Source organism: Ailuropoda melanoleuca, chromosome 6, assembly GCF_002007445.2.
Source record: "Ailuropoda melanoleuca isolate Jingjing chromosome 6, ASM200744v2, whole genome shotgun sequence".
Classification (NCBI taxonomy): Eukaryota; Metazoa; Chordata; class Mammalia; order Carnivora; family Ursidae; genus Ailuropoda; species Ailuropoda melanoleuca.
This window is the reverse complement of record NC_048223.1, coordinates 91,395,529-91,467,617: the sequence shown is the minus strand read 5'-3', so window position 1 is coordinate 91,467,617 and position 72,089 is coordinate 91,395,529. Positions and strand designations below refer to the sequence as shown.

Below are 72,089 nucleotides of genomic sequence, written 5' to 3'. Positions count from 1 at the left end.
GCCATAGGGTTGCTTCCCAAGTCCTGGACAGCAGAGCCCACCACCCTTTCTCCTCTGTCCTCTGCTTGTGCCACGGTCTCTACTTACAAAGCTCCACCTTTCTTTCTCTGCCAGGAAGCTCGGTTCCCCATCAAGGCCCATAGCAAGGTCCCCCTCCCTGTGAGATCTTCCAGGGCTCTCTCGGCTCAGCACTCTGAGTGACTGCTCTTCAGAACACACAGTCATGTGCCAGGTTCAAGGTGGGAGACAGGCCGGGGTCTGGCTGTTGAGGTGCATTTCCAAGGCTTTATGATCTCTAAACCCCGAGTGCCCGGTTCAGGTGCCTGCCCCTGGTCCTCTGCCCCTCGGCCTGGGTTGTTCATTCCTTCAGAGTTCAATGGTTGGCCTTTCAGGGAAGGACCTCAGTACAAGGCTGAAGGTTTCCTCTGAATCATTGTTTTCTAGTGTGTAACCGATAAGATGACTTTAGGTGGTATTCTGAAATAAGAAATCTGTAAGAAATACAGATTTATATATTTGCTTTTAAAAGTAATAAAAAAAAAGTATAACTCGCACATTAAAGCAGACATTTCAGATATGGCTCAGGATTGCTTTCATTTTTTTTTAATGTATGATTTAAAAAGCAAGTAGATTTAAACTAATAGCATGCAATAGTATAGGCAGTTGGACACACAGCAAAATCCAGACAGTGATTCAAAAAGATCTGAAGTTTGAAAATGCTGCCTAAATATAGAACATTTTTTGGTATTATTTGATACTATAAACAAACCCCCTTATAAACTAACCATTTGGCCCCAAAGCGGTAAAACAAAATCACACAAGAGAGGCATGGCATCTTTCTCACCCTTGTCATCCAGGAAAGGCTGGAGAATGCTCACCCAGAAGTGCTCAGGTCCTAGGCAGGGTGCGGGGACATCTGCGATCCCACCCCCCTACCTTGCCCTGGGCACCCATGGCTCTCCCATTCCAGCCATGAGTCTTCTTTCTCCCCACTTCTGGTGCAGGTGTGGAGGGGCACCGATGGGAAACGGCTGTCTGCCCTGCACCCGTCCCACGTAGCTCTGCTTTCCCGCCTTTGACACCTCCCCTGGGAATTCACAAGCAGGTAGCCTACTCTGGGAACCAGGAGAAAGACAAACGCTCGGAGCTGGATGCTGTCACCTGTGGGACAGGTGCACTACCTCTCAAGCTGGTGTTGGGATTTACTAAGTGTGAAGCCGCTTGGCCGAGAGAAGGCCCTCAGGCTGATAGGACTTCAGCTTACTTTCTCTGAATTTGTTACATTTTGTTCTCAGAAAGACAGAACTTACAGAATAAGTACCCTTATATCTCAGCTTTGAAGACAAGAAGCCCAAAGCTCAGAGCGGTTGCAGGCATGAGCAACATGGCAGAGCTGGCCAGGGGCAAAGGCACAACTCTCTGGACCAGCGTCTCTGGATTCTGGAACAACATAGGAGTATGCATAGGGATGTAAATTGCTTTCATGGCAGAAATTTAGGGAACCTCTTGGAGGCCTGTACCCAGGACTGGGGCTTAGCATCTGTCAGGCTGGCCATGTTTTCCTCTGCTGGATCCCAAATTGGCCTCAGGAGCCAGTTCCAAGAGCCTCATTTCCTCCTGGAGGGAAGGACCCTAGGGAGGCTGAGTCAGGGCTCCTGGACGCAGGGCTCTGCTGCTGGGTCCTGGCTGACAGTGGGGCACATATGCAGGCAAGGCTTAGCCTAGGTAGATGTCCAAACCCAGCAAGCCAACTCTTCTGTCCAAAGACTCTCCCTCGTGGACACTCCTAAAATAGGGGTGGTATTTTCTGGGGTATCCTCCAGGAACACTGGATAAGCAGAGCTAATGTTCTAGGGAAAATCAGACCCAAGGGCTCTGAGGGTTCAGGCCTGTGCTGTCAGCAGCCACGCTAGCTCTCATATCCCCACTCACTTCTGCCTGCACCCCATCACCAAAACCAGTGCAGTCAGGTCCAGATTGATTCTGCTGTTTCTAACCACCCCCTTACCCTTGCCTGTGGGTAGGCTGGATCTCCATTAGTTTCTAGAATTGGGAGCGTGCACCAGCTTCTACCATAAACCCCTGGGTGATCGGAAGTGTGAGCTCTTTAAGGATAAATAACATTTACATTTGAGTTACTTAGCGTTGGGGACCTTTACCTTCTCTTATCCTCACACCTGCTTTTGAGGTGGGTTCTGTGTTCACCCCATGCCCCAGATTTGGAAGCTAAGATCACACAGCTGCTCTTTGGGAGAGCCAGGGTTTAAATCATCCTAGCCTGGCTTTGGAGTAGGACTGTTCCTGGTGAAGGATAGAAGAGTAGGTTTGCCACACACACAAAACGCAGAAAACCCAGTTAAATTTAAATTTCAGAGAAGCAACGAGTCCTTTTTTTTTTTTTTTTTTTTTGGTATATATGTTCCAAATATTGCACAGGACATACTTATACCAAAAAGAATCATTCGTTGTTCATCTGAAATTCAAGTTTAATTAGGTGTCCAGGATTTTTATTTGCTGAGCCTGGTAACCCTACTCCAGAGACTACACTCTTCACAACACAATGGAGCCCCTCTTTGTGGGCTTTCTCTCTGGGCCTTCAGGACATGGGGGCACAGGGAGGGAAGGGTATTGGGAAGGCAAGTTCTGGAATCACCCACTTCCTCTGTGAGGGGATTTCTTGAGTTTTATTAGTACAGAGTTTTATTATGGTGCGAAATGGTGCATTAAAGCAGTATGGGAATGATGATCTTTTCCCCCTTTCTTTCTGTCCTTTCTGCCATGAGCATTTTAATGCTACGTTAGCTCCAACCCTGATCTTCCAGAAACAGTCTGGTCATGCCTGAGGTGAGAAGAGACAAGCTTTCTCCCCGCTATCACCAGCCGTCCTCTTTTTCCCGCCCAGGCAGAAGCCCAGCTCCTGCCACCTTTCCTTCTGTTTTAGGTGGCGGGGAGACCAGGAGCCATCGTCCCCAGGAGCGTGGGGTTGGGGGAGCCTCACATGATGCTCCGGAGGGCTCTGCAGACGACGAGAGAGGTTAAGCACTGCTGTGGGTCACGCAGGAGGCTCTGGGCCTGCTGCCTGCACAGCTGGGCCCCCGGTCAGAGAAGCCAGGACTCCAGTCTCGCTGGCCCTCCTTGTTCAGAAGAAGCACTTGTACGTTTCTCTCCACCTTACCTCCCTGTGCCGGGGAGTCTAGTTTCTGCCGCACAGATGCATTGGATAAGACCGCACACGGAGGCTGCCCAGAGAGCCTTTCAAGGCCAAGTGCAAAGGCAAGCCCCATGGGCTGCCTGGCCCGGGAGATGTAAGTGGGGGACGGACTCAGCTGGGGAGACCAGCCCAGCACCTCTGAGGTACCCATCCTCCCACCCCACTGCTCAGAAGCAGCCTGGGGAGGTCAAGAGGTGGTTTTGTTTGGAGATAATTTATCAAACAGAGAATGTGTAAATTAGGTGTTTTTTGTTTGTTTGTTTGTTTTTAACAATGCAAATCCAGGATGCCTACTGGGAGTTTGGGCTTCATCCATAAAGTATACTTGATTTCCAGCTTCTAGCAATCTTTTTCTTCTTAGGTTCCCAGAATGAAGTTTCTATGTTTGTAGCCAGGTTGATTGATCGCTGATGCTCCCTTTTTCTCTGTAGAGTACCCAAGTTTTGCTTCCGAGCCCTAGGCTGCACCACCAAGAGGGGCTACATACTTCCTTCATAAATCTGTAATCCGACATTCCATCCATTCATCTACCCTTCCACCACCTACCCATCTCTCTGTTGTTCCTCTAGCCAACATCCACCCACCCATCTCTTCACCCATCCGTTCACCAATCCATCCATCCATCTAGCTAGCCAGCTAGCCACCCAGCCAGCCAAGCCTCCACCCACCCATCCACCTGGCTCTCCCCCTCAACCCTCTCCAGGTGCTCTAGCCCCGAGATGCCTTTTCTGCCAGAAGCAGATGTGCCTCCTGCTTCCTGGGCCACAGGGGAAGAATAATCAAGCATCAAGGGCCCCAAATCCAGAGATCACAGAGCAAGCCCTCACCTTGAAACAGATTGAAACCTTTGCTTTCTCCTTGCTGAAGGAATGAGCTCTCTGAATGGCAGGGAGGGCTTCCTGGGGAATGCCCACCCAGGAAGGAGCTGAGAGCAGCCTGCGGACACTCCTCACTGCCCCCAATTGTTAATTTCATAATTTTCTTCCATAAGTTATTAAAAAAAAAAGAAAAAGAGAGAAAAAATAGCAAAGAAACAAACCTTTATTTCTGTTTACTCCTCTGTATTTAATGACCAGTTGTTAACATGACTAAAACCATCTGAAGATTTTTGCCAAATGGAAAAATCTCCCTACAGGGGCAATAAAACAAATATTCAGGGTAGAGAGAGGCAGTCATAAAAGGCATTACCCGGTTGTAAACAGAGGCGGGCGGCGGTGATGTATTGCCCCTGCCTCCCCAGCTTTCAACAAAGCCGCTGAGATTCCAGGAGCGGCTCTGACCCGAGGCAATATTTACTCCTGTGGCTTCTTCAGCAGGTCAGCGTGGGTATAATTCTGTCTACTCGTTGACTGGAGTTGAGGTTTTGAGCAGGAAGCCCAAACCCTGAGCACTCATAACTCAGGAGGAGTCAGGCACCCTTGCCCAGAGTGCGCCAAGAAAAGCACATTGTACTGTCTTGGCCGGAGGGGGCGAGGGTCTCTGCACACCCAGGCCATTGTCAACAGAGACTGATGGCCTCAGTTTGTACCTGGTCCAACAACGCCACTGGTTATGCAGTTGTCAGCTGTGTTTTGTCCCAGAGCTTTGGAACACCCTTCCTTTCTGATACACCAGCGGCCAGGGATGGAGTCTTAAAGCCTCAGCTTAGGAGGACAGGCGTTCTTTTCCAGGGACCAAGCACCAAGCCCCCTGTTGAGATGGCCACAGTTAACCTGTAGGTCCTATGTGGGGGGCCAAGCACTGCGCCACTGAATGGCAGCCAGATGCAGAAAGTTCCCTTCACGGGTCTCCCTGCCAGCTCGTTTGAGTCCCCCCCAGCAGTATTGTAGGGTCTCGTGCATATCCCTGTCTCCAGGGGTAGACGTCCAGGCTCAGAGAGTGAAGGGCCTTCCCAACACCGTGTGAACTGGCCACGCAGACCAGACGCTGGCAAGGGCTCACGGTACGGCCTGCACGCTCCCCTTCGTGCCCCTGGTCGTGGTGTGGAAGGTCTGGGCCTTTGGTTGCTTTGGACATGGAAGTGCGTGCTCCCTCCTGACCCGTTGGCCCCTGCAGGGCGCATCTGCTGGCATGTGCAATAGTGTCTGTCACGTCACTGTCAGGCTCTCCAGAAAGCCAGCAGCAGGCAGTTTAATAAACCCGCAGAACAGCTGACTGCACAGACCAGGATGAGGCCTGGGTCCCTTTGGTCTGTGTGCACCGCCTGCCAGGGCTCTGCAGGCCCTCAGAGGCTCAGGCTGGCTGGGAGCTACCGTGGGAGCCACAGGCCCGGCGCCCTGGAGGGCCACGGCACTGGCTTCCGCTGTTCCGTGCTTACCGGCACCTTCCTGGGGGTTCCAGGCATGACCTTCTGGGCTCTTGAAGAGGGGCTGCCTTGACCGTGCGTGCCCTAGCAGACCCGGAATCCTATGACTGAGGTCAGACCCAAATGCCGGGTCCTTAGCACAGAACGATTCAAAGGCCCTGCGGCTGGTTCATGGAGCTGGAAGAGGGGCCCTGGTCTGTTCTGCCCTTTTGGTGGAGCCAGAAGCTGTGTGGTGACCCCCCCACAGCAAGGCAGGGGTTCGCCTCCTTGTTCTGCCCAGGATGCATCCAGGACTCAGAGGCTTGAGGGACATTGCTCAGGTGCTAGGCGAGGAGGCAGGGTCCCGGGGGTGGTCATGTCCTCAGCTGCTTGACCTCTCAAGGCTGGTGAAGCAGCCCCTGAGAGGGCTGGGAGTGCTGTCAGGAAGAAGCAGTTCATTCAGGGGTCGGGGGGCATCAGCTGGGTCCCCCAGGGATTTGTCCCTCACAAGACATAGAAAACCAGTTCACTGCCAACAGTGAACAGCCGCTGCCTGCCACCTCGCTCCTACCACAGGCGGCTTTTCAGGCAGATGTCTGTATACACCCAGTCCCCGGGTCAGATCTGATGTCAAGGAGAACAGGTTTTGAGCCCACACTGCTCACTTCTTCCCCTTGCTGTTCTCAGCTTGGCCTCTTAAATGGAAGCTTATTTTCTGTAAGCTTCAACCCATAGGTTTGGGCAATCATGGTTTCAGTGAGAACCAGCCTGTCTACAGGCCTAGGAAGTGATGGGAGATGGAAGTGTGAAGATAAATTGGCCTCTACCCAGGGACCTGCTCTCCATTAGAATTGGGGAATGGGGAGGAGGAGGCAGAGGACGCAAAAGGAAGCTGCAGGGCCTGGAGCCCACTGAGGTCCAGGGAGGGAGTGCGTTTTCTAGGAGCCTCATCATGGTGGGAGGAAGAGGGTGCCTGTGTGTGTCCACGTCAGTCAGCCGCACTGGACCAAGCCTCTAATTCCAAGACCCCTGGGGAGAGCAGTCAGGGTGGGGCCAGTGGGGGGTGGGGAGGCTGCACCTGCTCTGCCCTCCCTCCCTGAACAAGTACCAGAACCTCCCTCCCGGGCCATAGAAGGAAGACAGACCTTCTTCTCCCCTCCCACCGCCCCCATCAGCCAGCCCACGTGTGTTCCTGTTCTTGTCCCAGGGTACCTCTGCGGCCAGGAGGTAGCCCAGGCTGTGAACAGCTGGATTGATTCTGGGAATGACAAGAGACCAAGAAAAAAAAAGGAACTTGTTTATTCAGGCTTAAATGCAACGTGTGCGCAAACTTTGACCTCCATCTCTTCAGGTTGACAGATGGTAGATGTGTTTAGTTTGCAGATAAGAAAAAAGAAGGAACTGGAGTGGATGGCAGTCCACCAGTGAGGCCTTGCGGTGCCCGCTCTCTGCTCTGGGCTCAGAAGGACATGGTGCGCACCCAGCAAGGAAGGGCCCCAGCAGGTGACAACACCCAGTGTGGCCCCAGAAAGAGCCTTACCCCCCTCACTGGTCCCCTCCACCTCTCCAGCCCCACCTGGGACCACAAGCACCAGGGCAGCACCAAGTGAACTGCTTCACAGATGCGAAGTTCAGCTCAGATCACGGCCAAGGAGGGGTGAGATGCCCTCGGTGTGGCAGCCAGCCAGTCTCCACCCAGCGCCCGGCACCTTGGACAGAACCCATTTGGCTGAGAGGGCTGCAGATTTGGGGTGCTTTGGAGCAGAGCATGATGGGTGTGACCCCCATGCTTTCCACGCCCTCCCCCCCGGCAGGTTGACTCAGGAAGGGTGGGGGTAATGGTGGGAAAGCCCAGCCAGCAGCCACAGAAGGCTCTGTGCTTTTACCCAGTAAGCCCTCTGCCTCCCTATTTGAGGAAAGGATCTGGAGGGGCATCTCTACCATCCCTGGGCACTGAACAGCCTCCCTGCCCCTCTCTCTACAGCCTGGTATTTGCTTTCCCTAAGTGACCGCACAAAGAAAGTTATCTCAGCCATGCCACGTCTCCAGTCCCAGCGGCCACACCTGAGCACTGAAACTGCCCTTTGTGGCACCAGCACCATTCCCAAAGGTTCCTTGTCTCCACTCTGCTGTGCTGTGGTGAGAGCACACTCCCTTCTCAGTGGCCACCTGGGCTCTTCCTCATTCCCTTTCAGGGGGTGACTAAAGTCCCAGTGGGGGACCTCATCCCCAAGGGTGTGACTTTCATGCAGAAATCAGAGTGGACAACCCAGTCTCCCAAGAGCTCTTCCACTTCTTGGAGAAGTCCCTCGAGCCCTAGTGACAGTGGGGGTGGGAGAAGGGAGCCGCCATGGCACTCAGGGCCCGCGTGGCGTTACACGTCTCTGTGTCACACGAGGACGCTGCGGCTCAGGGAGTTTGTCACCAGTCCATGGAAAAGGTGGGATTTGCACTCACACTTAACCACCAGTCCTGGGCTCTCCCTTCCCTTCAAGCTGCACAAACCCCTCAGGGCAGGTGGAGGAGGCATCTCAGGATGGACGGGGTCTTGAGTTAGGACAAGAATATGCATGAGTCCCAGGAGGGGAGCCTGGGAGGGTGGAGGCAGAGGACAGAGGCAAATCTTGGGGGCAATTCGAAAAGTTGGATGGAGGAGGGTGAAACTCAGCTAGATGCTGAAGACTGAAAGGGTCTAAAAACAGGGCTGAGGTGGGTGCAGGGGAGCGTTAGGGGAGCAAAGGAGAGTGTGTGGCCATTGGGAACCTGATGAGGTCAGCAAAGAGGATGATCTGGGGGAGTAGCAGATGCATGAGGGGAAATCGTGGCTGAAGGGGAAGGCAGGTTGTGACCAGGTCCCAGAGTCCTTGAGTGTCCGGCCAAGGAGTAGAGAAATCTTCAGTCTTTGGTGTCCCCGCCCTCCCAGCCCACAGGCACCGGTGGGTTTGCATCTGCTGGAAACGGTACCTCTCTTCCTTGCTCCAGGCCCCGAGTTCCCCATGCCCCTGCTCTGGGGGGTCGTCTTAGGAGCGCCCAGGGGTGTCCAGTTCCACCCACTTGCTCTTTCACGGCTGGTCCCCCAGAGCTGTTTGAGGACGTGCTGACACTGGTCCCATGCTGGACCAGCGCTAAAGTGGCCGCCAGTGCCATGGGCTGAGCTCCATAGCTAGCAAGCTGCCCACCTCTAGCTGCTGAGGCAGGGCTGGGCTTTTCTCTGTGCAGTGTGGAGAGGACCTGTCTTTGTCGCCTGTGCCACACTCTGCCACCAGGATGACTGGCCCTGCGGAGCTCCCCATCTGCCTGCAGCACTCCTTCCGGGTGCCTCAGATTCCCCAGAGGGGCCTGTCCAGGAATCAGAAGGCATCCAGCTCCCTTCCTATCCCCCCACCTGCAGTCAGTGTCCCTTTACTCTTCTCTCCAGGCACTCTCCTGGTCAGTTGATTCTGGTCAGGTGAGCCCAGGCAGAACATGCCCAGGGTGACCTGAACCGCCCCCACACCCGCCTCCGCAGCTGGCCCCTTTGGACCACTGCTGGGAGCGCTGCTGAGATCTAGAGCAAAGGGAGCCCCTGACAGCATTCGAGCTCAGGTCTGTCGGAAAGAGACTGAGTCTTACTGCATGTGTGGTTAACATGCACAAAGTTTATTCCGGTTTGCTCCCAGGGCTGACACCTGTGGAAGGGGAGGGAAGGAAGCAGGATTGGCCAGAGGGAGTTAGCCTGTGATGCAGGCTGAAAAAGGTCCCAGACAATCTCATGGGAACCCCGTCCCTGAGGGATCAAGGCCCCCATGTTTCACCTCCTGCGGTTTGGCCCTGGGAAGAGGCATAGCCTTGGGCGAGGCTGCTTTCTCCAGCAGAGGGCAGCTTCTGATGGGGCGGCTGGCAGGTGGCCATCAGCCAGTGGGATTTCCAGTGCTTGGGAGAAAGACGTCCTTCAGGTCCCAAGGGGAACCTGCTGGCCTGTCGCAGCACTTACTATAGTCTACCCCTTCGCCTCGCCAAGCCACGTCTAGGAAGAGTTTTGTGTTAGAAGAGGAATCTGGTCAGTTAAGTCACTGGACAGGGACCAGGAGAGGAATCCATGCACACAGGAGGCTCCTGGGTGTGGGCAGCCAGCTAGGACAAGCTGGGGGGGAGGCACAGGACCTCTGTGAAACCTCAGCGTGCCAGTGGAATTTCATGGGACACCTTTCAAGCTAATCGTTTGGCCTGGTTTAAGATGAACTATAAGTTTAAGAAACTTTTATAATGAAAACAGCAGGGATGTAAAAATTCCACCAGCTTGTTAGAGTAGAATGTCTACAAACCTTTTGCAAGAGTTTTTGTGTTAGTCATTTTTTACAGTCACAAATGACTAAAACCCGATTGAATTAACTTGGGCCAAGGTGGGGAAATTTATTGGTTCTTATAAATAGACCAAGGACGGAAAAGACAGACTGGCCTCAGGGAAGACTAGATGTCCCTCTCTCCCTTTCCCTTCCCTTCCACATATTTGAGGTGGGAGAGGAACAGTTGTTCCACAGAAGGGGACTTGGTGCCCTCCCATATTTTGCCCCTGGGTCTGGTCTTGGGGCACCTCCTGAGTTGGGAGAGGGGAGTAGCAGCATGGAGGATGGCTGGGAGGGCTCGCTGGGTTCCATGGCCCATGGAGATACTGCAGCCCCGCCCCAGCTGCCCCAGGTGGGTCCAGGCCCCAGTGACCCCGGGGACAGCGGTTCAGCCAGGGGTGCCATAGACCCGGCTGGTGTGGCTGCTGTCCTGATGCTGCTGGAGGGTCCTTGCCTGGCACCCCCTTCCTGCCCCAGCTGCTGTGATACAGATGAGACCCAGACCCAGAGCGCGGAGAACCAGCAAAAGCAGGAGCAGGGAGCTGACCTGGTTCAAGAATCTGACTTGGGTTTTTCCCGCTGGCTTTCCCCCCTCCCTATTCCTTATGGGTGGGTTTCTTCAAAACCTGGGAGGATACTCAGGATGTCTGGTCAGACACAGTAATGCCCTTCTTCTGGGCCAAAGGGCCTGGCAAAGCCCGGGGTGGGTACAGTGGTGCTGGGGAGCAGCTCACATGTCTGCTTTGTGGATTTTGCCAACTCCGGGTCCCCAAAGGCCTCTTAATCCTGAGCACACAGAAGGCAGTGTGACAGACAGGAGGGCATGGACGACACCAGCCACCAGGTGTCCCGAGAGCCAGGGCTGAGTGTTGCCAGCACTCATCCAGAGGTGCCAGCAAGCCTGCGGATTAACCATGCTCTTCTATTCACCACTGCCCTTTCCCATCGGGGGGAAACCTTCAGTGCCTGAAACAGCGGCGAAAAAAAGCGGGGAGTTGAATGCAGATTCCTCAGGCACCGTCCCGGGAAGTAGACGCCCCTTATTTACTTTCATTGCCACGTGCCCTCAAAAGCAGGCAATTTTATTGCCACTTGTTAAACCTAAGAAAGAAACGGGCTTAGGAGACATGAGTAACTTGCCCAACCCCTACAGCCAGTGAGTGGCCAGGATTAAAAGCTGGGCTGTCTGATGGAAGCCTGGGACGGCCGCACCACTTGCCTCTATGAGGCAGCCTCTCCTCCCGTGTTCCAGAGAAAGTCACTTTACCGTGCTGAGCCTTGCACCAGCGTCCCCACAAACAGAGCCAAGCAAAGCCATTTGCTGCAAGGAACAGGTCTGTGTGAAAGTGCTCTGGAAACTGTCGAGGGCCGTGCACGGTGCACCGTGAGCTCTCATGATTCCCACCACCTCCGCCGGTCCCTGCACAGCTCCGTCAAGGTTACAAGGCCAAGTCTTGTTGGCTTGTTTTCTACTTCTTTCTTCTGGCTGAAGAGGATAACATGAGCCACAGACTCCTCCTCCCGCTAACTCAGAGCCCGTTTCCATCAGCCCACAGGCGGTTTGTGGAAGGTGCCCTTCGACCCTGCCGTCCCTGGGGTCCAGCGTCTGCTTTCCCCATCTTGATACCCCAATGCCCAATGGACACACAGCACAGAGGACCCCTCTGTAAGGCCACTCCAGGAAGGGCTTGGGGAATGGAAATGGGGATGGATGTGAGGAGAGAGATTGGGTGACAGGTTTGCCGGGGGACATCTTCTGATGTCCAGACAGGAGGACTACCAAGGGGAGGAAGCTGGTCCTCAAAACCTATGGCCTTTTGTTTTGTTGTTTTGTTCTGAACCAGCCCTGGTGGGTCCAGCCACAGAAGGGTCTGAGTTTCTTGTCATAAAGACCTCAGAAATCTCGCCCCCTCTTTCAATATGCAAACACCAGGAGCTCAGAGACCTCTCAGGTGCCAGACGATTCTCTATCCCCATATAACCTGGGAAACACGAGCTGATTTACTTCTCTTTCAAGGGAGGCAGAGCCCAGAAGTGCTTCAAGGTAGATATTTCTGTTTGTTTCCTCCCCAAGAAAAAGCATAACTAAAGACGCCCACACATTCCACACCCTCTTTTCAAGGCCCATTAATAAGGGGCCTGGGGCCAAATCATAAACATGGCAAACTCTGTAACCACCAAGGCCAGCAGAGCGAGGGCCGCATTAAGGGGGAATTTCAGCGAAATGCCGCACGGTTCCTAAATTCATACCAGATGAGTTCCAGAAGATTAAAGTTATTACAATAAAGCCCCAGGGAATCAATCATGGTCTGCCATATAACCTTCTTGGTTTCCCTCGTCATTCGCACAAATCACTTTCTCCAGGGCCTTGAGGAGGATGCGGAATCCATGGAGTTAAGTGTGGCAAAAAGCAGAGGGACAGAGGAGGGGCAATATCCCAGCTCCGATGGGTTCCGAGGACCCTGAGCTGTTCCTGGGCTGGATGCATGCAAGCTGGACTGGACTTTGGGTCCGAAAGCCCCAACAGCAGGGACGGACTGGTCTGGAAGGGCAGCTGGGTTCTGGCATGTGGGGGGCATGGCAGGGGCAGGCGAGGGAGCACGGAAGGGGGAAGCATGTGCTCCCTAACTCCCCAGCCTGCCTGAGGCGTGCCCTGGGGGGTGGTCACTGTCCAAACCTTGAAATGAAACAGATTAAAAAGCTGCAGAGAGATTTGGGTAGTTGTGAACCATGGCACAGTTCTTTTTGTCCTTTGATGCTACTTTGATGTTTTCACTTTTTATACTTTTTTTCCTCCCAAGTGCCTTCCAGCTGTCTAAGATAAATCTCCGGGTGCTCAGGAATGGCGAGCCAGCCCCCTGGCTCTCAGCAACAGGCTCCTGCCTTGCCCGATGACCCTGTTCCTGCGGGAGGAGGGCTCTGTGTATCCGAGGCCACTGTGGTCCCCACACTCTCCTGTACCTCTGTCCCTCCTTCCCCACTGCACCCCTTACCTACACTTTATTGCAGCATCCCCACACAATTCCCACCCTCTCAGGCCCGCACCAGCCTAGAGACTCTGCCTGGGCACCTACGTCTTGCTCCCAGCCCGTCCTCTGCAGGCAAGCCCAGCTTGGCCACACTGGGTTGTTTCGTCCCCGAAGGCCCTGGGTCCTGGCCTTCTCCTGAGTCCTCCTTCCTGGCTCATGATATTGAGTGGGGACCTTCCAGTGCCTTCAGAGAACATCCGGTTCTCGGCCTCAAACAGAGTAGGACCCAACGACCAACCAACATACTCACAAAATCGGCTGGCGTTAGTGTGCTGCCCCATTTCCCATTAACATAGCCTTACTTAAACTAGCATTTAATTTAGGACTTCTGCATTAATATTGTGAGGATTTTCTGTAGTCTTCTTTTTCTGTGCTGTCTCTTTTAGGTTTTGATGTCAGAATCATGTTAGCTTTCCAAGAAATGATTGAAAGAGGGTTTTTTTTGTTCCGTTTTGTTTGTTTGTTTGTTTCCTGTATCTGGTCCCAGTTTCAGTGCGGGCCATCCAGAAAAGTGTTGGGACCAGGTTCTTGACAGAGTGTAGTTCTTCAACAGTTGTTCTGGTTTGCTCTTTCAGCTTTTCTATCTCTTCTTGAGTCCATTTTGATCATCTGTGTTTTTCTAGACATTTTATTCAGGTGTTCAAAGTCATTAATGTGTTTGTATAATTCTGTCCCTTCTTTTTCATACCCAAATTTGGATATTTGTGCTTTGTCCAACTCTATTTCTTTCCCGTTTCCCTTCCTTGCCTCCTTGTTCGTTTTTTCTTTTCTTTTCTTAGTTTATTTTTGTTTTCCTTAATGGGGCTAGTTAATATTCCCTCCCCTCTCCTCCCCTCCCCTCCCCTTCCCTTCCCTTCCCTTCTCTTTTCTTCCAAAGATCCACCTTCTATACCAGGAGCAATTGTATGCTGCTTTTCTGTTTTAACTTCTTACTTTGCTTATGATTCTATGTCCAATGTTCTTTTTGTGACTTCACTTTTTAAAAATTTATTGAATAGAATTCTTAGTGCACCTGTTTCTATTATCACATTTGTTACTAAAAATATTCATGGCTACAGATTTTTCTAGGATTACAGCTCTAACACTATCCCAAAGATTTTAACAAGGAGTGCTGTTTTAGGGGAGTTCCTTGATCTATCTTAAGCTTTATTTTGATCAAAGTATTGTTTAGGAAAGAGCTTTTCAAATTCCAGAATTGTTCCTTGTCATTAGCAATGACTGGACTTCTGTTAGGTGTTTCTAGTTTGACTCTTGATGTTTTGGCAGGTGGCTTCTGGCATCGTTCATTTTTTTTTAATTCGAGATTTTCTTTGTAAAATACTGTAAGAAAAGTGGACCATAGAAAAGGATGTAAACTTTCTGTTTACAAGGCATGGAGACGTATTCATATATAAATTAAGTACATGTGTTTATGTAAGTATATGTATGTTTTATACAATCAATTAAATTAATTATATTACTTGAATTCTCTGTATTTTATTTACCCTTAATTTCTTTTTCCCCCATCCTTAATTTCTTGACATACAAGATTAAATAAGAGCTACAGTAAAGTCTTCTAATGATTTTGTGTTTTGCTAGATTTACTCTTTTATTTAGTCTGACTTTCTCTTTATTTATTAATGCTATACTATTTTTTTTAAAGATTTTATTTATTTATGTGACAGAGAAACAGCCAGCGAGAGAGGGAACACAGCAGGGGAGTGGGAGAGGAAGAAGCAGGCTCATAGCAGAGAAGCCTGATGTGGGGCTTGATCCCAGAACGCCGGGATCACGCCCTGAGCCGAAGGCAGACGCTTAATGACTGTGCTACCCAGGCGCCCCTATTAATGCTATACTATTTAGTAAATAAACGTTCTGGATGGCTCTATCTTTACTGTAAATCGAATGAACAATAAAGTATTATAAAATATTTTATATTTTTATGTTGAATACTTATTATGTTCAGTACAGTGTTTTTATACTGAATGCAAGTCAATATTTTTGTGACATAGCCCTCATTTTTGGCCCTGAACGTAACCATGTATGATGTTAACACTCAGATTTCTACTTATGTACACTGAACTGTAATATTTTTGCTCTTCTTTTTACTTTCAACCTTCCTAAGTTCTTTTCTTTTAACTGTATGTTTTTGCAGAATGCATGTGATTTGGTTTTGAATTATTTTGTTTTGGCCCTGACTGATAGCTTTTCTTTTATGAGTTAGGTTTACAGCTAACTCATAAAAAGACAGCTTTTGTGTTCTATTTTAATGCTTTCTGAGTGTTTTTAATTTTTCTCTATCTTTTGAACCATGGTCTGTATTCTTTCACCTCAAAACCAATGCCAGGAATTAGGAAAGGGATATAGTTGATTTTTGGTTTTACTTTATAACTTAAAATAATAAAGTAGATATATTACCATGTTAGAAGATTCAAAACAATGTGAAGCCAGATTAAAAAACTGCCTTGTGGCTCAAGAACATTCTATGATTTGACTTCAGAATATTGTTTTTCTCTAGAGTCACCTGTGATCTTTAGTTATAAATTTAGATGTCTCCTAACCTTACCCCTCCTGTCTGTGAAATCTGATGGCAGAAAATTTTAAAAAAAACCCTACTCAGTAACTAGTTTGTCTTACCCCTCTGCCCATGCTGATTGACATTTAGGAGAAGCTAAAATGGGGTTTACCCTCCGGTCTCAAAGGAGCACCAGCCATAGGCCCTTCACATTGGTGGGCACCAGGGACATTAAGAGTGCCTTTCCCTCCTCCAGACAGCTCTGTCCTGGGGTGACTTGTTTTGTGATGACCTCTCCCTGGGCTCAGTCCCCGCCGTGGTGTGTCTGAGGATGGTTTTCAGAGATCGTGGAACAAGGTGAGACTTCATTAGTTCTGTGTGGATGATTATGTCCCCTTTTTTTCTAGATCGAGTTCTTTGGTTCATTTGAAAAATTACTGGGCAGGGGGCTTGGCAACATTGACCTGAAATGCCATCTTTAATTACCTCTGAGTCTGTCATCTTCTCCGGGATGGGACTCATGGAAGCAGGAAGAGCGTCTTGGTCATGTTTGGGATTCTAGCACCTAGCCTAGTGCCGGGGAGGCAGGAAGGGCTCAAGGAGTGTTTGTGGAACACAAACCTCAGCAGTGTGCAGGATGCACTGGTGAATGGAAGCCTCTGGCTGCAGCACAGACAGCTGATGGCCAGATTCTGAATCCCTGTCACGGTTGCTACCTGCCAGGCTATACGCAGTTTCTTTGTTAGAAATACCCAGCTTGGACCCTGTGACCCTTTATTTAACTTTTATCTTTACTATAGCTAATAGTACCGTTTTGAGAAAGGAACCTAAAGGACATTAGGTTAAGTGAAATAAGCCAGACACAGAAAGACAAATGCATGATCTCACTTATACGTGGAATCTTTTTAAAAAGTTGAATTCATAGAAGTGAAGAGTAGAATGGTGGCTGCCAGGAGCTGGGGACGTGGGGGCAATGGGAAGCTGTAGGTCAAAGAATACAGAGTTCAAGTTATGTCAGATGAAGACGTCTAGAGATGTAACATGCAGTATGGTGACCGTAGTTAATAATGCCATCTTGTATACTTGAAATTTATTAAGAAATTTACTAAGACTACAGCTAATAATTCTGTCTTGTATACCTGAAATTTACTAAGAGAGTAGATCTCGGGGGTTCTCAGCACACATGTCCAAAAAATGGTAACTGTGAGGGAGTTGGATGTGTTAATTATCATTATATCATTTCATTCTATATGTACAATAAAACATGTTGCACACCTTAAATAGGTATGATTTTTATTTTAAGAATTAAAAATACTTCCCTATTAAAAAAAAGGCTTTATTTCAGGGGCGCCTGGGTGGCACAGCGGTTAAGCGTCTGCCTTCAGCTCAGGGCGTGATCCCGGCGTTCTGGGATCAAGCCCCACGTCAGGCTCTTCCACTATGAGCCTGCTTCTTCCTCTCCCACTCCCCCTGCTTGTGTTCCCTCTCTCGCTGGCTGTCTCTATCTCTGTCAAATAAATAAATAAAAAATCTTTAAAAAAAAAAGGCTTTATTTCAAAAAAGGAAAGATTTTCTTCTTTAAAACAATCATGAAAAATATTTAGGGTGTATTTTCTTGTGATCTTGATTTTTTATTATGATAAAGTCCAGAAATTCTTTGGGAGAAGTAATTAATGATCAATGTTCAGGATGGAAAGTTGGACTTTCACTGAAGAAGAACCATTTTCAAGTTCATAGAGACAGTAAATTAGCCTCTGGAGCAGTAATGCTGTCCTCAAGAGCCTCAACCATCTGGAGAAGTGGTTTCCATGTGAAAATTTACAGTTGCATGGCTGTATTTGAGTGCTTGTAGTTAGGTTTCTCATGAGAACATTCCTTCTTTTGGTGAAGTTTTTAAAATTTCACTATGGCTTATATGGCTACCAGAATTCCAAATTGTCATTATAAGAGAGTCAAAGTCTTGGCTGTAGGTAAATGGTCCCTCCTTTTGATGGTATTTAATCTCCTGAAAATGGATATCCACTTTTTATAAAATAAATGACTATTCTCAGTTTGGAAGACTACTTTAAGATACTATTTCAATAATCGTGATAAGTACTGCTATAGAAATAACTTTCTTTTTTCTTTTTCTTCTCTCTCTTTCTGTAGTCATGAATGATCAATGGATTCATGAACTTCAAGGATTTAATGTTGTTGCATCAGTAAGAAGATAATTTTGTACACACCTATTTCCTTAAGTTTATCATTTTTCATTATTAAGAAGCAAAAGATGGGTGAAAAAGAAATGCCACCAGTCTAATATATAATATTAAGAATAATGTGGTTTATTATTCATAAACCTCCCACATCCTGTAAGTTTTATATTGGTCAACAAAGTTTTATCAGGTATGTCTGGCTTTTTTATTACAATCACTTGGTCACTACTGACTTGAAGGACCAGATACAGAACGGAAAGATAAGGAAATTGTTAAGAAAAATTACTCTATGAGTGGAAAGCTTCTCTAGTAACCAGGGAAGTACTGATTTTTGTGTGTGTTAAGGAAAAAAAGACAGTTGTGGACATTGAACTGAAGCAACACACTTACATTTAACCAAAGTGGTTTTCCCTCCTTCCAGCTCCCATTCCTTCCATAACTGCTTAGATGGAGTTGAAAGAAATCCTTACCTCGTCTGTTTTTCTGTTTTATCTTTTCTGTTGAAATGGGTGTGTGCACGTGTGTGTGCGTGTGTGTATGTGCTGTAAAAATATTTTAATGTTTGCATTAGGGTTTACAATACATGTTTTAAAATAATCCAAGTTCACCTTCAAATATTATTGTGCCACCTCACATGTGGGATAAAAATCTTTATTTCCAATTTTGTCTTGTCTCTTTTGTGCTAGTATTGTCACGTACTATTGTCACGTACGTCATGTTACGTTTACATAAACCACAAATTTATAATGCATTGATACTATTATTGCTTTAAATATTTCATTATCTTTTAGAGTAATTAAAAATAAGAGAGAAAAAATTTTATTTTACCTTAATTTATTCCATTTCCACCACTCTTCATTTCTTTGTGTAGATCTATTTTTCCAAACTAGGTCATAGTCCTTTTTCCTGAACAAATTCCTTTAACATTTCTTATGGAGGAAGTCTGCTAGGGTGAGTTACCTCAGTTTTTGTCTAAGAAAAGTCTTTATTTTTCCTGCCTTTTTGAAGGATTATTTTCACTGGCTATAGAATTTTGTGTCAACAGTTTTATTTTTCTTCCAGGATTTAGAAAATATCCCTCTGTTGTAATAGTTTCTGATGTGAAGTCTGTTGTAATTCTTATCCACGTTCTTCGGTAGGTAATGTGCCTTTTTTCTCTGACTGCCTTAAAGATTTTCTCTTTGCTTTGGTTTTCAGTGATTTAAATATATGTGTGTCTATTTTTTGTTTGGTGTGTGTGTGTGTGTGTGTGTGTGTGTGAGCACATGCGTGCTGTTTATCCTGCTTGGTGTTCTGTGAGCTTCTTGGATCTGTGGTTTGATGTCTGTCATTAATTAGGGAAAATTCTTGTTCTTGCATGCTGTTTCCTCAAATATTTCTTCTACTCCATCATCTTTATCTCTTTTCCCGAAATCCCAACTATGTGAGTCTTGCAATATTTGATATTGTCCCACAGCTCTCGGATGTTCTTTTTGTTTCTTTAGTTGGAACTTCTCTTTGATATATCTTTATTTCGTTTTTAGCTCTAATTTTTAAAAATTGAAGTACAGTTGACACACTGTGTTATATTAGTACAACCGAGTGATCCGACAGTTCTATACCTTACACTATGTTCAGCGTTATTTCCCTTTGCATTTCAGTTTTGCTAACTTCCTACCAACCCATCTTCAGACTCATTGATTCTTTCTTCATCTGTGTCATACCCATTGATCTATACCCAAAGTGAAGGCATTCTTTGCCTATGTCACTGTGTTTTTCATTTCTATCATTTCTACTGGATTCTCTTAGAATTTTAATCCCTTTGTTGAAATTACCCGTCTGTTCTTACATGTTGTGCTTTTCCCATTAGAACCTTTAAAATATTAATCATAGCGATTTTAAATTTCTTGTCTGACAGTTCCAGCTTCCCTGTTGTATCTGACTCTGGTTGTGATGCTTGCTTTCTCTCCTACAGTGTGTTTCTCTTGCATTTTCATATGCCTTCTATTTTTGTCATTGTTGTTGTTTGTCATTGAAATTGGATATGTTATGTAGGGTAGTAGATATTGAGATAAATATTATTTTGTGCTTGAATGTGGCCATGCTTTTCCTTCTGCTAAGTCTGTAGTGTGGGGCTTTGTGTTAATATAGTCAAGAGTTGGGTTTTGTTGAAGCTTGTTGTTGCCCTGGTTATCTCAGTATACCAGAGGCTTCAGATTCCCCTGGTAATGCCTTGTGTTTAGGGTGTGGGCAAATTTTCCCAAGGGTTTTTTTTACCGTCTGCACTCTGCTTGGCTTGGGATCTAGCTGGGTGGTGCGAGCAAGGTCTTTGCTTTGTGTTGTTCTCCAGAGAGAATCCATTTGCTGTGACTCTCCCAGCGATGGTCCACTGTCACTTTCACTTAATGTTTATCAGCATGGTGTTGGGGAAATGGGAAAGCCTCAGTCTCAGGCAGGCACAGTGAAAGTGGTGTTGGGGGATGGCATTAGTAAGTGCTCCTTTAACTCCTTCAGCTGTGATGCTGGGTCCAGCACATTTTCCTGGCCTTCTCCAGGGAGAGAGATTCACTTTTGCCCTTCCCTTCTCCCAGCTGCAGGGAGTTTCCACTAATGTTCTCAGGCAGCAGTGTTCGTTGCTCTTGGTCCAAAGAATGAGTCTGTTCTTACCTTTCCCGCTCCAGCACAGTGAGTGTGCCTATCTCAACTCTCCTTGAATGCCTTGTGGGCTTGATGGAGAAAAAGCCTGCAAAAGCCTGCCAACATCCTTATATCACCACTCAATTCCCCTGCCCTAGGGTTTCACGTTGTCCTGCTAGCCTTCATGTGGCATTTATCGATTCACCGAAAAGTTTTAGTTGCATCTTCTTGCCAGCTGACACGGCACCTAGTGGTGTCCACCCCAGATAAGCAAACACTCAAACACTGTTTCTCCCTGCACGTATCTGTCTCTCCCCAAATGTTGGGCCAGTTGGTTGGCCTGTAATCTCCATTCTTTAATGGTCTGAGTTCATGAAATATCATTAGTTTTCAATTTATCAGTTCAAAAAATGCCATTAATTTGCAATTTGTCTAACTTTTTCTTGTTGTAAGGATGATATTTTTTAGCTCTCTATGTCTCCTGAGCTGAAACTGGAGGCTCTTTCCTCAGATCCAAACATGTAGAAAGCAACACTCTCTCAGATATGTGTGCCAGAACTACTGATTCCCTCTTTCTCCTGGAGAGGAGACCCATGTGAACTGGCGTGTGAGGCCCTGCTCTTGTTTTGAAAAACACATCTGTGCAGATTTGTCTTTGCCAGAAACCTCAAGTTGTTCAGCTAGTCTCCTGAGTACTATAGTTTTCCCATTTTGGAAGAAGCTTTGGAAAATGAGAATGAAGATTGAGTTGTGCTTTAACCGGAGCTTATGTATTCTGATGCGAGGGGTGCCGGCTGGAAGAATCGTTATGGACGGAATGTGGTCGAGGCAGAAACTGAGCAAGACTTTTGGGACTGTCATGGTAAGCCTTAGAGGGGCTTGTTAGTGCCCTGGTGCTCGAGCTAGGGCTTGCAGCTCCCTGGAGAAGGTCTTGTAATAGTGGTTGGAGAGAGGAAGTAAAAGCTTCCTCTTTTAAGCCATGTCATAAACTCCCTCAGCGAAGTTGTTTGTAGGAAGTGGTAGAACAAATATTTTTAAGGAACAGCATGGGGATGTTAGATGTTGTCCAGCCAAGGAATTTAATATCACCTGAGTGAAGTGAAAATGTCCAGTTGCTAAAGAATTTAAATAAGGCAGCTCAGGAAGAGACCTGAGACTCTTTGCCACCTGCCCTCCCCAAGGATGTGAGGGAAAGTGCCCTTCCCTTAGGATAAAGGGGAAAAGGAAGGGTTGGGGGTCCTAGGAGAGCAATTTGGCTATCATCTTCTATAGCCTTGTATTAGTTTGCTAAGGCTGCAGTAACAAAGTTCCACAGTCTGGGTGGTTTAAACAACAGGAACTTATTGCCTCATAGTTCTGGAAGCTGGAAGTTTGAAATTGAGATGTCATCCTTCTCAGGGCTGTGAGGGAAGGTTCTGTTCCAAGGCTCTCTCTTTGGCTTCAAGATGACTGTCTTCTCCCTGTGTCCTCACATCATCTTTCCTCTATGCATATTTGTCTCTGTGTCCAAACTTCCCCTTTTTATAAGGACACTAGTCATCTTGGATTGGGGCCTATCCTACTCTTCTATTCATTTAACTAGTTACATCCGCAAAGACCCTATTTCCAAATAAATTCACAAACAGTGGTATTGGGAATTAAGACATCAACTTATGAATTTTCAAAGATCAGGTTCAACCCATACCACTCCTCATTTTAGAGATTGGGTGTTGAGAGTTGGAAGGTGGGGGAGAACATTTGACAACAGATAGCTGTTGAGGGCCAACCATGTGGCACACCTGGGGCTAGCACCATGATTAAATCTAACTGGACCCTATTCTCTGGAGTCCACATTTTAGTTAGGAGACAGAGACAGTTGACCAGAAAATGAAGGCAGTTCCAGGGAGAGATAGGCATTTTGAGAAACATGAAGGAGGGTGAGGCTCTGAATCTAGAGGTTGCCTGGGCGTGTGCGTTAGTGAAGAGCTCCGTCAACCATGGCGGCCAAGAGCTTGGTGGGAAGTGAGATTTAAGCCGAAGCCTGAATCATGATGAGACGGCCACAAACAACATGGCAGAAAAATGTTGTAGAGAGTGGGAACATCTTGTGCAAAAGCCCTAAGGTGGGAACATGCTTGGTATGTTTGAGAAAAAGAAAGAAAGGCAGCCTCATTGTGGTGGAAGAGGGAAGACTGACTGATGTGAGGTTGGAGACGTAGCCAGGGCCCAGATCATACAGAGACACAGGAGCCAAGGGCAACGACATGGCCGTCATGCTAAGTGCACAGGAGGCTAGCGGAAGGATTTGAACTTGGTGGTTACTTGCCATTATTTACTTTGTAAAAGACGTTTCTGATGGTTGGGGGGCATGCACAGACAAAGTGGTCCATAAGGTCCCTTTAGCCCTCCAATCCCATGGTTGGATCATATCTCTACTTCTAGTGCCAGGTAATGGGCCTTTAGCATCTTCTTTTTCCATCTCTGTCAAGATATTACCTATCCTTTAGAGATCCCTTAGCCAAGTCCGAATTCCACTTTTGTTGTTGCACCAGCTCTGGTGTGCCAGCTGGAGCACTTGCTTCATTGCCCAGTCCTGGCATTTTCACATCCTGCCATGTGGTGGAGGTGCTGGGTGTGGCTCATGCCCTGAGAGGAAGGCATTCTCGGGGCTGGACTCCGCAGTGCACAGGATCGTGCTTGGATTCCTTCACATGGTAAGGCCTGGGCCAGTGTTTGAGAGGGGAGAGGAAAAAAGTAGAGAAGGGTTGGAGGGAGGGAGGAAGGGGCGAAGGGAAGGAGGGACAGATGGAGGGATGTAGGGAAGGGGAGGAGGGAGGGATGGGAGAATGAATATTTGCTAATCAAATACTGTGGTCATATTACACAGTTTAATTGGCCCAGCAACCATCTATGATAGTTGTGTGTGCATGTGTGTATGTGGGGGGGGTGTTGTCTCCTCTTAGGCAGCTCCCCTACACCTCCAGTGAACCATAGGTGAGATGCAGGGCAGGGCAGGGGCGCAGAGTTAGCCTGGTGGCCTGTCTCCAAGCCTCACTAGGTTCTAACTGCCTGACCTTGGGCAAACTACTGAGTGTTCATCTCTGCCATGGGCAGAATGCTCGTGGCTCCCCCACTGGACTGTGGCGGCGATACACAGAGCGCAGTAAGGATTAGCTCATTCCGTTACATACAATCAGCGCCTTACGTGGTTTTGTGAATCACTTTCATCCGGAGCCCCTTTTCTTTACTTCGCTTTAGAGAGCAGACCTTACCGTGGTTTCTCACAATGTCCCAAAGGCCTAAACGCTGGGGGATGAAGCCAAGCCCTCGATGATCTTTCTTCTTCCGCTGGAAGTCCTGATTCAGCCAGTTGTCTCCGTGTTCCCTTTTCCCGCAGTTGGAGAAGTGCGCCGTGCTGCAGCCTGATGAGGGCAGAGCAGGGAGCCCAGGCTCTGGAGCCCGTCTGTTCGGAGTTAGAATCCTAGTCAGTCACTTGCTGACAAGTTCCTGAAACTCTGAGAGCCCGGGGTTTTTTCACCGTGATGCCTCCCTTGCAGGCTTCTGGAATATTAAATGACCTAATGATGTGGTTTCATGGGGAGGGGCCACTCTCGACCTTTCCCTCCTTCTTCCACCCCATTTGGACACCGTCCCGCATGCACTGAATGGTGACAGGCACATCTGAGCCCTCGGGACACGAGGGTAGAAGAACAGGCAGAGGCCCACCAAGCTATGACTGGCCGCGCATGCAAAGACGTTCCTGGGAGCCACGAGGGCAAGTGTCAGTTTTGGCCCCGGGGAAGGGCCCGGTACATAAGGAGGGAGCAAGAAATGTTTGCTCTCTTCTCTGTAACTGCCAAGTTTCCTCCCCTGTGGCCCTCCTCGGGTCAGGAGATGTTCTCTTGTCCCCTTCCTTGCCCTTTGATGCTGGCAGAGCCTGGCTTTCCAGGGGTGAGCCCATGAGCTATGGGTCATGAGCACTGGCTGTGACACTGGCCCTCCCGTGCTGACTTTCCAGGCCTCTGGGACCCGTACTTAGGTCACCGGCCAGTTAAAACAGTGGCCTCATGGCTAGATGTGAAGAATCATCTGCGAACAACTGTGTTCAATCTGGGATCGTACTGTTGGTTTGTCGTGGGAGGAATTTTCCATGGGTATGGAGAAGGCTGGTTTTGCTTAGCTGCGACAAGGGCATCTGGGCAACTTTGCTATGGGGCCCGAGACACTGGCGGCGGTATCATGCCATAGGCCAGGGCAAGGCCTCCTCTAGTAGATGAAGAGAGACAGTCTGGGCAGGTGCAGGTGGGGCAGGAGAGGGGGCCGAGGAAGGCCCATGTCTCTCTGTTCAAGAAAAGGAAAGCAGAGGGGACTTTGGGGGAAAGGCCACCAGCTGGAGGGCCTGAGATGGGGAGAGTCCCAGCCATTCCCGGCCTCCTTGGTTTGTGTCAAAGGGAAACAATAATAGGGCTTGGTTGGAAGCTTCTGGAAGGCTGGCGAAGAGGAAGTCACAGCCCATATATCTGAAGAACCAGAAGGATTAGGCTTCACCAAGACAGCCGAGCAGGAACTCCTGTCTGTGTCTAACTTCTCTGATCAACGGAGTACCGTAGGGCTGGGGGGCAGAGTGGGGGCTGAAGGGTCAGCCAGGAGTATCCCAGAGAAGCTCAGGCCTGCTGGGACAAGCATTCCTCCCGTTGAGGAAAAGTACAAACGATCTCAGGTGACGTGAACAAACTGCAGCCTGAGGTTGAATTCCTCTGAAGTGAAACATTTAATGTTTCCAGTTTCTACCCAGTCCATGTTCCCTGTAACTGTGCAGGAGACGTCTCTCTTCTGTCGCTCAGATAGTCTGAGAACTGCCTGAAGGAGACGGGGGGTGTTGGTGATGGTGACCATGTTCCATCTTGCCATAGTCTATGACATAGTGATCACAGGGGGACTTAACGAAAATTGCATCCGCTGTTGTGTTCCCCGGTGTGCCCCTGGATCCGGAAGATGGGTCCAAGGTGCACACTGTTCCATTGCAGTGTCACCGGCTCCCATAACGTTATTCACTGGTGCTTTCTGGAAGCCCGTTCTCTCCAGAAGGCCTTTTCAGACTTATTAAACCCATCACTCCCTGCCAACGCGTCCTGTGGTCAGCATGTCAGCATAACTGCTGTTTAATGAGAACTACCATTTGGTGGACGCTGTGCTGAGGGGTTTATGGGCAAAAGAGATCCTTTACTATAGGCACTATTATTATCCCCTTTTTAAAGATGTGGAAACTGAGGCTCAGAGAGGTTCAGCAAGTTGCCCGACATCACGCAGCTACGAAGTGAATGGCAGAGCCAGGCCTTTCACCCAGGCGCATCTGCTCGGCCGCCAGCCCGGAGAACGACGGAGCTCTAGCTGTGCCCACACGGGGCTGTGCCCCTGGCACCTCAACTTTAAAGGAAGAGATTATTCATCACAGACTCCAAGGGAGGCACTCGAGAGAGCAGAGCTGTACCATGTAACAAAACGAAGACAGCCACGCCTGGCCCTCTGCCCCGCTGGGAAGAGGGATGCAGGGATCTGATTACCTAAGTGCACAATTAAGTGTTCCATTTGTGCTTCCACACTCAGTGAGGACACACACGTGGGGATGCCGGAGTCTTTGAAGCCCCATGTGACAGACGTTGCGTCTCTCTTCTGCTGCTCTGGCCCACGGTCTCCACAGCCCTGAGACGCTGCCTGCCACCTACCTCCATTCACAAGAACATCAGCCCCTTCCTAGAGTCCTGTGGCTGGTCACCCAAGCCATTTCCCAGATCCATCCAGTTCCCTCTGCATGTTTACTACGGTTAGGTTGCCAACCTGAAAACACGAAGCAAAACATAACTGTTTTTAGATGCAAAGCTAAATTGGAGCCAATGATTGTGCAGTCACAACACTGAAAGAGAAACTCAGAGCTCAAGGCAACTGTCAGGCAGTTTTCCTGCACTGTCTTTTATTATTTTATTTTATTTTATTTTATTTTATTTTATTTTATTTTATTTTATTGTAACTTATTTAATTTTATTTTATCTTAATATATTTTTTTAGAGGAGGGGTCTGGGCAGAGGGAGAAGGAGAGAGAGAATCCCTAGCAGATTCCAAGACCAGCATGGAGACCAAGGCAGGGCTCTATCTCCGGACTCCGAGCTCATGACCTGAGGCGAAATCAAGAGTTGGATGCTTAACTGACTGAGCCACCCAGCCACCCCTCCTGGGCTGTCCTACCCGGTGTCTGGACTGTTATGGGCTCAGCAGATGGAAATGCCATCGGCCCCAGTTGCTACCTCCCTCTCTTGGGAGACGCAGCTGTGTTTTGTGTGCCTCAGACATTGGTCGTCCCGAAGTGGGAGGCCTGTGAACTCCATACTGACTTTCCACAGGTGAGATTATCTGATTGGTTGCCCTGCTAGGACCACTGTTGTCTGTAGTATAGCTATCTTTTCAGAATGTATTAATATATTTTATGCACATACATCTTGTCAATGTGGTTAGATTTGGTTTGATATGACAGATAAAGAAAAATAGATGTGTGGTCATTGCCAAGAAGCTACCACTGGTTTTCCAGTCTTTGGGACAGCTGATCACGCACGGTCAAGGAGAGGAGACGTCTCCCTTGCCCAACCAGGGTTTAGTCAAAAAATCAGGCATTTTTGGATTTCTTGAACAGAGCTGGAGTCTGAGCTCTGGTGTCCCACCAGCCACCTGCCCCACAGGCAAGCCCAGGCCGTAAAGGGCCTCAGGGTCCGCAGCTCAGGACACCATGGGGAGCGTAGCCTCAGCCTCAGCTCTCTGCCACAGCCACTTCTGTGCTTCAGGCATGGCTGTCTCTCTTTGCGTTTCCTTTGTTCATTTGAGTTTCTCTCAGAACATTCTCCCTCGAGGCCACATGACACAGCTTTTGCCCCTGAAAACAGTCCCGTAAGTGCCCACCTCTGACAGTAACTTCCACAGCTCCCTCCAGGCACTCATGTGCCAGTAAGCCCTTCCCTTCCAGACGCCAATCAGCCAAACTCCAGGTGCTCCAGGTCCCTCAGTCTTGTTTGCTGAGAATTCCCTCCACAGCGCAGCGGCCAATGATGCCTGTCCTTCCTCCCGGGCCTTCCTCCAGACCTTTTGGGAATAGGATTCTGCCCCCTCACTGCTCCTTGCTGGAACACACACTCACAAAGACATGCATTTATATAAGTCACCGCTGTCTTGACGCCGTTCAAGGGAAGAGAAAGTCCAAGGAAGAAAGCTGGGGCCCAGCGACTAAAATCAGCAATCCAGCAAACACACAGGAGAGTGGAGAAGGCAGTGAGAGATTTACACACTCAAGAGACAGTACTCAGGGGCTCCCCTGGTCTGCGAGGAGTGAACCGCACTCAGCTTTCAGAGTCCAGCTACCTCGGGCCTTCTTGCCCTGGGTCTGAAGAGGTTGCCATGTGGGGGGGCAGAGGTCACTAATCAGACCTGGGAGCTGTGGCAGGGGCATTACGTAAGTCAGAGCCCCGTCCTTCCTCCCTCTGAGCTGCTGGGGCCAGCTCTCCAGCTGCTGCTCCTGTCCTTTTCACTCATTCCACAAGCCTGACCAGAGCTTACTTACCAGGAGCTGGGCATAGATAAAGTAGTATGAATTAACGCCCGCCCGCGAGGCGCTCCCACAGGATGGACAGAGCCCACCAGACAGACAACCACAATGCGGGAGGTACGGGTACCCTGAAGGTGCCGGGGGCCACTGCCTGGAAGCAGGCATCTCACCTCCGTGTGGGAGGAGGGGGCTGGGAGCTCCTTCCAAGGCCTCCACAGGGAGATGCCTGGGGTTTGCCTAACAAAGAGAGTGGGGGCGGGGCATTCGGAGCCCTGGGGCAGCTGGAACAGAGGCCTGGAACAGAAGCAGAGAAGTCACGCTAAGGGTGGCCATGGGAGATGGGGACTTGCTCCTTACTTGGCGAGAGACCAGGAGGAAGCCCCCCCCCCACCCCGCCATTCTCTCTGCAGGTTTCAGGTGGGATTTGAGCAGGTGCCAGGGCTCCCAGGCCACCACCCTGCCCGGGGTGCATCTCGAGTACATCTTGGGAAGATGGTCTGCCGGCCCAGACTCACCTGATAGCCTGCCCTTCGTCAGGGCTGCCTTAACTCCTGATGACAACTTCTCGCTTCCCGCACTCTGCTTCCTCCTCCTGGCTCCTGATTTTCATTTTATCCTTAGGTGTTTTTTACTGCTGGTTTAGAAATATCACCATTCATTCCTGTCCCCTGCCATGAGCTGGGGTGAGACGTGGACTTCCCAAATCTCTAAACGTCTTATTCCCATCCTTGACCAGCCCAGCTGTCCCCTGCAAATGCCCCATAATGACCAGGATGTCGATGGCCTCAACACACATTTGCAAATGAGAGAGAGGAAGAATCCTTGCTTTGGGAACTCATGCAGTCTTCAAAATTCTCTTCTCTTGAAAGCCGTGGAGGTATGATCAACACAGTGCAGGGTCTATAGGGCTCATGAAGAGTCTGTATGTTGGTTGTGCTCCCCAGACAATTTTCTTTTCATATATTGACAATAAAGACCCTATGACATCTGACCCTAATGTTTACCCAGGACCCATTATTGCGACCTCACTGCTTCTTAAGAAAACAGGGCCGGGCGTCGACTGCGCTCAGCCCCTGGGTGTCCATGTCAGGAATGGAGTATCCGTCAGGCTTTGGTGCTGACGGATCGGCCGAGGAGGAATTCCTCAGCACGCCCACCACTGCCTTGGTGGCCCTCGGCTGCTCCCCTCCATCAGGGTCAATTTTTAAAAAAATGATTATTACTTTGGCTAAAAGCCCAGTGACAAATATGGCTTTTGTCCAAGAATGGGCCACAAGCCCAAGTCTGTTATTCTTCACCCCAGATGCTGTAACTTGATAAAAGAAGACATTATGGGCACAAAAGAACCTGGTTTCAGATCCGAGCTCTCCTTTCACGGGGCTCGAAAATGACACCCTGAGAGAAGCGGCGGGAGCCCCCTCCACGTGTCCCAGGGGAGGCCCCCCACAGACTGCATGGGTCCATGCACAGACGGGGTTGGACTGGGGTTCCCAGGGAAGCAAACACAGGGACAACCCCACCCAACTCCGCTCCTCCACCATGGGCCCCTGGAGGCATCAGTGGGGAGGGGGTGATGGTGGCTTTGTGCCTGTGGACCCCAGGGGGTGAGCCACAGCTCCCCTTCTCACCAACCGCAAGCTCTTGGGCAAGGGATCCGAGCTTGTGCACGAGCAGGGTGCCTGCGGGGCCCACCCTGCAGTGGACACAGGGGTTAACACGCTGCCCGGCACAGTGTCCGGCACCCAGGAAATAACAGACAGATGCAAGCCTCCCTTCCAGACATTGATTTCTAGCCAGCCCTTTGTCCGTGTGCTCCTGTCGTCCACCCTCTTGCGTGTCTGATTCGTGTGTCTTACTAGACCATGTGGACCCCTTCTGAGAGCCCCCACCGCAGGCTGGCCCTGCCCTGTCACAAGGAGACCCAGCTGCCTGCCACCCTGGGGGAGGAGGAGTAGGAATGGAAGGCCGTCAGAGTGGCCCTGGCCAGCAGCCCAGTGTCAGAGTTGTCTTGCGGGTGTGGCTGGTCGTGACAGGTGTGTGATGAGTCTGATGGATGGGACTATCCCGGAGCCCATGGGGAGGCCACCCTGCCCTGGCCTTGGGTGGGCAAAGCAGATTTGGGGAATTGATTGCTCAGGATCTGGGCCTAACTCTCATTTCATTTCCATCCTTCTGAGTAAAGACAAGGGGGTCCCAGGAGAGCTCATAGATGCCATATTTCTGCGTATGCAGATTTTCACGGTGAGTCTAAGTGTCCCTGTGGGATGGCACGTCTGCCTTTTCCAGGACCTTCCATGATGCTCAGAGAAGGACAGGATTAGTTCCATTATGTTACCTGGTTAAGGGTCTCAGTGGGCCACAGAAGTTTGAGCAGACAGAGGAAGGCACATTTTGTCAGAAGTGTCAGCAGCTTTGGGGCACACGGAGGCTAACTGGACTTCAGGGGTTAAAGACGAGGATGCCATCTTGCTGGCTTATAGGATTGGAACCCAGGAGCTTTTTATCCAGACTCTTATACCTTTGGTCTTCTCCCAAAGGTGACTTCTGTCTCTAGCCTTGATCAGATGTGGGTTTCTGATCTTGGAAGATGCTAGGCTCCTTTCCCCTCACCCTTCTCTTCCTCTTACCACTCATTTGGAAATGGACCAAAACAGACCTCCAAGCCCAGGGAGGGCTGTCTGGAGCTGTGAGCTGAGGAACCCCACAGATCCCACCGGCCCCATTCACGTGTTCTACTTGGTCACTCACATCTCAGGTTGGGACCAAAGTTTGAAAGTGAGTAACAGGACTGTGAGGGGACACTGGGACCAGTGACACTGAGTGCTTCGGGGACTCAAGCAGGGCAGCGCACATGGTCAGGTGGGAAGTGGGGAGGGCCTGAGCTGACATGGGTTCTGCCTAGTGGGAAAAGGTCACTGCATCTCAGGTCAGCCCTGAGGACTGCCTTTCCCACTCGGGTCACTGCCCAGGGTCCCCACAGCATCAAGGGACCGGGGGTAAGTAACTCAGAGAACCCATGGCCCTGCCAGCTGGGGACTGAGCTGACCCTACCAGCTTTTGTCCAGAATGTGTCTACTCATTGACTTTGGTTGGCACACTACTTCTAGTAAGCCACAGGGATATCTGGGACTCAGTTCAATGGTCTTCCCTACTCCCAGTGGCCAGAACCCAAACGTCAGTTTGGGCTCTTTCCTCTTCCTCTTTCGCACTTGTTAGCCATGTCCTCAACATGCCCCTTGTCATGGAGTAGCTCCTTCCTGCCTCGCTGCCTCTGTCCTCTCCCTGACCCCAGCCTCACGGCCTCCTTCCAAGACAGGATAACAACCTCTCATCGGGCGCTAGTCTCAGGCTCCTTCCAGGGTGCGGCTGCTTCTTCACTTCTCGGCATGAGGTTATGCTGCCTCTTCTAGGAAGCGCTCGCCGTTCTCAGTCTGGGTCTCAGGCGCTGGCTCTTGCTTACTCAGCACTTTGTCCTTACCTCTTCTTCTTTTTTTTTTTTTAAAGGGGGACGGGGGAAGGGGCAAAGGGAGAGGGAGAGAGAGAATCTTAAGCAGGCTCCACACCTAGCACAGAACCTGACGTGGGGCTCAATGCGGGGCTTAGTCTCACCACCCTGAGATCATGACCTGAGCAAAAATTAAGAATCAGACACTTAACTGACTGAGCCACCCAGGCACTGCGGGCCTTACTTTTATGTGCAGGAGAAATAAAGAAGCAAAGAACAGAATCCCTCTCTGATTGTTCCCACAATGATCACTTCTGTCACCTGCATTAGCAGGATTTCCCTTCCTCTGGATCATTCCAGCAGCATATCAACCTGGGGTGAAAGCTTGGTCTTTAAAAACATGTATATGAAGTTTATTTCCTACCCCAGGGCCTTTGCACTGTCTTCATTCCTTCCTGGATGGTCTTCCTGCCGGTCTTCTAAGGGTGCATCTTGACCCCACATCCCTCTTCAGCTACCATCCTACTTCTCTGCTCCTCTTTAAAGGGGTATTTTCAACTCTGATACCCCCCGATGTCCTGTGAGCTCTGAGCTTGGGGAGGTCAGGACTCTGCCCCATTACCCAAGTGTCCACAGGGCCCAACCCCCACACAATCCATAACCCTCTGTGGAATTGTCATTTGCTTAACTAAACATCGAGCACATACAGAACATCTACTAAACAGCTATCACTGTGACAGCCACTTGAAAAGTTTGGCACTCGAGGCTTTTGTGGATTTGGGGGTGGGAGAAAATTTAAAGTTTTCATGTAATCAAAAAACAATGGATAGATGCCCCTAAAATATGTACTAGGAACTGAATAATTTTCCCCCTCATGAACTAAAAAGAGTAGTGATACTAGGGAGCTGTTGCTTATTAGCTGTGTGGTTTTGGATGCCCTGGAATATTCTAATACCTTATTTATTTAGTTAGTTATTTTACAAGATTATTTACTTCTCAGTCAATGAGGCAATGAGGTATTGAGATCGTGGTATTGGGAGAAAACCATACACTGATGAGAGGGGGGCAGGGAGAACGGGGAGAGGGCTGTAAGCTTCCACACAGCCCTCCGCTGCTGCACTGGCCCCTGTGGGAAGGCAGGCAGGGGTGCATGGTGGCATGCTGGAGCTCATGAGCAGCTGGTCTGCGACCCGCCTGGCATCTCAGACTGTCCTGTAGTCCAATCTGTGGGTTCTGGTGGGTCCCCTCCACTCCAACACACACATCTAGCACCCAAGAGGTGCAGACAGCTGGATGGCTATCAGGCATCACTAGACAGAGCCCCCCTCCCCCCCCACCCCCAGGCTGGTTCAGGGTGCTAGGTGCAGCCCTTGGATGGAACTTTCACGCAGGGCTTGGATTCCTGCCTCATGGGTGGTCTAATAAATTGTGATAAATTGTCCCCTGGCTGCTATTTGAGCCAACTGCCCCTACTTCCATCTGAAGTTTCTGGCAGAGGAATTCTTGAGACCTCTGGACATCATTAGTCCTCAGAATGGGAACCGCTAAGCCCAAATATGGGTTATGACTTGGATCCATGAGTGTGTTGCTGAGGCTCTGGGACCCCCACCCAGGTGGCCCAGATGCAGGGAGCTTGGAAAGCTCCATGCCTGGCAGGAAGCTGTAGCTGGGGCTCTCTGCTCCACCCCTGATAGAAAGGGATAAGATAGCAATTATTTCAAGCCTGTTGCCAGAGGAGAGCACAGCAGCAGATTTCGGAGGTAGGCAGGCTGGCTTTAGGTCTCATCTTTTCCAAAAGTCTGTGGCCTTGGTAAGACCTCCCTGAGCCTCAGTGTCCTCCTTGATTACACGGGGATAGAGCAGAAGTCATAGGAAGGGCCTGAGGACTCACCGAGCACACTACCAGACAAAAACTGATCCTCAGTAAATCAGAGCTAACGTGATGGGTTACTGCGGACATCAGAGGCACAGAAAATAGAACAGGCACATTTGTGAATTTGAATTTAACAAATTAAAAACAAACAAACAAGAACAACAGCAAATAGTCCCTTTTTTTGCTTACCAAATCTCAGCCAGCCCATATTTTTCCTTTTGCAACCATGTGTCCCAGGCCCCTCACTGAGACGTTTGCCATCGTGGAAGCATGTGTTGTCTTATTTACTGAGTATTTGCTATGAGCTTGGCATTGTACTGAGTGTTGTATGGGCTGTCTTTACTTCTTCAATGCCCTGGAGTTCTGGCAATCTTGGGTCTTATCAGTTACATGACCCAGGGAGGGAATTAGACTTCTGTAAGGCTCAATTTCATCTTCTGTGAAAGAGCTGTAATGATTGCCTGCTGCGAAAATTCAAATAGTATTGCATACGCAGTACACTTTGCATAATGCCTGGCACAGACTAGCCCTCAAGGGACAGAAGAGAGGAATTGGGAATATCCTGCTATAAGCTACCTGCACTATACACAAGGTAGTGCACTGCTATAGGAATGTGGGTTTAGATTATTTAAAGGTGAGTACTGTAACCTCTGGGGCAGTCATAAAAAGAAATTTTAAAAAGTAGTATTAATGATATGCTAAGAAAAGATTTTAAATAGAATCATATGAAACACAATTAAAAACAGAGAGGGTGGAAGTATAGGGGAAAAAAGAAACAAAACACAAATGCAAAGAATAAAAAAGTCAAAAATTAAGTAGAAAGAACCCGATTATAAATAATCACTTTAAATATGAGTGATATAAACACACTAATTAAAATACAAAGATTATAAAATGGATTTTAAAAACTAAGACCAAATAATGCTGTCTACAGAAAACCCACTTCAAATATAAAGATTCAGCTGAAAGCAAAGGGATAGAAAAAAATATATACCATCATAATGTTAACTGGAAGAAAGATGGAATAGCTGTATCAATTTCAGACAAAAGAAATTCAAAACAAGGAAGATTATAGGAATAAAGAGGTTATAATGATAAAGGGGTCAATTCTCCAAGAAGACATAAAATTCCTAAATGTTCATGCACCTAAAAAGAGAGCATCAAAATACTTTAGGCAAAAATGGATAGAACTAAAAGGACAAATAGACAAACTCACTATTACAGTTTGAGACTTCAATACCATTCTGTCATTACTTGATAGATTAAGTAGGCAGAAAATCGGGAAGGGTAAAATAAATAAGATGACCTGAATAGCCCTATGAATCAACCTGATCCAATTGACAGGTTTAGAATATTCCATCCAACAACAGCAGAATATATATCCTTTTCAAGCTTCATGTAATGTTCATTAACACAGACAGACAAATGCTAGCCATAACACACACCTTAAAAAATTTTAAAGAATAAAACTCATATAAAGTATGTTTTTGTACCACAGTGATATTAAACTAGAAATCAGTAACAGAGATAGCTTGAAAATTCCCAAGTATTGGAAATTAAACAGCACACTTCTAAACAACTCATTAGTGAAATAAGAAGTCTCAAAAATTAAAAATGTATTTTGAACTAAATGAAAATTGAAATAAAAATTTTGAGGATGCAGGTAAAGTGGTTCTTAGAGGAAAATTTGTAGCATTAAAATGCATATAAAAGAAGAAAGATCTAAAATCAATAACCAAAACTACAACTTTGAGACACTGGAGAAAAAGAGCAAATTATGGCTACAGCAAGAGGAAAAAAAGAGAATATTACAAATTAGAATAACTATCAATGAAATTAAAAAGGGGAAAAAATAAAATCAATAAAGTCAAATCTGGTTCACTGAAAATACCAAGAAATTTGATAAGCCTCTAGCCAAGTTAACCAAGAAATAAATAGAGAAGGTGCAAATTACAAATATCAAAAATTAAAGAGAGGCCATCACTACTGGTCCCATAGACATTGAGTAAATAATAATAATGCCATAAATAACACTTGTCTCCAGCTTTGATAACTTTGATGAAAGGGATGATTACCTGAGAGGCACAAACTACCAAAACTCACTCAAAGAGAAATAGATAACTGAGTAGATAATTAATTAATTACATTGAATTGATAATTAAAACCTTCCAGAAAGAAAAAAGAAAGTACCAGGCCCACTTGGTTTCACTGGTGAATTCTACTAAACATCTGAGGAAGAAATAATATCAATTTCCCACAATCCCTTTTAGAAATTAGAAGCAGAAGGAATACTTCTCAACCAATTTTTGAGGCCAGCATTACCCTAATACCAAAACCAGAGAAAATATTACAAGTAAATTACAAGCAAATATTTCCAAACAGCATAGCTATAAAAATTCTTAAAAATACATTAGAAAATTGATTAAGCAATCTATAAGATGAGCCATTGCATCACAACTAAGTGGCATTCCATTCAGCAAAGCAAGGCTTGTTTAATATTCATCAACCAATGGAATTCATCTTATTAACAGATTGAATAAGAAAAACATGTAAGCATATCAACAGATTCAGAAAAGCATGTGACAAAATTCAATACCCATTTATGATTAAAACAACTCTTAGAAAACTAGGAATAGAAGGAACTTAGAGGGTATATATGAAAAACCTACATCTAATACCATACTTAATATTGAGAATCTGATATTTGTCCCCCAAGATTGGAAACAAGGCAAAATATCTCAATATTCCTATTCAATACCATACTAGAAATTCCAGCTACTGCAATAAGACAAGGAAAATAAGTATATTGTACACAGATTTGAAAAGTAGTCATAAAACTGTCTTTATTCATACATGGTGAGATTGTCTAGGTAGAAATCACGGAAGAATCTCTAAGAACAAAATTAAAAAAGACTTTGGTATGAATATGTAAGTATAAGAGGGAAGCAAAATATGAGGCCAATATACAAAAGTCAATTTTTTTCCTATATACCAGCAATGAACAATTGGAATTTGAAATAAAACAAAAAAACTCTTTATAATAACAGAAAAAATGAAGTATTTAGTTAGAAATCTAGCAAATACGTACAGAATCTGTATGTGGAAAACTACAAAACTTCTATGAAGGAAATAAAAGATCTAAATAAATGAGGAATAGTCCATGTTCATGAATTGGGAGACTCAATATTGTTAAGATGTCAATTCTTCCTTATTTGATCTTTAGAGTCAATATAATCTCAACAACAATTCCAGCAATCTATTTTGTAGATATCAACAAACTAATGCTAGAATTTATATAGAAAAACAAAGGATTCAGGATAGCCAATACAATATATATTTTTTAAAGATTTATTTATTTTACAGAGAGAGCGTGCACAAGTGGGTGGAGGGGCAGAGGAAGCCAGGCTCCTTTTAAGCAGGCTCCATGCTGAGTGTAGAGCCCAGCAGGGGGCTAGATCCTACCACCCATGAAATCATGACTTGAACCCAAACCAAGAGTTGGATGCTTAACCTACTGAGCAACCCAGACACCCCCAGCCAATACAATATTAAAGAGCAAACTTGGAGGACTCATGTTACCTTATTTCAAGCCTTATTATAAAGCTACAGCAACCAAGACAACTGAGTATTGGCAAAATAATACACACATACAGGAACACAATAAAGAGCCCAGAAACAGATCCAATACAGTCAACGGATCTTTGACAAAGGCAATTCAGTGGAAAAGAGGTAGTCTTTGCCAACAACTGATGCTAGAACAATCAAATGTTCGTATGTAAAGAATGAATCTAGACACACACCTTATGCCTTGCATAATGAACTCAAATGGATCATAGATCTTGTATTACTTTTTATTGCTGCTGTAGCAAATTACCACAAACTTAGTGCCTTAACACACACACATTTGTTATCTTACAGTTCTGGATGCTAGAAATCCAAAAGGAGACTTACTGGGATAAAATTAAGGTGTTGGCAGGGCTTCATCCCTTTCTAGAAGCTCTAGGGGGAAATTTTATTTTTTCCATTTCCAGCTTTATAGATTACCCAAATTCCTTGGCTCAGGGCCCTCTTCTCTCTTCAAAGCCAATCCTATCACATCATTCCGATCTGACTCTCCTGCTTCCTTCTTTCACTTATAAGAACCATTGTGATTACAGTGGACCCACCCTGATAGCCTGATAATCTGTAATAATTTCTCCATTGCAAGGTCCTTAACCCAACCACATCTACAAAGTCCCGAATTCCATGTCAGGTTACGTATTTAAGATTCCATGATCTTTGCGAGATATGAGTTTGCCTATGACAGCCTACCTTCTTGCTCCAAAACATCTCCATCCCACACGCAGAATACTTGCACCCCATGCCGAGGTCCCCACAGGCTCCATCCATTACAGCCCTCAAGTACAAAATTTCATTTAAGTCTCATCAAATCATAACCCCCAAACCTTCTCATCTAAGTCAGGCATGGGTAAGGCTCCAAGTGCAATCCAGGTTTGGTTGCAATTTCTTTCTATTGCTGGCTGAAATGTTTTACTCCATTTTTAGGACATTCTGGGACAGGAAAAATGATAGAGTGGTTAAACAGATCAGTAAGTGCCAGAATTGGGGGAGGTGGGAGGATTGAACAGGTGAAGCATAGGGGAATTTTTAGGCTAGTGAAACTACTCTTTTGGATACCATAATGATGAGTGGGTATACAGCACCATACCTTTATCAAAACCCATAGAACTGTACAGAATAAAAAGTGGACTTTAATGTATGCAATTTTTAAGAACTCAAGGAGGGCAGTGGCTCTCAGGATGGACTGTACATTATGCCAAAGAAAAATGTAACTAATGTCAGTATGCTACAAATGTATTAGGTGAATTTACTGGACAGGATAGGGAAAAGAGGTGCTGACCTCACCAACTTTGGGAATGAATGTGGACTAGAAGGCTGAAGACTAACAGTACCCTACTTAATGCCACTGCTCTTGAAAACGTTAATTGTATTCAATTGCCTTTTCTTCCAATGGAAAATTTCTCAACTAAAGAAGCGCAAGCAAGCATGCTTTTCAACTGGCCGCCCACTTCTTCAAAGGGGGCCACCAAGGTCTGAGCTTCGGCCCTCTGTCTAGCCTGTGGCCTCCCGGAAACCAGCCGTAGCAGAGCTTTTCCCTGGGCAGCCACGGTTGAGGGTCTGATCTATGGGGAGCCTCTTGCTGTAGCCATGGCCACAGAGGCCACCCAGATCCCACCACCGTCTGCCTTCCCACGAGGGCTATGAAATGCAAGGGGCTGCGTGAATTCTTCCCTGCTCTTCTAAAGCAACTCAAAATACATGCCTCGTGTGTTGAGCCTAAACCAAAGGCCGTGTGGCTGATAGCATGGATGAGCACATCAGGTAGACGAGGAGAGGGGAACTGGTCCAAGTCCTGAGGCCATTTTGACAAGCTCATTCTCGTGGAACCCTGTGGCCCAGACACGCTGCCCTGCCACAGTGGACCACAGACATCCTCAGCCCCCACTAGCGAAGGCTGGTGTTCGTCATCATAGTTCTCTCAAGTTTTGACTTCACTTTGCCAGACCTTGGTATTTCCTACAGCTTGATGATGTGCCTTTTAAGGATTGAATCATGTTTAATTTTCAGCAGCTGCTTTATGAGGTTATATTTTCAGACATTGTAGGCTGATGTTGTGTGATCATAAAAAGTCACCTACAGAGCTTGTTAAATTGACAGATGTTCCTGGGTCCCCTCCCAGTGGAGGGTATTTTAAATAGGCTTCTTGGGCCGTTTTGTGATGGGGATCCTGGTGTCCAGGAAATGATACAGAGAGTGAGGCAAACATGGTCTTTTCTAAGTTATAGCTTCCAACTGAAAAGAATTAGAAAGGGAGGTTGGGAATTGGAAACTAAATGCTACAAAACATCACAAGGAAGCTAAGAGATCAAATTCTCCAACCGGCTTTTCGCAGAGAAGGGAGCTGGGCTCACCAAAGTGGAGGATCTGACCGAGGTCACTCAACTACAGAATGCCGGGACAGGACTAGAGGCAAGTCCCTCGGCCTCCGAGTCACAACATCAAGGCTTAAAGATCTCCCTAGGCTCATAATAATTCCCATTGGAATTAAAGGAAGGACATGACATTTCCAAAGATGCCCAAATAAAAGCTTCAGAGTCAGCACACAGGTGCTTGGGGTGACTGGCTCTCTCTTCCTTCCCCAAGCCCTCCTTTACCTCAAACCCTCATGTTCCTCCATCTTACCCACTGGGGGGCCTCCTGGGTCCTCTTTGAGCTCGATTCCAGCCTCTCTCACTGTCCTTCACTTTCAAGACGACTACCCCTGTGGAGCTTGCCCGTTACCTAGATGGAGTCTGGATACCTGCCTGACAAATCAGGCAAGAAAAAGAAGTGGGGTTCTGTTGGGGTCTGGGACAGTCACCTTTGGTCTCTCGGAGCACCCTGCTTCCAAGCAGTCTACCACATTCTCTTGGACTGTAGAACTCACCCCTGGCATCAGGGAGAGCAATGCTGAGATTCCCCCTGGAGTTGATTTAACCATGAGTACTCCTTATTGAAGGCATCTGATTCCTCTCTCCACTCCCATCATCATATAATGACAGAAAGGGGAGGCAAATTTTATTGAATGGTTACTGTTGATCACTGGGTTGGTCAGTTTGTACAGATTATTTCCAATTTTCACAGTAGCCCATGAAAAGTCTGAGACAGTGAAAGTCGGAGAGCCTGTAAAAGAAGGAGCCAGGACTGGATGGGGAGATGCCAGCTCAGGCTCTTTCCACTGCATCGAGCTCCCATCCTCTCTGCAAATTGTAAAGAACATTGTTCAGCTCCCACACATGCTCTCTTGGCACATTTCTGGTTCTACGCTCTTCTTGGAACTTTCTCTTCAAACAGCTATTCTTGATGACATTCCAATATCTTGCAATTGCTCAACACCCAAACCATAAAGACTGAGGAAGAACCACGCATGTGCCTCTCAATTACATCATGACTTTATGGGCCCCTTGGCGCAAGAGAATGGTGGAAGGGGGCTAGAGCTATGAGGATGCACAAATCCCATCTGTCTATTGTGGCCGGATATTGGAAAGGCCAGATGTCCTCAGTACACTAACCGTGATAACTAGCCTTGTTCTCAGCCTGGGTGTCAGGTACTGTTCTAGGTGTTTTACACATGTGATCTCACTGACTTGCCACGACAGCCCCACGGTCAGGATCCCCATTCTCAAGCAAGGAAATGAAGCTTAGAAGGCTTTAAAAATGCCGCTAAGTTAACTGAGCCGCCGAGTATCAGAGCCAGGATTCCAGCGCAGGTCTGCCTGACCGCAAAGCCCGTGCCCCTCATCTCCATAGTACACTCCAGCAACTGTCCTTGAAGAGCTCTTTTCAGCGAATACTTCTTGAGCTCCTGCTCTGGATGGGTCCTGTGAGGCCTTGGAGATACAAAGTTGAGTAAAACATTGACGATGCCATCTGTGCGCACTCTGGGGGGTGGATCAGACACACACGATGACCATGAATGAGCATGACACCCATGGTGCAGATTAGACTCAATGTGCTATGGAAGGTGAGGGACAGGCAGGAGATAGATGGGCAGAGGAATGGAGTTCAACAGGGAGGGGTGCACCCAGGGCAGGGGTGACACCATGCTTTCCCTCTCTGCTCATCAGGCAGACACATCCGGGCACAAGACACCGCCTATCCTCAAGGAGCACAGTCCCTGGCAAATGCTTTAAGAGCAAGGTGAACAAAAGGAGAGAATGACCGCCTGGTGTGTGTGTGTGTGTGTGCACACATACACATACACGTGTATACACTGGGGAAGAGCAGGGGTGTAAATGATGGAGAGAGAGTTGTGAGCCCAGACTTGGACCATTCAAATGTTGCCTAAATCAAATGTTGGCATTTTATCTCACAGACAACAGAGAGTTCTGTTGTTTAAAAAAGTGGAGAACCAACAGCTTCACTGCCAACGGTCTTTCTTCACGTTTGAAAGATGGTCATGCCAAGTCATCGTGTCCTGCCATCCCTCCCCCTTCCTCTTCCCTTTCCAGGAATCCTCTTCCTTTACCTCCCAGTGCCCCTAAGCTGACACTGCCCTCAGGCTTGACCAGCTCTCCTTCCTGATCAACTCCCTTTCTCTGGGTCTCTGCTGCTTTCAGTATCTCATCAGTTCTCAGCTGAGCGATTGCAAGTGTCCTCTAACTGGTCTCTGGTGTGGGTTGGATTGTGTCCCTTGGGTTGAAATGCGTGAGTGTGTGTTTTTGTGTGTGTGTGTGTATTTTTTTTAAAGTCCTAACACCTGATACCTGTGAATGTGACCTCATTTAGAAATAGTCGTTGCAGATATAATCAGGTTAAGTTGTGGTCATGTGGGAGCAGGGCAGATCCTGAAGCAATATGGCCACTGTCCTTGCAGGACGAGGAGACACAGCACATGGGAGAGTGTCAGAGTGATGTGCCTGCAAGCCAGGAACACCAGTGATTGTCACTGCCCACAACACCAGAAGCTGAGGGAAAGGCAGGGCACAGACGTTTCCCTAGAGCCGTCACAGGCAGTTTGTCCCTACCAGCACCTTGATGTTGGAGTTCAAGGCTCCATAACCATGAGAGAATAAATTTCTGTTGTTTTAAGCTCCCCCCATTTGTAGTAATTTGTTAAGACACACTTAGGACATTAGTATTGTCTCCTTGCCTCCGTGTTGGCCTGCCACTCTCTCTATCTTCCCTGTAGTTATCAGAGTGGTCTTTCTGAATTGCAGATTTGTTGCTTTTGTCATTTGCTCATTTAAGAATGTCAGTGTCTCCCTGTTCATTGTTGACCTCAGCATAAAATCCAAAACGCTTATCCCCCACCCTCATTTCTAATATATGCTCCAAGTGTACTGCAGGGAATTTGGGGTTCTTCTTCTGTGATTGAAATGCCTGCTTCTCATTTTTCTGTCTCCTGACTCCTTCTTATCATTAGCTCAGCTGCAAAGTGGCCTGGGCTGTGCTAACCCTTTGCATCCTGCTGCAGTATCACCCGAGTCCCCCGGTCACTAACAGCAATCTTCCCTGGAGATAGCAATAGAGATCTTAGGTCTCTATCCTCAGAGCCTATCACCGGAATATAGGAAGTGAAGAATGATCATTTGTTGGCTGAGTGAATAAATAACCAAATGAATAGCATAATAATTAGGGAAAGTCACGGCTTCTCTTGCCTATCAATATGCAGAGTTCAGAAAAGCACGGAAGGATTGGTATCAGAACAAAGTACAGCTTTCCATTCTTGCATTTACTATCTGTGTGACTCAGGGAAAGTTACTGAATCTCCCTGAAATTCATTTATAAATAAAGAAGGGGTCAGCTATACATCATAGCATACCAAAAAAATTAAGGGAGATGGTATAAGGGAACTGCAGGCTGGTGCTTCCTTTCCCAGCCAGACCTACGTGTCCACGACCTAACTGTGGATAAACATATGCCAAGTCTGAAATCTCATTAAACACAGAACAGAAATTGCCTCTTTTTTGTTGTTGTTCTCTACGAGAATGTGCACAAGCATGAACTCGTGGAAACTGCCCTAATTATTTGTGCAGAACAATAGCAAAAGCCATGAGGAGGTCCATTTAAACACAGGAGGGGCAATTAATCACAGCCCATTGGAATATTGCTTTTAGTCTTGAACTCAATCCACCTTACATGCAGGAAATGAAATGCAGTAATTATCACAGTCACTTGAGACTCCAGAGTCCTGGCTTCAATTCCCAAATCCTTCATCATTTCATTTTGGCTGTGTCTATGTGACGCCAAAACATCTGGCTAAAAAGTGAAAACTGCCATCAATTTCTCAACTGATAACTCACTGAATATTCTACCTTTCCTCTTTTCTTATTGTGGTAAAATATACGTAACGTGCAGTTTACCATTTAACCATGTTTCAGTGTACATTTCAGTGGCACGAAGTACATTCACGTTGGGCAACGGTCAACCACCATCTGGCTCCAGAAAAATTGCAAACTGCAACTCTGTACCCATTCGACAATAACTCCCCATTCCCCCCTCTCTGGAGCCCCAGGCAGCCACCCTGTTACTTTCTGTCTCTATCAGTTCGGCTACCTTGGTTACCTCATGTAAGCGCATCATACAATACTTGTCTTTTTGTGTCTGGCTTATTTCACTCAGTGGGATGTCCTGAAGTTTCATCCATGTTGTAGCATGGATCATGAGTTCCTTCCTTTTGGAGGCTGAGTAATATTCCATTGTATGTATGTGTGTATACACATATACATCCATAAATATATATGCCGTCTTTTGGCCACGTTTCGGTTACTGTGAACAGTGCTGCTTTGAACATTGGTGTACAAATGTCTGTTCAAGTCCTTGCTTTCACTTCTTCTGAGTCTACTACTCAGAAGTGGAACTGCTGGCTCACAAAAAATTATATTTATTTTTCGAGAAACTGTCTTCAATACCCACTGCACCCTTTTAAATTCCCGCTACAATGCACAAAGGCTTCAATTTCTCCACATCCTCACCAACAATTCTTTCCTTACTTTTTTTTTTTAAATAACAGCCAACCTGATGGGTATAGATTTCATTTTTCCTTTTTTCCATTTTTTTTCTTTTTACAAGAATTTGTGCTTTTATATAATTCATTCATTCTCTCAGTTCCTTTACCTATCATATAGAGGAGGTCTGTCTGACCATCTTGCCCAACCTTTGTTTAGTGCTGTGAGTTTGCCCAAATAATCCTGGATTTTCACTTTTTGACCAGGTTGCCCTAAAAGTTTTCTGCAATCCAAGTGGGCCTTTGCAGGACAAAGCAAATAAGGAACTAAGGAGGAGAGTAAGGGGTAAGGAGCGGGGATGACGGGGATTGTTCCCACGTTGATCTGATAGGATGAAGAGAGGTCAGTGTCCTATGTCTATGAGTCAGGCCCTGGCTTTGCCTGCACCTTTGACACTTTCTGTCTCTCAGAGGACCACATCACTAAGAGGATTCTGAGCTTTTAAAGGAAACAGACTGCCACTTACCTGATTAACTGTGTATCCGCATAGTCAAGACCAACTCATAGTAAATGTTCAACAATTTTCTTTGAAAAAATTAAGGCATTTAATCAGATTAAGTGGATTAGTGAGTAATTAATACTCTTACACAGCAGAGAAGCTGTAAGAAAAACAAACTAGATTTCTTATCAAAATAATTCCATATATAGAAGATTTTATAAAACTTTGCTCTGTGCAATTTTACTTCATCTGATTGTGTTGATAGGAGCTTGCTCGGTCTCTGGAGTACTGAAAATGTCCCCAAGGCTGTTATACATGTTGATTTGCATCTAAACCCTTAATTGCTGGTCTCTGCCTGGAGATGTGGCTCCGGAGGCCGGACACGCTGGCTGCAGCCAGCGCCGCCTGTCAGTGATGGATGGAGGGGTGTGCTGGCCCAGCCAGCCGGGGGCCAAGGACTTCCGGCAGAAAACGTGCCTGGTGGGAAGGAATGTTCAAGTTGCCCAACTCCTCAGTCTTGCCTATGTTTTGTGTTTGGGCCCATCTGTGTTTACTTTTGAGGCAGTGCCAGGGACTAAAAGGCCGAGCTTCTCTTTGAGTGACACGAGCATGGTCTTCAGCTTTATATTTTTCATCCTTTCTCACCAAGAACAGGAGCTCTGGGGCGACAGTAGCCAATTCTTGTCCCTCCACCAGCACCGCAGACTGAGCTCTGACCTGCCGGACCAGGAAACAACTGTCCGCGTGTCTTTCCCGTTTCTTGCGAGCAGACACACCGGCTGCCTTTGTCCCAGAATCTCTCCATGAATGTTTATGCAGAGAACAGTCTGGGAAGACAGGGGTAGGTGCCCCCTCCAAAGCAAAGGGCAGGCTTGCTTAACTGTTCTGTGTAGCAAAGACAATGTCTCCTTCTGGGACAGAGGCCAGCTAGGGGTGCTTGCTAACTGCGTATTGGGAATGATTTCAATCTCCCGAGTGCATGGATCTCAGCTGTGACGCAAACTCACTCCACGCGTAGTACCCACACGGACCCTCTGCATCATCGCTGTGGGATTTGCGGGGCAAGGGCACTTGATGGCGTTCTGCTGGTGCCCATCCTGCTCGCTGTGTGGTGAGTGATAAGGGCCTTTGTCTCTGACTCAGGAGTGTCCCATCTTTTGCCATCATCCTTGAAACTGTGGCCGGCTAACGTGTTCCTTTGTAAGCAGAGGAAAATCTCAAACCCTGGGTTCCCAATGCCCACTGCCTTCACTGGATGTCCACCCGTTAAGTCTTGTTTCTCTCCTCCTCCAAAGAGGCACCCCCTCTTTGCCCAAGCCTGGCTTCACCTGGTCCCCCACACACCTTCGTCCCCACCCACGTCCGTTGTTCCACTGAATGCTAACTTCCAGAACCAGGCTACAGATGTACATGTTAGGCCTGGTCATGAGGGGAGAGAGAAGGGAAGAGAAAGTTATCCTCGGGATTAAATGGATCCTGTAAGCTGTTTTGGAAATGTTGGTAATAGGAATGATATTTTCATTTCCCCCCATAAATCTCATTCTCTGGCCGTCTTGTGCCTCCAAGGCTGCACCATGAAGCATGTTCTCCCAGGGAACTTTATTTATTTATTTGTTTTCAAGATTTTATTTATTTATTTTGAGAGAGACAGAAAGTATACAAGAGTGTGTGAGAGTGGGAGGAGGGGTAGAGGGAGAGGATCTCACGCAGACTCCCCACTGAGCACGGAGCCTGATGTGGGGCTCGATCTCATGACCCTGAGATCACAACCTGAGCCAAAATCAAGAGTCAGACGCTCAACTGACTGAGCCACCCAGGTGTCCCTCCCAGGGAAATTTAGAATTGGGATTTCTAGAACACATAAGTCACTGATCAATGTTGAGTCTCAAAGATGACTTTGTCAAGTCTTTAGGGATTAATAGGCTTGACACCCAGGTGTGGGCTAGAGGATTGCTAACTGAGGGGTATGAAGAAGGGGCAAAAATGCAGCCTGGCCTTGGCTCGGCAAGCTGCCTATTGTGAGGCCCGGACATGTCCTCTGAGAGCTGGCTACATTTTCCAATTCTCACACAGGCACCCTGTGGACCAGCAGAGACAAAACCAGGATTTTTGGAAAAAGGGAATAGGGATTTCAAAAGTCCTGAGCTTCCCATTTTAGACATAAAGAGTGAGACTTTCCATGACTCCAGTCATAGAATTTTATTGTAAGTCATAGTGAAAAGAGACAACTCAATATACAGGGAGGGAGTTCTCCAGCGTGACTGAAAGAGACCCACCTCTCCTGGGCCAGAAATTGTTGGTAGGAAGGAACAAGACAGAGGAAGAACCAGGAAACCAGACTTGAGGCTCCACAGCCCACCATCGGCAAGGCTGGCTCTTGAGTCAGAGAAGGGTCAGGACAGAGAGGCCTGTCAGGAGCCTGTTGCAATGCGGAGCTAGCTGCCTCATGTTCTGAGACACTCGCGTTTCTGCCTGGTGTTTCTAAAGCCTTCTCTAAGTGGCCACCGCCGACTTCATGTTGTTTCTCTAACCCACCCAGCACACTCTTGCCTCAGAACCTTTTCACTTGCTGTTCTCTTTGCCTGAAAGTTTCTTCCAGCAGATAGCCTCATGCGTCACCCCTCATGGATTCTAGATCTCTGTTCAAATTTTTTCAAATACCACCTTATCAGAGAGGGCTTCCTTGATCACTGCATTTAAGATAGCTCCCTCTTCCCCCAGTAGTCTTCGTCAACCTTCCCGGATATACGTCTCTCAACAGCATGTATCGCCCTCTGACACAGTGTGTATTTCATTCGATTGCTCACTGCTTTTTTCTTCCCACTGGACTGGGGACTTTTGCTTTGTTTGCTGCTCCATCGCCAGGACCCACAGCAGTGCATGGCATGGAAGTCATCACTGCACAGGTGTTTGTTGAATGACTCAATGAATGAACGAGTTTCTAGGCTCTTGAGAGAAGCCCCACCTTGGCTTGATAGCAGATACAATTCAGGCTGGGGATGAGAGGCTAGGTGGTCGGGCCCGAGCCATCTTCCTGACTTCCTGTGATCTAGGCCAGGCACGTGTGGGGTCTGGGCACTCCTGCTTGCCGCATAAGAGCACATGAAGTTCCATGTGGACTAGCCACAACCTAGCATTGGGAGGAGAGAGGCGCTGAGGACGGCAAAGGCCAGAGGCCCAGGCTGGGCAGTGGCAGTAGCGGCCGAGGGTGCCCCCCCTGCTGTGAGAGCGGCCAGGGGCCTCAGCACACTCACCGCAGACCAGGGTAGACCCCACGCCGGAATCCCTCGGTGGCCACCGGGGAGCAGGCAGCTCGTTGACCCTCCAAGGGCTGCTGCCTCCCTAGTCCCAGTTCTCTCGCTCACACCCGGATCACCATTTGGAGAAAGAGGGAGGGAGTGACTACCGGAGTGGACAGCTGCGCTTGGAACGGACTATTAAAAGCCACTATTTAAACCAGAAATGCACTGACACGCTGTTTACTGGAAAGCCCAGTCATCTTGCTTGCTCCCTATCTCCACTTACTGTGCTCGGAGATTCAGGTAGACGATGAAAACAGCTATAGGATAATTTAAACAAAAAAGCAATTTTCTTTGCACGTTGGAGTGCATCATGTTAAATTTGGGATGGTCATTACCCTTGAGAAGAACCCCCTCTCCCGGAAAAGCCCCTCCAAAGCCAGGCCTCCCGAAGGGCCACTTGGATTTCATTACATTCATTGCAGCAGCAGCTAGCCTGTGTGCGTCCTCCACACTCCTGGAGCCTTCCCAAAGGGCATGGTTATGGTGGCTGGTAAAGAAAGGAAGAGCTTCCCCGCCCAACGACTTACTACCAGATCCTTCTCTGGAGCTTTGCATGGACTCCCCAGGACGTTGGGGATCTCATTCAAGGTTCTGAAGTGAGACGTAAACTCTGAAAACATTTTACTGCCCTCCAGCTGGAGGAAAGGACATCTCCCATGATAGGCATGGGGGAAGCGGTCTGAGGGCTGCCTGGTGCAGGGCAAGTTTCTGGTTCATTCTCACAAGAACAAAGTTTAATCAACCAGTGAGGCAAAGCAAGTTTTTAATTTTGGCGAAAAACATACCAGTTAAAAAATTTAAGCAGTGAATATTATTGTTTTGACAACTAATAGATCCTTATAAGGCCGTGGTCCTCGGTGGGGTAATTTTGCCCATGCCCCAGGGACACTGGGCAGTGTTTGGAGGACTTCTGGCACTGTTCTTTCACTGGTGTCTCACAAACATCCCGTGAGTTAAGACAGGCAGGTATAATTGTGCCCATTTACAGAGGTGACCGAGGCTCAGAGATGACAAGGGACCTGTCCAGGTCCCCACGCAGCACAGAGTAGGTGAGCAGAGCATTCTCCTTTGCTCAGTTCCATTAGTGTCCTCGTGCCATGGAGTAGATTTTGCTTTTACCTTGTGTTTTGTTTTGGGTTTTTTTTTTTTGGAAAAAAGAATAAGATTTTCAACATTTCTTGGGAGTTAACTGTGTCTCAAGCTAAGAGAACAAAATCCTTGCTGTTAGGGAAGTGACAGTCTGGGAGGGAAGAGGTTAACAGACAAGGTCTCCTGTAGAGCAGGCTGCAACCTCAGACAGTGAATGATGGGTGACGAGGGCGAACAGAGCAAGAGGGAAGCACAGGGCGGGGTGCTGGAGCAGGGACACTGAATCCAAGTGTTAGATACCGTGGGCAGGGACAGCCCCCAGGAAGTGATATTTTTTTCTCCAACTTTTAAGGAATTATTGACAAATATATTTGTATATATTGAAAGTGTATAGCGTGATGACATAATATACATATATATTGTGGAATAATTGCCGATCCAGACAGTTAGCACAACCATCGTCTTACATAGTCAACTCCTTTTCTTTTCTTTTTTTTTTTTTTTTGGTGACAAGTCTTAAGACTTACTTTCAGCAACTTTCAAGTTTACCAACCATATTATAAACTACAGTCACCATGTTGTACATTAGATCTTCAGAGATTATTCCTTTTTTTAAAATATTTTATTTATTTATTGGACAGAGAGAGACACAGCAAGAGAGGGAACACTAGCAGGGGGGGCGGGAGAGGAAGAAGCAGGTTTCCCTCTGAGCAAGGAGCCCAATAAAGGGCTTGATCCCAGGACCCTGGGATCATGACCTGAGCTGAAGGCAGATGCTTAACGACTGAGCCACCCAGGCGCCCCAGAGTTTATTCTTTTTATAACTTAAAGTTTATATTCTTTGATCTGCATCAATATATATATTGATGAATATATATATATTCATTGATCTGTTCCCCCCTGCACTTAGCCCCTGGCAACCGCCATTCTCTTCTCTGTTTCCATGAAAACTCAACAGCAAAAAGACAAATAATCCTATTAAAAATGGGCAAAGGACCCGAATGGACATTTTTCTGAAGAAGACATGCAAATGGCCTAGAAGTACCTGAAAGGTGCTCAACATCACTAATCATCAGGAATGCAAATCAAAACCACAATGAGGTGACCTTTGAATAAAGATCTGAAAGAAGTGAGGGAGTGAGGCATGTAGCTGGGGCATATGGCTATCTGAGGAAGAGATTCCAGGCAGAAGGAGCAGCAAGTGCAAAGGCCCTGTGGTGGGGTGGGCCTAGTGTCCTTGAGGAGTCAGTGTAGTTGACTGAATGCATGGGGAAGGGAGAGAGCAGGAAAAGGTGAGAAGACGTGAGTTGGGGGAAGGTAGGGAACAAATCATAGAGACACTTGGAAGTCATTTGAAGGACCATCACTTTCATCAGAGAAATAGGGAGCCACTGCAGGCCCTGAACAAACGTATGGTAGAATCTTGGATTTTAAATGGATCACTGGCTGCTGTGTGGGGAATATACAGAAGGAAGGAGGCGGTGAATTTGTTCAACTTCATTTTGCCAGTTGTTCTAATTTCCTCAAATGTTTCTTTCTTTCTTTCCTTTACTTTTTTTTTTTAATTCTGTGATGATGTGAGCAAGGAGGAAAAGTACAGGTGTGCACGAGCGTACCAAGGACAGCTTGAAGCGTGAGGCTCGTTGGTCAGGAGAGAAAAGGAGAAGGCGTGAGGGAGGAAGATGCTGGCCAAGCTTTCTCACCACGTGGCCGGGGCTGGGAGCAAAGGTGCACACACACCCCAGAATGTCAGTGCGGCCACAGCTGCCCTGTGAGGACGGCGGCTGCGTGGCTGGAAGGTGAGATCATATCCTCCAGGATTAGCAGGGCTTCTCGAAAAAATTCAGCCAATTATTCTATTCTGATTAGTTTTCATTTCATCATGGTTTGTTTGTCATTTACTTTACCTGTTTTAGTCAAAAGTTCACAGCCTGTTTATATTAAGATGTAAGCCCTTGAACTTGGGATTCTCAGGGGCCATGTCTACACTTTTCACTAACTAGTATTGATGTTTATCAAGAAAGCCATATCCTCGGCGCCTGGGTAGCACAGTCGTTAAGCGTCTGCCTTCGGCTTAGGGCGTGATCCCGGCGTTCCGGGATCGAGTCCCACATCGGGCTCCTTCGCTGGGAGCCTGCTTTTTCCTCTCCTACTCCCCTTGCTTGTGTTCCCTCTCTCGCTGGCTGTCTGTCTGTCACATAAATAAATAAAATCTTTTAAAAAAAAAATAAAGAAAGCCACATCCCCAACTTAACAGGGCAAGGCTTTTGAACAAAATCCACTAAATCATTCTTCAGTCTTTTGGAGTAAGGAATCGATTTTCTTTCTTGTCATGAAACCAAAAATATAGAACAGTGTGATAAATTTTTATTTCCTAAGAATGAAACCAATCAGGCTCAGTCTATACTTGTATGGCTGATCCTCAACGTAGGAGAGAGTGGGGCATCCCCTGAGTGCTCTTGGGGAGGATGACACTTAGAAACCTCTCTGTGCTCCCCCTCACGTCTTCGGGACATGCTTGCAGAAGGGGAGTCAACTTCGCATCTGAGAACCAAGTGTGATCTGAGGCAGAGACGTCGACTGTCAGGGTAAAATACAAAACCTAAGCAAGACGTCCAAACCTGCAGGTGAGATGTGGATACCAAGGTGCTTGTATCGGCAGCACATTGACTGAAGTTGAAAAGATACAGAGAAGATTAGCATGGCTTCTGCATAAGGATGACATGCAAATACATTAAGTGTTTCATATTAAAAAAAAAAATTGGCCCCCAATGCATTTTGCATAGCTGGTGTTCGTGGACTGTTAGAGGAAAATGAAACGTGCTCCCTATGAGAATGGGGAGGTGGCATATAACAGTGCACATTTCCAGGTTCCCTTGAAACTCAGAACATCTTGTGAAACTGGACACACTGTCCAGTACGGGCACAGTGACGCGGAGGTGAGAAGCAGCCTCCACTTCCATCCCCTCTGCCCCATGGTTCCCCCTCATGTCCCAGTCGAGGAGCCGGGGGTCCATGCTCGCTGATCATTGTACTTGCATTGTTTTTTCCCCTTATAATAGAGAAATATTTCTCTGTATCCATGTTTCTATCAAAAATGGGAAATTAAAAGAGGCACAAGCTTCAAAAAATATTCTGGGTCTTCTCTTTATGGAAAGATGTAGCCCCACCTGTCTTGGTGCATGTTCTGGCTACAGGGGTTCCTTCTGCCCTGCCGATGCCCCGTTTAGGGCACTGCCAGGACCCTGTGGCTCTGAGCACGTGCACGCCATGGTTCATCGGCTCCAGTGCCTGTGTGGTGGGAGGCCAAGTCTCCCTCAGTGGGCAGTTAGGGGCCTGGCATGGGCAGCTTCTGGCCCGCTGGGGGCCTGGTTCAAGTACAGCCAGATTTGCACAGTTAGGAGAGCAAAGAGGCTGACAGCCACAGGGGTGTGTGGGTGATGACGGCAGCACTTGGGCTGAGGGACGCTGGGCCTCTCTGACAAGCCAGCACCTGCGATGACCCTCCCTCCCGCCGTGACACAGGATTACGAGGATGAAGCACTTAGGACCCCAATCCCTCTGAGCCCCAGTTTCTCCCTTTGTACCTGGAGATGCTTCTCCCTGCACTTCCAGTCCCACCCATCTGTTGTGTCACCGATTGAGAGAGCAGGCACGTGGCGATGTCGAAAGCCGCTAAATTCTCCGTAACTAGGGCAATTCCTGGCAAAGCGGGGTGTGACTGTGGGGCTTGTGTGAAGTCAGGGCTGCAGGAGCCGGAGCAGCCTGTATGGTTGGTGGGCTGCTCTCTGGAGGACAAGGGCCAGAGAGGGCTTCTGGGTCCTCCGATGGGTCCCTGAGTAAGAAACCCCCTGAAGGGAAAGGAAAGATGTTGGTGTTTGTTTAGTGCTTTGCAGTTTCCAAAGTGTTTCCCAGAGCATTTTCTCCTTTTCCTCTCTTCCCAACCTCATAAAATTGACAAGCAGGGGCAGTTTCCTGAATTCAAAGGACCAGGTGGCTCCAAACCCTGTCTCTTTCAACTGAGAACCATCACTATATATAAATTGCTTTGTTTAAGCTAATGAGTAAAAAGAATGCATTGCTAATCTCCTGTACCTGAAGAGTTACTGTGGCGAGGGAAGGCTCCGCGACTCCGGGCTGCTTTTGCTCTTGCAGGGCCCTGAGACCCGCTCTGGCCCTCACCTGCTGGGGCTCCTGCATTCGCTCAGTGCCGCCAACATCCTCTCTAGGAAGGAGTGCGCGTGCCTTGCATGAATCCTGAACCTTAAATTTAATACGACTTATTGTGTGGTGGGTGCAAGCCACCAGGCCGAAGGGTTTTAGAAAAGCCAAACTCCCAAGTGTTCGTCCATCCTTCTGTCCTCCGGCCCCTGGGCACCTGCGGGAGAGCAGCTCTGAGGAATTCCCCAGAACGCTGCCCAGCCCTGTTCCCTCCGTGTTGGAGGTAAGGTTCCCACCATTTCCTACAGGAGATCTGGCCCCACTTTATCATCTCTGACATTTACAGCAGGAAGATTGGGGTCACCGGGAATCCTGGGCTGGGACACAGCAGCCCTGACTTGCACAGGGGGACTCAGAAGGCAAGTAGAGAAGTTCCAAGCGACTCAATCTCCAGAAGGTATCTGAGGATCAATAAAGCAGTAATCACCACATAGCTGAGGCTGGGGCTCGTGTTTACAGAGCCCTGCCTCGCCGGCCGGTGATTTACAGTGGGCCTCGTTTCAGAGGAGGCACTGAGGCTGGAGCTTTGGGGCTCTCGGAAACACAGACAGCTCGCCCTGGGGGACACAGAGGGAGGGGCCCTGCCGGGTCTCCCCACACAGCCTCTCTTCCTCCCGCCTTCCCTCTCTCCCTTCTGTCCTTTTAAAGAATAACCTTACTGAGTTATAATTCACATTCCATACAGGTCACCTATTGAAAGGGTACCATGTGGGGCACCTGGGTGGCACAGCGGTTGGGCATCTGCCTTCGGCTCAGGGCGTGGTCCCGACGTTATGGGATCGAGCCCCACATCAGGCTCCTCCGCTATGAGCCTGCTTCTCCCTCTCCCAACTCCCCCTGCTTGTGTTCCCTCTCTCGCTGGCTGTCTCTATCTCTGTCGAATAAATAAATAAAATCTTAAAAAAAAAAAAAGGGTACCATGCACTGGTTTTCAGCGTATTCACAGAAATGCACAAACGTCATTACAGTCAACTTTAGAATATTTTCCTCCCTTCCCTCAAAACCTCACACACATTAGAAGTCAGCCCTCTCCCCCAGCCAGGACACCATCATTAGGCAACCTCGAATCTAGCTTTCTGTCTCAGTGGATTTTCCCGTTGTGGACATTTATATGAATGGAACCAGGCACTACGCGGTCCTTTGCGGCTGGCTTCTTGCAATTAGTATAAGGCTTCTGCGGTTGACCCGTGTTGTAGCATATGTCAGTACGGCAGCCAAATGTGCCAGCAATCCCACTCCCAGGCATACAACCGAGAACAATGAAAATATACGTCCACACAAACCCTCGTGCCTGAATGTCCACAGCAGCATTCTTCATCGTCGCCCCAAAGTGGAAACGACTTAAGTATTCAAGTGTTGAAAGGGTACCCAAAATGGAATCTATTTAATGAAATATTTGCAAATAAGAATGAAGTAGGGTATACGGCATGGGGGGACCTTGAAGACACGCAAAGCAAAAGAAGCCAGTCATAGAACGCCGCGTACTACACGACTCCATCTCGGCAAAGGGTCCGGAAAGGACAAAAGCCCGTAGATAGAAGGTAGACCAGTAGTTGCCCAGGGCTGGGGGGAGCGGGGAGTGAGGGCCTGCGCCTGCTCCTGGATACAGTTCCCTTGCGGGCAGATGCACGTGGTCTGGAACTGTACGGTGGTGTCGGCCGCACAGGCTGGGGACTGTGTTAAAAATCACTGACCGTACGTGTTAGATGGGTGACTTCTACAGGACGTGAGTTACACCCCAACAGAGAGCAGGAAGTACTGGCCGGAGGAGAGGGAGGAAGTGAAGGAGACCGGGGAGGGGCTGGTGTTGTGGGGGAGATGGCAGAGCTCCAGCTTTCCGGGCTCCTGTCTGCTCCGCAGGGCTTTGGGCCCCGGAACCAGCACGGCAGAGTTATCCAGAACTCTCATGCGTGCTAAGGAGACCTGGTTTGAGGCCCCAGGACGGGGGAAGAACACAGTGGTGCAGTGTCTTAGGTCCCCACTCCCGCCAGCAGAAGGAGACCGACTCAGTGTTTCCCGCCCCCACCTATCACAGGAGACACCCAGTAGGCTCTTCCCTCCCCGTATGGAATGAGAGTTCCTATAACCCCACATGCTAGGGGGATCAACTGGGAACCCCATTCCCCATAAACAGCCAGGGCAGAGCTCTCTAAGGGTTGAGACGGAGCTCCTCCACTGAGAGGCTTCCTGGACCTGGAGGCTTAGCAAGGGGAACCCACCCCCCAGCTAGCTTCTTTGTCCCCCTAGGGCTAAGACCCTGTTCTCTCACTAGAGACCCTCGGGCGGGGTGGGGGGACTCACCATCACAATAAGGGAATCTTGTCACAATAAGCATCTGGCCAGAGAAACCGCTTGTCCCCTTGGACGTGAACTCCCCTACCTGCCAGGAGACATCAGTGCCCCCTGGAGCCGCACCTATCTCCTCAGGAAGCAGCAGAAGGGCCCCGTGGGAGCCCCAGAAGCACCAGATAAATAAGCAGACTGGAACCCAGAGCCCTGACAATTAAACTGTCGTTGGAACCACAGCCCACAAAATCGGCCAGTAGCTGCGTGCTAAAACTAAACGGGCTGACTGCCGGCTACAATGATAAGTTGAAACAGGACCCAGAGTCCCCTAACATCCAGCATCAACCCACTTCTCTGTGGGCACGACTGTGTCCCGCACTGCCTGTGAGCATCTCTGGGAACACGAGGGCTGTGCTTTTTGTTGTATATAGTATTTTTCTTCTGTTTTTTTTCCTGATTCAAAGTTATACATATGCATTGTAGAAAATCTGGAAAATAGGGATAAAGAGGAAATTATAAATCACCTGTAATCCTACCAATCAGAGAAAGCTCATGTAGTGTGTGTGTGTGTGTGTGTGTGTGTGTGTGTGTGTGTGTTGATATTGCCTTACATCCTTCCAATCTCAGTCTTTATATGCAGAAAGGAAGTTTTTCTCTTATAGAAAATACCTTTATTGAGGGCTTCTGGGTGGCTCAGTCAGTTAAGCATCCGACTTTCCATTCCGGTCATGGTCATGAGATTGAGCCCCACGTCCAGCTCCACACTCAGTGTGGAGTCTGATTGAAATTCCCCCTTCTTTGCCCCTCCCCCCACTCAAGTGCACGGTCCTTCTCTCTCAAATAAGTAAATTTAAAAAAATATTTAAAAAATACCATTATTCTGTGTATAAAATATTTGTAACTTGCCTTTTCCTATAGAACAGATTCCTTCTCTAAATCATTAAATGCTCATTTCTGTATCATTTCCAGTGGTTGCATGTATTTAGTGACATTTCTGTAAAGAATGTGTATCAGTTACTTTTGGACCACCTACCCTTGGCACTGTATACCATAGGTGCTCAAGAAATGTTGGATGAATGAATTGATAGAGCTCTGTGGCCAGGCTGAGGGCCACAGTCCCTGATAAGCCTCTTCACTGGGCATTTCACTTGTCCCAACCCAGCCCTGTAAAGGAAGAAAGGGCCTCTTTCCAGGCTTGTGGGAAATCATCAGGTACCCACTGGAGTCATGACTCCCATGTTGAAGATTCTCTCCTGGGCAAGAGGCCCTTCCACTCCAGTGTTTCCAAGTGGAGAGTGATTCAACCTGGGTCCCCCTCCACCCGCCCGGGTCTCCCAGAAAGGAGGGCTCACTGCTGGCCCACCCAGAGAAGCCTCACTGCAATTGCGGATAATTTGCAATTCTGCCCTCCCATCCTCACTCCTGCTCTACCTTCAGGCTGTTGTGTCTTTGCTCAAGTTGTGTTTCCATCTGAAACATCCACCCTGCATTTCCTATTGGTAAACCCTGATCTGATGTCAAGACCCACTTCCAGGAACACCTGCTCAGGGGATCTTCTCTGACCCCTTCCGGCACCTCCACTGGACTCCCCTTTACTCCTCGCACTTGGTGTAAGCAAGCATCAAACAAAAGCCTTGGCCATCTGTTGGGCAAATGTGTTGCTGGGTCTGTTCTATTCATTAGACTATAGATCCCCAGCCCGACCTCAGCCCTCAGTAAACGCTGCTTGGAAGGATTAATTGGCAGGACGGGACTGGCCGGCCTCTGCAGAGGGACGGAGGCTTCAAACCTAACAGCACCTGACCTTGCAGCTCTAGAGGTAGAGAAATGGCAGCGGCCTGGAGTGGGGCTGGTGCTGCCCAGGGAACACGTGCCCTTGCTTTGCTATCTAGGGTACCAGAGAGTTGCCAGAGCAGAGAGAAGACAACGATCTTTTGGCATGTTTCCTAACCATGGTTTATGAAAGGGAAAGTCATCTTTATTGCATTTATTTAGAGAAGGGGGTTATAAGCACTTCATCTGGTGTTCACTTCACAGCAGCTGTTCGGTATTACCAAGGAGAAAGACGAGTGACTCGTGCTCCTTGTTCCAAGCCAGAGAATCCAAATCAACAGACACAATGGCGTCTCTTGTGACAGGCAGGGTTCTTGGACCTGGGACGTTTTCTCCCAAATCCCTTCAGTCTATGTCCTGAGATTTTTTTTTCTTTTAACCCTACGACTTCATTTAGCCAACAGCTATTTCCTGGTGCTGATTCTGGGGTTGGTCCAGGGCTGGACTGGGGGCTGGAGCTCAGAGATGTGTCAGACAGGAGCTGCCATGTTGCAATGGATTTTCCACTATGCGAGAGCACAGGAGCAGGGGTATAGTTCCAAGCAGCAGATACTGATTCCGGCTAGCATAAGCAGCGAAAGAATTTGTTGGATGTATATGGAGACACTCCCAGAATTCATGAGAAGGCTGGTGAGCAGATTTGGAGAAATGACTGGAACCAAGGGAAGCTAAATAACAGGAAACAGCCATGGGAGCCATTTTTTTTTCCCCAGATGACACTCCTGGGCCTTTGACTGTCCTGAATATTTTCTCAAGAGTCCCTGAGTGTGTCACTCTCTCAAGATTCAATGTACTAAATGGAAGTATCAGGCCATCTACCTGAACTCTAGGTGATAGAAAGCAGGAAGGAACAGCTGGTCTTTTGGATTCCTTAGGGGGTGTCAGGGAGGAAAGACCTGCCCACAGCTAGCATTTCTGTTGAGATTTCTTCCTTTACAATCGTTCTTCTGGTGGTAGAGGAGGGACACTTGGGATCTTCAAAAGTAAGGATGATGCTCTATTTCTTAAGCTAGATGTGAGTTTTAGTAGGACACTATCCAACTCAGTACAGTGGGATAAATAAATATATTACTGTCAGGCCTCACTAGAAAGCAAGCCTTGTATGCAAGCTTGGGAGTATCCGTCTGTCTGCAAATTCCAGATTGTGCAGATAGATGCCTTTTAAAGGTGTTTGCATTTTGAATGTTTTATTTTCCAGTGACTTCATTTCAAAATCAAATTTAAAGTTCCCTGTGGTCAAGATTATCTGCTTTTCTGGGTACTTGTTGAGGCAGAGTTTGCTCAAATCTCACAAAGAAATACTTTGAACTGCCATTAACTGGAAGAAACACATTTTTACTCTCAAGAAAACTGAAGTCAAATCTCTGTGGGTTTTCTAGCCAAGTAACAAGGATTTGGAATCCAAAAAGATGGTGGTCCTGAGCTGTCTGGTCATATCTTTCTTTAAATTACGTCTGAACCACAAAGTTACTCTGCGGAGTGGAGAATGATTGCCAAGTTTTTCATGGTGTTCTCATAACCTTTCCTTTCCTAAGCGTTTGGTGAAACACCTCAGAAGCGCACATCTGATTAATGTAAGAAACATTTTCAGTGTTGCTCATTGTCTTTATTAACTATCCCTCCCCCCGATAACCCAAACTTACAATCTGACCAAGTATCATTAGTTTCAGTCACTGCTGCAAATATTCACTTACTCAACATATTTTTGAGAGCCTACCAAGCTCCATAGGCAAGGGAATAGGACAAATGAGACCTGATCTTTTCCTGAAGATTATGTTCTGCGATGAAAGATAGATCAGCAAAGGACAACTAGAATTCAGAATGGTAAGAGCTCCGAATGGATTAATTACAGAGCACCAGAGGAGTATGTGCCAAGGATGTCTCTACTCCAGTCTGGAAAATTGAGGCCAGTGGCCTAGGCTGGAGCAATGAGAGTGCCCACAGAGGAGAAAGGAAGCCTGGGACAGAGTGTAGGGGGGCAGAACTGCTTGGAGTCTCAACTATATGGATGTTAATAGCAGAGATGTGGGAAGAAAAAGCACAGGGAGACCCGTTTGGACTGCCTTGTAAAGAGATGCCTGTCTTTAATATAAAAATAAGAAGATGAGCCATTTCAGGAATCAGGGCATGGAAGAGAGTAAGTTCAGTTCTTAAAATGTTGTTTTTTTGTTGCCAGAGGAATGTTTAAGAGAAACTTTCCAATGGAGAGCTTAAATCCTCAGAGTGCTGGGAGGGAGATTTATATTTCAAAGTCATCGGAGTATACATGATCCATGAATGGATGAGTGCATTCAGAGAGCCTAGGTCCAGTGAGATGAAAAGTTATTTTAGGACAGGACCAAAGGCACACCTACCGCTAGCAGATGGATTGGGAAGGAAACATCCTCAAGGGAGGCAGAGAAGGAGTAGTCTGCCAGAGAACAGTCAATATTTTGTCAGAACTTTTAACTCCCTGGTAAATCTCTATTTACAGAATGTGGTGGCTCTTTGATTTGACTCAGAGCTCATCTAAGCTCAGCTGGGGGTGAAAAATGGGGAGGACCAAAAGGAAACCTACTCCCAGGACAGTATTGAACCAATACCAAACTGCTGGCAACATCTCAGCTACCTAAGGCTGTGATTTCATTTAAGGAAAACTACACCCTGATTGGGAATTTAAAAAGAAATTCTGGCAAACTAGATTACCTTAGGGAATTTTGAAAAACTCTGGCGTATTCCTGGAGATCTAAAAGCCAGCACACGTGCACAAGAAAGGAGAGGCAAGTGAAGTCACCAGTCCAGTTTACAACAAAAAATTATGAGACATGCAAGAAGCAAGAAAATATGCCACATAGACAGAAAAAAAGAAAAAAAGCTGGCAACAGAAAATGTCCTTGAGAGTGCACAGATTTTGTACTTACTATGCAAAGAATTTAAATCAGCTATTATAAATATGTTCAAATAACTAAAAGAAAACATGTACAAAGAATTAAAATAAAAGTATGGCAATGATGCCTCACCAAATAGAGAATGTTAATAAAGAGAGAAATTGTGTGTGTGTGTGTGTGTGTGTGTGTGTGTGTGTTTGTGTATAAATTGAAGTGAAAAAGTCACTAGAGGAACTCAAGAACATATTTGAGCTGGAAAAAGAAAGAATCAATAAGCTTAAAGATTGGTCAATAGAGATTATCCAGTCTGCGAAGCAGAAAGAACAAATAATGAAGAAAAATGAATAGAACCTCAGAGGTCTGTGGGACACCAGCAAACATACCAACATATGCGTAATAGGAGTCCCAGACAGAGATGAGAAAAGAAAGAGACAGAGAATAATTTAATAAAGTATCTGAAAACTTCTCAAATTTGATGAAAAACATTAATCTACACATTCAAATAGAACAAAATCCAAAAGATCCACCATAGACATATTATAGTCAAATTAATGAAATTCAAAGACAAAGAGAAGGGGCGCCTGGGTGGCACAGCGGTTGGGCGTCTGCCTTCGGCTCAGGGCGTGATCCCGGCGTTGTGGGATCGAGCCCCACGTCGGGCTCCTCTGCTGGGAGCCTGCTTCTTCCTCTCCCACTCCCCCTGCTTGTGTTCCCTCTCTCGCTGGCTGTCTCTGTCAAATAAATAAATAAAATCTTTAAAAAAAAAAAAAAAAAAAAAAAAAAAAAAAAAAAAAGAAAAAAACAAAAAAAAAAAAAAAAAAAAAAACAAAGACAAAGAGAAAATACTAAAAATAGTAAAAAAGAAGCAATTTATTAAGTACAAGGACTACTCAATAATGTTAACAGCTGGCTTATCAGAAACCAGAGGTTAGAAAACAGTGGGATGACATCTTCAAAGTATTGAAAGAAAAAGCCTATTAAGCAAAAATTATTTATCTAGCTAAACTCTCCTTCAGATTGAAAGGGAAGTTAAAGCATTTCCAGATACATAAAAACTAAGGATTAGTTGCTAGCAGACCTGAAAACAAAAAACAAAAAAAACAGAATAAAACAAAATTTTAAAAAACGAATCAGAATTCTTTCGGCCAAAATGAAAGGACTCTAGACAGTAATTCGACTCCACACAAAGGAAAAAAGCAGCAGCAAAAATAACCATGCATTATGAAAGACAATATAAACATGTTTTTGTTTGTAAATCTTTTCTTGTCTGTCTTAAAACACTGCATTAAAATAAGTATAAAACTGTATCATGTACATATAAAATATAATTTTATATTTAAACACATAAAACATATATAAATATAAACATATAAAATATAATTGTTATGAAAATAATAGCACCAAGGAAGAGGGAGGGAATTAAGTAGCAGTGGAGCAAAGTTTTACACACTGTTAAAATGCTGCTTGCAAACCCCAGGGCGATGACTGAGAAAATAACTTGGAAAAGTCTGGTAAAAGAAATAACAAAGGAATTAAAATGCTACACTAGGAACTGCCTATTTAATACCACGAAGAGTGAGAAATCAAGCAATAGAGAAACAATAACAAAAGATATAGGACATATATAAAACAAATGGCAAAATATCAAACATGAATCTCACTTTATAAGTAATTAGATTATTTATAAATGGATTAAATACCCCAATCAAAGCACAGAGATTGGAAGAATGTATTAAAAATTATCCAACTATATGATGTCTAAAGAGACACATTTTATATTTATTTATTTATTTTTTTAAAGATTTTATTTTATTTATTTGACAGGGACAGCCAGCGAGAGAGGGAACGCAAGCAGGGGGAGTAGGAGAGGAAGAAGTAGGCTCCCAGCGGAGCAGGGAGCCCGATGTGGGGCTGGATCCCAGAACACTGGGATCACGCCCCCAGCCGAAGGCAGACACTTAAGGACTGCGCCACCCAGGCACCCCCACATTTTATATTTAAAGACACAAATAAAGAATCGAAAAAGATAGACCATGTAAAGAGCACATAAAAGAGAACTTTAAGACAAAAATCATTACTAGATACAAATAAAGACCCTATAATAATATCAGGGTTAATCCATCCAGAAAATATAATGATTGTAAACACTTATGCATGTAACAACAGAGACTCAAAATACGTGATGCAAAAACTGACAGAATAGAAGAGAGAAATAGACAATTCAGCAATAATATTTGGAAACTTCAATGCCCCAATATCAGTAAAGAATAGAACAACTGGGCAGAAGTTCAACAACAAAATAGAACCCTTGGATAACTCTATAAACTGAATAAATACATCTTGAAAAAAACACCACTATAAACCATATAAATGCATGTGAATTATTCTCCATATGCCAGCCCGCAAAATACGTCTTCAAAAATTTAAAAAGCTTACAACCATACCTTTATTTTCTCCACTTCAAAGAAATGAAATTAGAAATGAACAATAGAAAAAAATTTGGGGAATCCCCAAACTTGTCTAAATTAACCAACATATTCTTAAACAATAGGTCAAAAAAGGAATCACTTGAGAAATTTGAAAAAACAAGCTTGAAAAGCTTAAACAACCATCAAATGATGAATGATAAACAAGTAGTATGTCTATTCAAGTTCAAAATCCGCAGGGTAGGCGGGCAGGCTGGACACACAGGAAGAGCCAATGTTGCCTTTCAAGTCTGAAACCCTGCTGAAGAATTCCCTCTTGCTTTTAGGGAGGTCAGCTTTTTAGTCTATTCAGACCTTCAACTAACAGGATGAGGGCAACCCACATTATGGAGGGCAATTGTCTTATTCAAAGTCCACCAATTTAAATGTAAATCTCATCCTAAAACACCTAACAGAAGCATCAAGACCATCAGAAACAAAGAGAAAATAAATGATAAAATGATGGAGGATTTAAGTGCTAATTTATCAATACTTACCTTGAATTTAAATAGTATAAACCCACCAATCAAAAGAGAGAGATTGGCAGAGTGAATAAAATAATAACTCCAGTAAATGCTGTTTCTAAGAAATGGACTTAAATTGCAAAATTAAGATTGAAAGTTAAATGATAGAAAAATATGCTATGCAAATATTAATAAAAAAGAGTGACTATATTAATTTCTGATAAAGTAGTCTTTAGTGCAAAGAAAAGTACTAGAGATAAGATGAATGTTACATGGTGATAAAAATAGCAATCTACTAGAAAGATATAATGAAACTAAATTTGTACATACCAAACAACAGAGCCTCAAAATAAATAAAGCAAAATTGATAAAGCTGATAAGAGAAATAGAGAAATCCAAATGAACAAAATTACAAGATGAACCTTGAGCTAAACCTCACATTTTATACAAAAATTAACTCAAAATGAACCTCAGAGTTAAATGTAAAGCTATAAAACTTGTCAAAATAAAATAAAACATAAGAGAAAATCTTCAGGATCTAAGAATAGAGGAATAGTTCTTAGATTTGACACCAAATACGTGACTCATAAAAGGAGAAATCTACACACCGAACCACATCCAAAACAAAATGTTTTGCTCTGTGTGGATGAGAAGACAAGCTACATACTAGGGGAAAAAATGTTTGCAAACCACATATCTTATAAAGAACTAGTATCTAGAGCACAGAAAGCTCTCAAAACCTACCAATAAAAAAACCCACAATCTAATTAGAAAATGGGCAAAGGATATGAACAGACAGTTCACTGAAGAGCATATACAGATGACAAATAATCACATGAAAATATGTTCCACATGATTAGTTTTTAGGGAAATACAAATGAAAACCCATAATGAGATAATCACTACATAGCTGTCAGAATGGTGAAAATTAAAAACAGTGATGGTGAGAGCACCATATGCTGGTGAGCCTGTGGAGAAACTGCACCACTCTTACATTACTTGTAGAAATGTAAAATGTTGTAGGCGCTCTGAAAACACGTTTGGCAGTTTCATATAAAATTAACCATACAACTAACGTACAACACAGCAATTGCATTCTTGGGCATTTACTCAGAGAAGTGGAAACTTATGTGTATGTAAAAACCTGTATCCGAATGTACAAAGCAGCTTTATTCATAATAGTCAAAAGCTGGAAAGAGCCCAGATACCCTTCAATGGTTGAATGATTAAACAAACTGTGGCTTATCCATACCATGAATATATTACTCAGCAATATAAGAAGGAAACGACTATTGACACATGCAACGGCTTGGATGGGTCTCAAGAGAATCATGCTGAATGAAAAAAGCCAATCTCCAAAAATTACATGATTCCATTTATATAACATGATTTCAATGATAAAATTATAGGGTTGGAGAACTGACTGGCGGTCACCTGGAGTTAGAGACGGGGATGGAGAAGGGAGGTGAATGTGGTCATAAAGATGGAACTGTTCTGTATTTTGACTCTGATCGTGAACAAACCTATACATGTGATAAATTTGGATGAAACTAAATACACACACAAATGAGTAAAAGTAAAAACTAGTGAAACTGAATAAGATTTGGAGCTTGTAGCAATGTCAATATCGTGTTTATGATATTATACTATAGTTTTGCAAAATGCTACTATTGGGGGAAACTGTATAAACAGTACATGGGATCTCTGTAGGATTTCCTATAACTGCATGTGAATGTATAGTTACCTCAGCAAAAGTTTACATTAAAAACAACAGCTTCCTTTCCAACCAGGGCCTGGCAGAATGGCTCCCGCCAAGAATGGCGGCAAGACGAAAGGCCGTTCTGCCATCAGCAAGGTAGTGACCAGAGAATACACGGTCGACATTCACAGGCGCATCCGTGGAGTGGGTTTCAAGGAGCGTGCCCCTCGGGCACTCAGAGAGATCTGGAATTTGCCATGAAGGAGATGGGAACTCCAGATGTGCGCATTGATACCAGGCTCAGCAAAGCTGTCTGGGGCAAAGGAAGAAGAAATGTTCCGTACTGTATCCATGTATGGTTGTCCGGAAAACATAATGAAGATGAAGGCTCGCCAAGCAAGCTCGGTACATTGGCACCCTATGTACCTGTCACCACAGTTAGTGTGGATGAGAACTAATCACTGAGTGTCAAATACAGGTATAAAACTGCCCAAAACAAACAAACAAGCAACAACGACAGAAGACCAAGGAAGTGTGGAAATTGTAGGGGAAGAATCCAGAGAGTAATAATTAAAAGATGAGGAAGTTAGGAGGTTTTGATGAAAAGGACAAAATAAAATATATTTCAAATATATTATCCCAGGAAAAAAAAAGAATGGTGTAGGTCATGGTTCCTACTTCCATTTACTCTGAGCTCAGTCCCACATGCCTCTGCATGCCCCCACCCCCCCGCCACGGGCCCCAGAGAGACACCTCCACACCTCACAACTGTCATTTGACCATGGAGCTTTCCAGGGCCCAGGGGCCCCCCGCAAAGTTGGGGGAGAAAGTTGCTACTTAGAAATGGGGCCAAACTTGGGGACAATTTATTTCCGATACTTACCAATATTCAGTAACTGATTTCCATTATTACCTTCCATCTTGCTTTCTTAGAATGCCCAGTTTTAGGTGAGTTACCACCAAGGTTGACCTTCCTCTGGGTATTAGGAGTCAGGCCAAGATTTTCAATGAAGCAGAACGGTGTTCCAGGGCCTCCTTTCTCGCCGAAGAACTCGGGAAGGCAGCATGGTTACCCACCTGCACTATTTGGGATCCTAGAGTCCAAAGTCTGAGTCTTGGGTGTTCATACAGTCCATGACAGAGGCAGGGGTGGGGGGCTAGACATGTTCTGATTGTCTGTCCCTTTTGGGAATGACTTTAGTAGTGGGGCTGAGTTAGTTACGCTCTAGAAGTGGTAAGCTGAAGTTCCAGACAAATCAACAGGTAAGGGGTTAGAACAGGAACCAGGCCATGGAGGAGGTTTTTCAGGCTTGGGGTAGGCAGTATAGTGCAGAAAGGAGCTCAGTTCTGGAATCTGCCCAGCTCAGATGGAGCCTGGACTCTCACTCAGTGTGACCTTACCTGTGAGATGGGAAAGATAGTGTCTGTCGTGTGTCAGAGGCCTGGCTAAGCTTAGGGGTGGGTAATTACTTAATCGTTTCTGGCCTCGGAGTCCACAGCCAGCTTAGAGTTGGGGAAGCGGTAGGGCAGTCTTTCCGTGGGCCCCGGGAGAGAAGTTGAGGATGAAGCCAGCGGAACGGGGCGTCTCGCTTAAAGGCTGAGCCCTGGCCTGGTTTTTAGCACACTGTCCACACAGGGTGGCTCACTGGACATGTTCTCGTGATGATCTGAGAAACATGAGTGGGAGTCTTTTTGTCACAGGGTATGCTCTGTGAAGGAGGACAGGATCAAGGGGGCAACTGGACCTTAAGTTTAGTTCCATGGAAAGGCAGCCTCCAGACAGACTGACAGCGGATGGACACAGGGCCCTGGGCTCAGGATGCCAGGCCTATAAGCACGTCTTCCTAAATCAATTGTGGTGACATCCAAATCTGCTGGAAAAGGTGGTTTCTTGGGCAAAGGCTTATTTTCAGCATGGCCCACTTGCTCCCATCTCTTTCTGCTCCCTTCCAGGTTCTGGGGCTCAGATGGGAGGCCATCCCTAACCGCCCCCCCGAATCTTCTGTCCTGTCCTTCTTCCACCTTCCCCCAGAGCTGTCCTCTGCTGTGCTTCCTTTTTGACCCTCACCCAGTACTCTGCTCTTTAGACTTCTCCTTCTAGTCTTCCACCCTCGCCCCCGCAGGTTCACAGGTCCCCCCTAAGGGAACTTCCCTTATCACAGCAGCTGCTCAGCTAAGGATGAGTGTGAAAGCGTGTCCACGGGCCCTCGCGGTGTGTGAGCTCCCGCTGTGCTGGCCGAGGGCTGGGTGCTGGGCCACCTCTCCCTGGTCTCTAATCCCTGTGAGGGGTTAGATTAGATTCCTGTGCCAGGAGGGCATGTGAAGGTGGTAATCAGAGGCGGAAGCCCACACACAGCAGAGGCGCAATCCAGGCTATGTCCAAAACACAAAGGAAACACCCTGTGGTTGATCTACAAATGCCAATCCAGGGGCCCCTGGCAGCCATGGACTGTGCTGGCCTCTGGGAAAGGAAAGTTGTAGCGTTTCTGTCCCTGAAACACCTGCCATCTAGCAGATGGATTGCTGGATTGCTCTGTTCTACTTCCTTCTGAGACAGGAGAGGGGGCCTTATCGTCTTACTTCCCTTTCCATGTTTTGGAGAGAGGAGGACTCAGTTCCTGGTGTCTTCCACATGATCCTATTTTTGTCATTGAAGATGTCTTAGCATCCAGTATGGACATGGGGAATGTGAGTTTTAGAAATATAAAAATACTTAATCAAGGCCACTCAGCTAGAGAATGGTAGGGCTGGGATCTGATCCAGGTCTTCCTGCTTCCTTTGGGAGGCCCCTTTGGTGACAGGTAAGCACGCACTGGCTGGGTGGAGGCAGGGAGAAGAGTTGGAGCAGTGAAGGACCATGGGAGCTGCGTGGGCAGGAGACGATGTGAGTGTGAGCTAGGACAGCACCAGTGGAGGGGTGAAAGGAGCTGGAGACAGACACAGACTGCATGAGGGCCAGCCTTCTGCAGAGGCTCCCTGGAGCCGGGCAGAGCACTAGGCACCGAGGACAGAGAGATGAATGGCATCAATGAGCTCACGGTCCCCTGAGCAAGGGAACTGGAGTTGAAAACCACCAAACAGCATCACTGACACTCCATGGGGAGAGAAGCCCCAGTACAAGCAAGGCAAACTCAGGGAAGGCTGCCTGGAGGCGGTGAGCCTGGGGCTGACTCTCGAAGAAGTCAGGGAGGCAGTGAGGAGAACCAGTGGAAATCGACAGCTCAGTGCACTTTGCAGAAAAAGCAAGAGGAGAGTAAAGAGGAGGAGGAGGATGGGACGCCCTCGAGTCCATTTTCTAGTTATTTTCTGGAGATCTGTAGGGCTCCTTCCCTCTCCCCGGCACGTGCAGTGTTCCTGACCCTCCCTCAGTCTCTCCTCCCAGGTTCATGCATCAGGCCTGCCCTCTGACTTCCTTCTCTGGCACTCTTTGCTTCCTCTCCTCCAGGGGGTTTGGAACCCTCCACATGAATTTCCTGTGAGGTCAGCGCTGACCAGACCAGGACCAGAGAATCTCGGCTGGAGACTTATCTGTCTGATCTGGTGAGCAAGAGAGGAACAGAGGATATCGTCTGTCAGAAAGAAAGACGGTCGGCATAAAACCCCTGGAAACCTGGGCTAAGGATCTGCCATTATCAGAGTTACCTGTCACAAGACGTCTGGTAACCATCACCAGGTCTAGGCTCATTTACCCCAAAACTGTGACATCCTTGGTCTAGGTGGAGGGGAAACCATAGCTGGATGGGATGCTTACAACCCCCCTGTTGTCTGGGACCGAGAGGAAGCTCGGGGCCTCCGGGACTCCGATGAGCTAGAGGCCCTCCGTTAGCAAGGATTTGGCAGGACTTCTGGGATAAGCTAGTTGACGAGAAGTGGCATCCTATGGCAATACGACTCTTCTTGGTTTTCTTCTGGTTTTATTTCCTTATACAACTCCCAACAGCTTTATAATAAATAGGCTGTGGCTTCCCAGTGAAGGCACATAATGGACTAACAGACCGTGGCCAGCCAGTGGCCCTGGCTCAGACCACGTGGCCCTGGGAGCCTCCTTACAGCTGAGCACAGGCCTGGCTAAGGCAGGCCCAGGATCGCTGGCTGACCCCCGAAGAGTCTGCTGGCCAAAGCCCACCCATCGTATGTTGATGGCTCACAGCTCCAGGGGCAGCCGCTCTTCCAGGTGGCGTGGGTCTCCTCCAGGGACTGGGTTGCCTTCTCAGTCCACTTGAGTCCGTTGGCCACTGAGATGCCAGTACAGAATCCCAGGCCATGGCCCAGTGCCCGATGAGGGCCCAACAGCTGGCAGCACCATCAGCTGTGGTTTTCGTCTACTGGGCTCCCTCCTCGGGATCGCAGATCCCACAGGAAAACTGACATTTCACATCCTACCTGCAGGTGCCAACCTGGAAAACCTGTCGTCAGCCTCAGAAAACGTGCTGTGTGACAGAGGAGACAGGTGTCCAAAATCATCACTATGTGGATAGAATGGGATCTGTGAGCCACAAAGCGAGCTTGATAGGCTAACAGAGGGAGGACACACACTCGGTGGGGAGGTAGGGTAGGCTTCATGGAGGAGGTGGCATGGGGGCAGCCCTGGGGGATGGAGGGGATTCTGTGGGGGGTGCTGGGGGAATGGAGACAGCATGAGTGAAGGAGGTCAGTTGAGTAGGTGCTGAGGCTGCATGTGTGGGTGGACAGAGACATCGCCACCCAGAAGGAACTTGGGGCTCTGTCACCTCAGGTGTTTGGCCTTAGTTAGGGAAGACCCTTCTCAAACACCCAGAGATGTAATCAGAGGCTGTTGGAGAGGAGATGATGGAGAGGAGGTGATGAGGTCTGGTCTGGGCAGTAGGTGCTGGAAGTGAGAGAGAAATGCTGCCTGTGGCACGTGGGGGATGGTTAGAGACTGATGTGAAGCTGGGATTAGGAGAGAGGGGGGAAATAGAGCAAGGGATGGAGTGCAGGGTCGATGGCTGGACCCTCTGCCTCAGCGGCCATCGGGGTCCCCTAGGGACCCCTTCCCTTCTTAGCTGCCCACTGGCAAGCCAGTCCTGCCTGGAGCTCCACTGGAATAAGAACCTCGAGCCTTCTAGAGTTTCTTCTTTCTCTTTTTAATTTCTTCTTTTTAATTTAAAAGACAACGGGAATGGGGGTTAAGCAGGAGGAGGCCAGTGACCAGAATGATGGCCATCTAGTACCCACCCACAAAGCTCCGAGTCTGGCTGAGGTGGTTCCTCAGAGGTGCAGATGTCCCAGGAGCCAGCAAGGGGAGAAGAGGTCCCCACGGAGGGAGCAGGAAGCATGGGCTTCCCTTCCCCCTCTCAGTGTGGAGACAGAGGAATTTGTTGAGTGAAAACAGGGCTTAGCCTCAGCGACTTCCTGGTGCCCTCTGCTCCCGTGGGCGTGCGGCCTCCTTTGAGCGGCAGGCGGTCTGCACCCCATGAGCCTCTGTTCCCTGGGTCCTGACAGGTCACTGAGCACCGCATGGGTGAACCTGATACTATGTGAATATGTAATTATGTCTCAGCAAGTGCAAATAAATGAGACTGTTTTCCCTGTTAACTTAGGAAATGGTTTCTATCTTAACCAGGAAATCACTTATTACCCCCCAAATGGACAGACAGGAATAAAAAGCCCGGAGACAGATCAAGTGGGTTCCCAGTTTACAGGCAGCTTCGAGGGCATCTTCTTACCCATCGGCTCTTTGGGGCTGGGAGAACAGACCCCCAGACGGTCCCTCCACAGACAGCAAACTTCAGCGGGACACCAGGCTGGTGAGTGGAGGGCTAGCATCAGACCCAGAAGGTGCCTTGAGCCTGGCCTTTCCCTTTACTCTCCAGCGGCCGCTCTGAGGCCCCTGGCCTCCCCCAGAAGCCACAGGAAATCCTTGTTACCAGGGCTGGTCACTCAAAGCAGGAGTCCACTTCAGCCCCGAGTGTGTGGGGGGGTCTGAAAGCATACGTGGAGCCACGTGGTGGTCCGTCTCCATTCAAACCCAATGCTTCACGTATATTTGGGCACCTACCGGAAAGACAAAGCGTGAGTTTTCCCTAAGTGAGAAAACACACCCAAGAAACAAGAAACAGCCAAATGATGTCATCCCCGAAGTACTCAGTATGTGAGACTAACATCTCTCTTGAGGGGCCATGACAAAGGCTAGAAGAACAGATCTTCCTGGGAGAGGACAATAATCCAAACGGCTAACATTTATCAATGATTTTCTGGGTGCCGAACATTACTCAAGGTGCTTTACACCACTAACTCAGTCGCTCTTACCATCTTACGTGGTGAGCTCCTGACTTGCTCAAGCTAGAGACCCCGTCTGACTTTCAAACCTTTGCTCTGTAGGGGCCCGTAAAGGACCCTGACGCTGTGTTTACTGAGAGCTTACTGTGTGCAAGGCTGAGCCCCTTATATAAGTGGTCATACTGAATCCCTAAAAAATCCTAGGAAAATTTCTCCCCATTTTACAGGTGGATGAACTAAGGCTCCGAGTGGAGAAAGAATTCCAAGGAAGGTGGCATAGACACCCAGTAGCTGAGAGCATCACGTGGATGCTGGTAAGGAGACGGCAGGGCACGTGTCAAGGAAAGAGTGGGTTTGGAATGTTAGATGCATGGGATGGAACACCTCTTAGGAAAGGGATTCCCTGGGGACTCCTGGGTAGGGAATTTACATTCTAGAAACAGAATCTGAAAGCAGCACTACGTCGCTTTATTGTTGGTGTTAGACTGGCCAGCTAGCCAGCTCTGGCCTCCTGTAAATTTCCAGCATGTCCTTCCTTTGTAAGACACAAGATTAACATTAAAAATCGTCGGAGAGCAAGGCTTTGCCACAGGACATTCAATACGCGTCAGACACGTGTTGCTGAGATCTCACTGTGAGCCTGACCCCCCTGTCCCGGGACCGCTCAGCGCCAACTGTCCAGACAGCTGTGTCCCGTTTGTCGCTGGGCTCCTGACGATTGCTCCGAGCCCTGGGAAAGAAAGGAGCAGCTCCATATGCCTTGGAGTTGTTTATCGGTCATTTTCAAGTTTAAGCCTCAGGCCTGAGTTTTGAGTGGCCAGATGTCTTAAAAAGGTCTACAGACTTCCAAACACAGGTTCAACACGGCGGAACAGAGCAGGAAGAATTCTAGATGTTTTTGCTAGGCACAGGTGTACATCTGGATATTTAAAAAGCAAGATTTTTAATGGAGCTTTTAGGTTTTCTCGTGGATATTTGGCCTCATGTAGCTGCAAATGGGAATCAAAGTCGGGAAGTAATCTGTGGATTTGCACGGCAAGTTCAGTGGGCATGGAGCTGGAACTGTCAAAATGAAGGGCCCAAGTTAATGTCTTGGTTTTGCATTATTGCGAGATGATGACAGCACGTGTGTGTTATATTACAGCAATCTGCCGTGGCATTAATAGTTTCGGTGTGTGATAAACGCAGCGGGTCCCCGAGGAAGTCCATACAGAGGTTAACTCCATCCAAACGAGTTATATATAGTTTCCCTCTCACTAAATTCTAGCAAGTCGCCCTCCACTTTCAAATAACACCACAGTTAGAGCAATATTTTGTATAAATTTTGTCCAAGTGATGAGTGTTTCCAGTGCAGGATTTCATGTTACCCTGGATAATATGTCCTGTGATGCTGAGGGTAATTAGGAGTGAATGCATAGCAAGCCTATCTCTGGGGAGTCCCCTTGGAGATTATTACATCGAAGCTATGGAATGGATGAGCCTAATGGGGCTGGATTTGGGAGCCAATCGTGGATCGTCTCCAAGGCAGAGAGACTATAGAGGGATCCAAGGAAGAGAATACACACTGAAGCCCTCAGTGCTTGTGGACATGTGGC

General features: G+C 47.1%; 1 non-coding gene across 1 annotated transcript; it reads left to right on the top strand.

Moving 5' to 3' along the window:
• The first annotated feature begins 51,065 nt into the window (after positions 1–51,065).
• Positions 51,066–51,172, top strand: LOC117802890. Its single transcript, XR_004626400.1, has one exon. It is a non-coding gene; the product is annotated as a U6 spliceosomal RNA (small nuclear RNA).
• Positions 51,173–72,089: the final 20,917 nt, after the last annotated feature.